This window comes from Eubalaena glacialis, chromosome 4, assembly GCF_028564815.1.
Source record: "Eubalaena glacialis isolate mEubGla1 chromosome 4, mEubGla1.1.hap2.+ XY, whole genome shotgun sequence".
Classification (NCBI taxonomy): domain Eukaryota; kingdom Metazoa; phylum Chordata; class Mammalia; order Artiodactyla; family Balaenidae; genus Eubalaena; species Eubalaena glacialis.
Window position 1 is genome coordinate 5,822,026 of NC_083719.1, and position 72,089 is coordinate 5,894,114.

Genomic DNA, 72,089 nt, shown 5'->3' on the forward strand with positions numbered 1-72,089 from the left:
GAAGATAGTTCCTAAAATTTCAACCAAGGAATTTCAGGTAAGAGCCAAAGAGAGCATTGCTGAAATGATACCCAAAACAGCAGGAATCACTGTAGCTGCCTTCCAACAGCTGCATGTTGTCTCAACAGTGGAACTTGGAAACTGGCAGAAAAATGCAAACTATATCTCCAGCTGCCTTCTCTGGTTTCTTCCTGGCTGTTCATTTGGTTTATTTAACGTTATTTACTTTCTTTTTTAAACTTCTAAGGGACAGAGATGTACAGTCATTCTGTTTTAAAAGCCATTCTGTCTCCTTTCAGCTCCTCTGCATCAGACATGTATTTTCCTTGAGGGTATCTTTAGCATTTTTGCTAAAATTCCAAGGGATTCAGAGGAAAGATATAGTAAAATTATTTGTTCAGCTAAGAGTCAGAGTTTCAGTAAATGATCCCTGGTCAGGGAGGATCCCACATTCCGCGGAGCAACTAAGCCCGTGCTCCACAACTACTGAGCCTGCGCTCTAGAGCCCATGAGCCACAACTACTGAAGCCCATGTGCCTAGAGCCCACGCTCCGCAACAAGAGAAGCCACTGCAATGAGAAGCCTGCGCACCGCAACGAAGAGTAGCCCCCGCTTGCCGCAACTAGAGAAAGCATGCATGCAGCAATGAAGACCCAACACAATGAAAAACAATAAATAAAATAAAATAATAAAATAAATAAATTTATTTTTAAAAAAAGAAAATTCAGTTTACTATCTCACTCTGTGTATTTGCATGTATGGATTCTTCTCAACCTGTTTACAGTAAAGCAAGTCTTGTGGAACCCTTTTGTGAAGCTGGTGTTCAACTCAGAGATGTTAACAAATCAATGCCTAGAATATTCAAGTGCTTTGTCTCTTTAGAAAAAGACTTACTGTGATTCCCAGTTTAGCTAATCTGTCATGCTATGTCAGCATTGCATGGTACAGACTTGAGATAGCATTATGCTATGAGTAGTCTTCAAAATTTGAACTCGTGTTTGATAGGATTTGGCAATATTTGAATTATTTTGCAGATTTGGAAAATTAATTTAAGAATGTTAATTATGTTTGGTACTGCTGGGATTGACAAAGATAATTCTATATCAATACTGGATCCAAACAGAATATATCATAGGCCTAGAATTACATTCGGGTTAGGGTGATGGGTTCAATTATTATGTTAAACTATATGAAATTCCTGCTATTTGCCTGTTTTTGCCCTATATACATGGCAATGATTTAATATGACTCAATATATAACGTAATGTTTCAATTTGCATTCATGTCAATTCATTTCTGAATTGATCTAGCTTCTACAGAAGGAGAAAGTAGGACCATATTGGGAATGTTGGGATAAAGTTGGGTCTACTTAATAAGATGAGGAGAGGGTCCTCTGTGTTCTCTCCGAGAGTACAGTTAACCTAGGGAAGCCTAGCCACAGAGGAAGGTCCCTGGCAGGGACAGTGTCACCATCTCCCTTATTCATTCTGTTAACCTTTGCACATCACTATCTATAGTAAAGGAACATCTATGCTGTGGTCACCAAAGAGATCAGTCCTGTGTGTAGACCCCTGGGGTATGTACAGCTACAGTGATAACAGCATCCAGAGGAGTCCAGAGCATTCTCTGGTGTCCTGTGGCCAGGACACGTTACTGTGTTGTGTTACGTGGGAGAGCCAGTGGCCAGTGGATGACAGCTGTGACAGGAGGGCTGTTCCGAGGTAAAGAGCAGAAGACTTTGTCACTGGATTCTATATTATATGACACCACCCAGAAACTTCAAAACCCACTCACATCAGCGATAGATGGGTGATTGGTTATTCTGCCGTCTCTTGTTCATGAGCTAAGTCTGGAGAGAAAAGCACGACTTACGGAAATGAAAGGAGGGAAGTGAGGGTGTGATGACTCAGTCAGTGGCATCAGCAGGAACCCAAGAGAGGAGGCGTCTGACCTGCCTTCATTGCATGGGCTCTTTCCACACCCATGTCTTTCCTCGTTTTCTCCTTGGTTCTAATGTCCTGTCTTCCTCCTACTAATAAACAACAAGCAAACAAACAAAAAAGAATGCTAACAACTTTATACATAGATAATTTAAGAATTTCTTTGCAAAAACAGATGATTGGAAACATTGATTTTGCCACCAGGAGAAGAGTTGATAGTTATCTTGAAGACACTGATTCTAGCATAGTTAAGCGTTTAGGGTTTGGAGTCGGAAAGAGCTCAGGGTGATGTTTAACTCTGTCATTTACAGGCTAGGATCATAGAAAAGTTACTCAACTTCCCCCCCCCCCTTCCTTCTCTCTCTGTTCCTCCTCCTTCTCCTCCTTTTGTTGAGAACATTTAAGTTCTATCTCTTAGCAAATCTCAATTATAAGATACAGTGTTATCAATTATAGTCACCAGGTTATACTAAGATCCTCAAACTTTATTGATCTTACCGCTGAAAGTTTGTACCCTTTTGCCAACCTCTCCCTCACTCAGGTTCTTTAAACCTTGATTTTTTTTTTCATCTATAAAATGAAAATGAATTATTTATCTAGAAAATCAATGCAATCAAACCCTTATACATTGTTAGTGGAAATTTAAAACTGTAGGGCCCTTTGGAAAATTGTCTGGTTATATCTTAAGAAGTTAAACATAAATTTATCATTTAACCAAGTACTTACACTCCTAGTTATCTACCCAAGAGTAATAAAAACATATACACACAAAGACCTGCATGTAATGTGTTTGTAGTAACATCATTCACAATAAGCAAAACGTGGAAAATCCCAAAAGTTCAACTGGTAGGTGGATAAAGTACAGTTTATCCACACAATGAAATAATAGTAATAAAAGGGAACAAAAACCTCACGCATGCTACGACATGGATGAACCTCAAAAATATTGCACCAAGTAAAAGAAGCCAGACACAAAAGACCACATATTGTATGATTACATTTCAATGAAATGTTCAGGAAAGGCACATTGATAGAGATAGAAAGTACTTTGGTGGTTGCTTGGAGCTGGGGATGAGAATGGGGATTAACGACAAGCAGACATGAGGATCTTATTAGAGGGACAAGAATTTTCTAAAACTGGTTTATGGTACTAGTTATGTACCTCAGTAAATCTACTAAAAGTCATGAATTGTACATTTAAAACAGGTGAATTTTATGGTATGTAAATTATACTTCAATAAAGCTCTTAAGAAATCAATGCAATTGGGCTTCCCTGGTAACGCAGTTGTTAGGAATCCGCCTGCCAATGCAGGGGACACGGGTTCAATCCCTGGTCTGGGAAGATCCCACATGCGGTGGAGCTACTGGGCCCCTGAGCTGCAACTACTGAGACTGCGCTCTAGAGCCCGTGAGCCACAACTACTGAGCCCACGTATTGCAACTGCTGAAGCCCGCATGCCTAGAGCCCGTGCTCCGCAATAAGAGAAGTCACTGCAATGAGAAGCCCGTGCACCACAGCGAAGAGTGGCCCCCGCTCGCCTCAACTAGAGAGAGCCCACGCGCGGAAATGAAGACCCAATGCAGCCAAAAATAAATTTAAAAATTTATTTTAAAAAAAGTCAATGCAATCAATTCAAACTATTAAATCTGATAAGTAAATTCAGTACAAAGATTAAAATATTGATATACAAAAAATCAATAGGTTTTTAAAAAAATAAACCAGTAATAACAAATTAGAACATTTAATGGGAAAAGAAGTTCTCAATTTCAAGAGCAGCAAATACTCCCTGGCTTAGTTTCCTTACTTATAAATGGGATGGTGGTATCTGTCTCATACATATGGTGTGAGGATTAAATGCAGTCATATTTGTAAAGTGTGAAGAATGATATCTGAGACATAGGAAATGCTTACAATGTTATTAAACCTTAATACTGAGTCACAAGATACAGAAACAAGAACATTTATTAGAACATTCTTGGTAGAAGTAAAAAATGAAAAATAACCTAACATTCATTAATTTTAAAATGATTATATGAATAATGCCAATACCAAGAAGTCTGTATAGCCTTTTAAAAGAATGGCATCAATCCACATGTTTTCGCCTAGTAAAACCTCCACGATACACTGCTAACTGAAAACAGCAAGTTACAGAACAATAAAAATATAATGATTCAATTTAAGTTAAAAACACTTTGAGTGTCTACATGAGTGCATAACTTAGTAAAACAAGAGGTTCTGAGCTGATACATCTCAATCTGGAGTGTGAGTGATAAGAGAGAGAGAGGATGTGAACTTTTTATTTTGCATTTCTGTATTGCTTAAATATTTAAACACAAGTATATAGTTAGTAACTTGCATATGATTAAAATAGAAAGTGAAAAAAATAAGCCATCATATCCACCTTGTGGAGTGGGCTGCCGTGATCCCACGAGCCTTTGTGCATAAAGAGCAGAACACTGCCGGCAGCAGAAGAAACTCACATCTGATGCGCTCACTTCCCGGAGCTGAAGAGAAGAAATATTGCTTCGCGGGTCAACTTTAACGTCATGTGGAAGAGATGTAAAATATATGTGAAGAAACCTTATGCTACAGAGTATACTAGTCATTTTCATATTTTCCGAAGTTGAGTAAAACCATTCCCCTTGAACTGTGCTGCAAATATGACTTTGGTTCAGAAATTGGAAAGTGCAGTTAATATTGGAAGAACATTGAGGTCAACAACTTGTTTACTACACTGTGTTGTCCAGAGTTAGAATATTATCATTTATGAATGGATAAAGAGGATGTGGCACGTATATACAATGGAATATTACTCATCCATAAAAAGAAACGAAATTGAGTTATTTGTAGTGAGGTGGATGGACCTAGAGTCTGTCATGCAGAGTGAAGTAAGTCAGAAAGAGAAAGACAAATACCATATGCTAACACATATACATGGTATCTAAAAAAAAAAAAGGTTCTGAAGAACCTAGGGGCAAGACAGGAATAAAGACGCAGACGTAGAGAAGGGACTTGAGGACACGTGGGGCAGGGAGGGTAAGCTGGGACAAAGGAAGACAGTGGCATTGACATATATGCACTACCAAATGTAAAATAGATAGCTAGTGGGAAGCAGCTGCATAGCACAGGGAGATCAGCTCTGTGTTTTGTGACCACCTAGAGGGGTGGGATAGGGAGGGTGGGAAGGAGATGCAAGAGGGAAGGGATATGGGGATATATGTATATGTATAGCTGATTCACTTTTTTATACAGCAGAAACTAACACAACATTGTAAAGCAATTATAGTCCAATAAAGATGTTTAAAAAAAAAAGAATAAAAATACACTATTGTATATATGAATAATATATATTTACTCAACATGAAGAAATAGTATTTTCAATGCCTTTATCAAAACTCAGTCTGTATTTAAAGCCAAAATCTTGTCATGTAGAAAAGGTGCAAAATAACAAAGGAATATTTCTCTCTCACCTATGGATAATATAAAGCTTTCCTGGAATTCAGTTTGACTTTCTTGGAAAAAAAGTTTTAATAGAGTTTATAATTTGTTTAAAGTGGAAACGTGTGCATTTGTTCTCTGGCTGCAATAAATTAGTTCCCTGATATAAAAAAAAAAAGAATATTATCATTTATATAATGGGTGGTCTGGATAAGGAAAACCTAGAGATACACAGATATAAACAAAAGTCCAGCTTCATTTTTCTGGCTTTTATCTAATTTGGAATATTCCAAGTGGTAGAACTTCTATCCATTCTCCTGAGAGCCTTTCTATTAGTCAAATATTTCTAATTATCAGGAAGCATTTCCTGACATTCAGTCTAAATTTTTATCTTTCTTATGGCATTATATAATTTAGTTAATTATATTATCCTATCAGCAGATGAAAGATATTTATCTTGTTACCCATTTTCTTGTTATTGCAGCATGACTATGTGGTTCTGAAGCAAACGGGAAGTGAAGTGACTATTGTTTTCTTTTATTTCCTTCTTCTGTCCCATAGATACAGAGAGTCAGATCAATAGAAAACAGAATACAGGGTGATTATGTGCCACCGCACAATTGGTCACTGTCACTATCTACGCATGAAAGGGAAGCATGTTCTCCTAGGAAGGTTACTTTCTCCCTCAAGAAGCAAGATATTTGGTAATCTATTTTTGTTTGTCTGAGTTTCTCCTGCTGGCTATTAGTAATGCTATAGGGGAGGAACAAAGAGAGAAAATTGTAAGAATCAGTCTTAAGATTCTGAAATTAACAGCAAAAAATGTATTCCATATTGTTTGCATGTAATACTAACCTAAAGTTCGCTCAGACGTGAGTAAAATGTTAGGCTCTGAAAAGACAGAAGTAAGCTACAAGTCCTCTTGTTAAGATGAATGGGAGAGAAAAAACCCCACTGATTGAGTCACATGGGCTGTTTCTGTAGCAGGTGCCTGAAGCAGCTATTTTCCAAAGGACGGCTGATAAAAACAGGAGATGGGAAAATCAATACTTTGGGCCAATATTGGTCACAATTCACTAAGACAGCAAGCTTGGGACAAGCCAAGGAAAAATATGCCTTTCCTCTGAAGCATCTGAATCAAGGTTCCCCAGGCTTCTGCCTTCTCTCTTAAGTCACTGGGTCTCCATAGTCTTTGACACCCTAATAACTAGAGTCAGCATCACTAAATGCCTTTCTGGGCATATTTCACTTGGTGAAACAATAAACAGTCATAGGAAAAATCTTAAAAACTCAAGGTACGCATGGGCCAGAACTCCCGTGCTATTTTATACCAGCCCACCCTCCACCTTACTCTCCATATTTAAACATGCCCCTTTTCTTGAACTAGTAATCACCAAAGTACAGAAACTTGTTTCAAAATATTCATAGTGGTATTTACTGGGACTACATTGATTTAAGTCTACCCATAATCTTAAATTTTAAGGGTTATTACATTTTAATTTAATAAAAATTGCATTGAGTGCATCTTAAAAGCTACTTGAATACATGTTCTGTTTGTCTTATTAATTCATTTAACCTCATCACAAATTCAGAGAAAATGACTTAGTTCATGGTGTGAGATGACAAACTAGGACAACTCTTGGCAGGGGAGAACTCTGTCAGTATCTCTTCCCGAGCCCAGGAGATGATGAATCTGGGGTCACAGTACCACTGACAATATTTGGTGTGAAAAACAAAGCATGGCAAATGCACTGGATGATGACAATAGAAGTGCTTCTGTGACAGGTTGCAGGAGTCTTACGAACTGTATCAGAGACTTGGAATACTAAGAACCACATCTGAAAAGGAAAGCCAGGCCAGTTTTGTGTTTCCCTCGGTAATCAGCACTAAAGACCTTTGAAAAGTATTAAGCCTAGTGGGTTTAAATGAACGTTCCAAGTCTCTCTAATCTCTTATCCGCCCACCTCCCACTGCCTTTTTTTGGCACATCCAATAATAAGGATAATTCCTTTTAAATGATTTCTGGGCAGCATTTCCCTCCTTGATAACAATGTATCCTGCTCAGTGAGCACTATAGACTTCAGAACATTGTAATCTACAAAAGGCAGAATCGTCTCCACCAAATGCAGAAATCTGATAATGCAGTGGGGGAAGACTTAGCGCCCTTGAGTGTGCTCTAGGGCCAAACTCACCAGTGTGGACTCTCCTTGCATGTCCAGCCAGGGCAGCTCCGGAGCCCTGAGAGATGGGACTCCAGTTAGGGGAAGCCTGAGGGGCTGGTCCAGCAGACCTTCCCTGGGAGGGCCATCTAGAACCATGTGGTACATTGATCCCAAAGCCACTAGGGGGTTCTCCAGAGTGGCCAGAGTGCCAGTAGGGACAGAACAAGAACCTTAGAGGAAGCCCAACCCTGGGTTTGGAGGGACCACACTTCCAAAGTTCTCAAATGATTGCCAGCCTCTGCAGGATGTCCCAGTGTCCATCTCCTCTCTCTCATGGTCTAATTTTCTTCCTGGGACACTTTTCCTGGCATTCTAGATTCTTAAATCAAGGACATTCAGTAAATCATACAGGCCTGCCCAGTAGCTTTTTAGAGCTGATGTTTCTAAATCCTTTCTCTCTTTGTGTACAACTCTTCCGTCTTCCAAGGGTTATGCCTAAGGTCTCCAATCTCTTGGTGACACCATAACCAATGAAACATTTTGTAAAGTCATCTCACTCAACTCAGTGTTTCATTTTTTAGGGAAGAAATTGGTGTAATGTGATTAGATAAGCAGAACTTTCATCCTTGTCTTATGAGGAAATGATGTCACCCTTTTGAAAGGAAACATCAAAGAAGCAACAAACAAAGGCCAGCATTGCCTTATACAATACAAGCAGGTGAGAACCATTGTCTCTCTAGGCAGGAGCAATTTTGTATTGTTAGAGACTTCTTTCTCTTGGTAATTCTTCTCTGGATTTTCTCTCTGCTGCCCACACACCAATCTTTCATCCCCTTTCCTCATCCCACCCTTCATTTGGTGGCAAAGGTCAACCACATCCATAAAAACATGACACAAGTGTTTCTCAAACAAAATCTTTTCTAGCTTAGCCGTGACAGCTACTAGAACAATCCAAAATGTGAAAGGGCTGCCCACCCTGATGATTTGGAAAACCCAATTCAAAAAGAAACTTTGTTCTGGAGAAACATGAAATGTATCCACTGAAAACAAATTAAGCTCTTTCACTGGTAAAAATAAAAAGGATCCAGGCAAATCAAAGTACCACTTGTTACAGAGATTGGTATGTCTGCTTGGTCCAATGTTCCACTAACACCCTCTACCAAGTTTAATTGCCTCCGTAGCATTCTATTTGGTGTTGGGTTTCCTGTTTGTCTTATCAAGGCAGCAAAGTACACCGTGTGCTCTTCTCACAGGGCATATCCTGCTTCACCCACTAACTGTCAAGATTTGGGAAAAGGCCAACTAAGCTTATCTAAACACCTACTACGAATCAGAAAATTTTGAATGCCTATCTTTACTCAAAGGTAACATAAATCAAAGTACATACTTATTATAAAATAGCTTGGTCTGCTTAATGATCTTGCCCAAGGAATTCACCATTTCAATAATAATATTAATATACTTATGACCTCTTTATTAACGTTTTATAGATTAGAAAGTGTGTGTACATATGTAACTTTATTCACATTTAAAACAGCATTTGGAAATAGGTAATATTATTTTTCTTGTTTTATTATGGATGAGGAAATTGTTGTTCAAACAATGTACATAATCGGGCTCACAAATGTATAGCCAAAGTAGTAACCAAAGTTTCCATTATACCACATTACCTCCCATGAATTCTTAGACTGAAGAATGGATAGTTCGTGAACTTGTAATTAGTGATTAAACACAAGAGGAAGAGATGGGCTCCTGATATTGTATCTGAAGCTTGATACCTCCCTTTTCTTTCCAGAGCAGTACAGCATCAAGACAGCCTGGGACCTGGGACCCTTTGCTGCAGTGCTTGCTCCTGGATACACCTCTCCTCAAGCAACAAAATACAAAGGAACTATAAGGGACTAAAAATAACTGCGCGCATGCACCGCTGGGGCAAATTATGGACAAAAGATACAAAAAAGACCAAAAAGACCAACTGCCACTCTGAAGAGCAGGGAGCAAAAGCAGGGTACTGCGCATGCCCCCAGCGCTCAGCACCACCAAAAGGGTGGGCAAGCCACCCACCCCTCCAGCCTGACCCCTGGACACACCTCTACCCTCACCCCATGTAAGGAACCAGCTCGGCTCCCGCCTCCCCTCCCCCGCCCCAGCGAGCAAGTAAGCAAGGGAAACTGTTACTTGTTCTCCCTCCCGGCTGCTGCAGCAGGGCCCCCAATAAACCCTTGCATGAATTTCTTGTCTGCCCTCTAATCAATTTCTATTGATTAAGGAGGCTAAGAACCCTGGTGGGTAACAGCATCATATCCTACCCTAGTCATCCTGAGCTGATTAGTGGCACCAAATGATGACCCCAAGTTACATGGAGAACCCAAAGTTGCTATCCCCCCTCTGAATAGTTTCTTGGCATGAAAGACCAAGGAATATCACAACGGTACATACAAAATCTCAGATTATGGTAGAGGAGGACACAAGGGAGATTCTTGACCTCGCCATCTCTTTGTTTTGTTGCTAAAAGTTTAACAGCTATAGAATTTGAGGGCATTCCATGCTGGGATTAGAGAGTATCATCTTTAATTTTTTTTTCAATGATATTATTCTTCTGCCCTTGAAGCTGCATGTGTCAGAGGACAAGATATCCTGATTGGTCCTGGGATTGTTAAGCCAAGGCACTGTGCATCCACTCCTTAGTTCAATTACAGAAGAACATAGCTGGTGCACCCTTTGTAAAAACAGTTTTCTGATACAGGGTAAAGGCATAGCAATCTCTCATTAGAATTTAAGCTCTATGAGGACAGGGATTTTTTTCTGCTTTGTTCACTGCTATCTCCTTATTGCCTATAAAAGTGCCTGATACATCATAAGGATTGAATAGGTAATATTTGGATGGAGAATCTATATATATTTAAAAATCAACACTTTCTCAGATATGACCATCCTAACCTTAAGGGGCATGGTGTGGTAGAGACTTATTATAGGCCCTAGTACTCATTTCCCTCATTCCTCCCTGTAACAAGACCCTTAATTTTTATCTGGGTGAATAGCTATTTAGAAGAAAGATTGAATTTCTCCCTCTCCCTGTCAGCTAGGCATGGCCCTGTGGCTTGGTTCTGATGCATAAGGGGAATCTCTTGTCCAAGTTAAGGCGGGTACCCTTGCCTCCTTCCTGCTGACTGGGTTGTCTGTGCAATGGCTGGGATGCCAGAGGCCGTGATGTAGGAGTCTTCTGTTGAGGACGGAGGAGCAATTCCATGGATACAGTCGGGAACGCTGACAACCACAGCACTGGTACCAGACGTCTTTTACACAAGAAGTAAATAAAACTCAGTCTTGAATAAGCCACTGCTATTTTCGGTTTTCTGTCACTCACAGTCAGAACTAATCCTAATGGATACAAATGCACTGTCATACATAGTATTAGTGATAGAGAAATAAATATCTTTCCGGAATACATTTATAAAGTTAGCTAATCATTGGCTTAACACATCGTGTTTATTTATATAGTCTTAGTTTTGTGTTTCCTGAAAACGAATGGTATGATGTGTTGCTCTGGCTTGTAATCAACGTTGATTTTTTTTTATTTTTTATACAGCAGGTTCCTATTAGTCATCAATTTTATACACATCAGTGTATACATGTCAATCCCAATCGCCCAATTCATCACACCACCACCACCATCCCCCCGCCGCTTTCCCCCCTTTTTACCAAATTCATTGATTAGCTATAGTAGTTTTCTGGTGGCATCTTTAGGATTCTCTATGTATAGTATCACGTCATCTGCAAACAGTGACAGTTTTACCTCTTCTTTTCCAATTTGGATTCCTTTTATTTCTTTTTCTTCTCTGATTGCCATGGCTAGGACTTCCAAAACTATGTTGAATAATAGTGGCGAGAGTGGACATCCTTGTCTTGTTCCTGATCTTAGAGGAAATGTTTTCAGTTTTTCACCATTGAGAATGATGTTTGCTGTGGGTTTGTCGTATATGGCATTTATTATGTTGATGTAGGTTCCCTCTATGCCTACTTTCTGGAGAGTTTTTATCATAAATGGGTGTTGAATTTTGTCAAAAGCTTTTTCTGCATCTATTGAGATGATCATATGGTTTTTATTCTTCAATTTGTTAATATGGTATATCACATTGATTGATTTGCATATATTGAAGAATCCTTGCATCCCTGGGATAAATCCCACTTGATCATGGTGTATGATCCTTTTAATGTGTTGTTGGATTCTGTTTGCTAGTATTTTGTTCAGGATTTTTGCATCTATATTCATCAGTGATATTGGTCTGTAATTTTCTTTTTTTGTAATATCTTTCTCTGGTTTTGGTATCAGGGTGATGGTGGCCTCATAGAATGAGTTTGGGAGTGTTCCTTCCTCCGCAATTTTTTGGAAGAGTTTGAGAAGGATGGGTGTTACTTCTTCTCTAAATGTTTGATAGAATTCAACTGTGAAGCCATCTGGTCCTGGACTTTTGTTTGTTGGAAGATTTTTAATCACAGTTTCAATTTCATTACTTGTGATTGGTCTGTTCATATTTTCTATTTCTTCCTGGTTCAGTCTTGGAAGGTTATACCTTTCTAAGAATTTGTCCATTTCTTCCAGGTTGTCCATTTTATTGGCATACAGTTGCTTGTACTAGTCTCTTAGGATGCTTTGTATTTCTGCGGTGTCTGTTGTAACTTCTCCTTTTTCATTTCTAATTTTATTGATTTGAGTCCTCTCCCTCTTTTTCTTGATGAGTCTGGCTAATGATTTATCAATTTTGTTTATTGTCTCAAAGAACCAGCTTTTAGTTTTATTGATCTTTGCTATTGTTTTCTTTGTTTCTATTTCATTTATTTCTGCTCTGATCTTTATGATTTCTTTTCTTCTGCTAACTTTGGGTTCTGTTTGTTCTTCTTTCTCTAGTTCCTTTAGGTGTAAGGTTAGATTGTTTACTTGAGATTTTTCTTGTTTCTTAAGGTAGGCTTGTATAGCTTAAAACTTCCCTCTTAGAACTGCTTTTGCTGCATCCCATAGGTTTTGGGTCGTCGTGTTTTCATTGTCACTTGTCTCTCGGTATGTTTTGATTTCCTCTTTGATTTCTTCAGTGATCTCTTGGTTATTTAGTAACGTAATGTTTAGCCTCCATTTGTTTGTGATTTTTACGTTTTTTTCCCTGTAATTCATTTCTAATCTCATAGCGTTGTGGTCAGAAATGATGTTTGATATGATTTCAATTTTCTTAAATTTACTGAGGCTTGATTTGTGACCCAAGATGTGATCTATCCTAGAGAATGTTCTGTGTGCACTTGAGAAGAAAGTGTAATCTGCTGTTTTTGGATGGAATGTCCCATAAATATCAATTAAATCTATCTGGTCTACTGTGTCATTTAAAGCCTGTGTTTCCTTATTTATTTTAATTTTGGATGATCTGTCCATTGGTGTAAGTGAGGTGTTAAAGTCCTCCATTATTATTGTGTTACTGTTGATTTCCTCTTTTATAGCTCTTAGCAGTTGCCTTATGTATTGAGGTGCTCCTACGTTGGGTGCATATATATTTATAATTGTTATCTCTTCTTCTTGGATTGAACCCTTGATCATTATGTAGTGTTCTTCCTTGTCTCTTGTAACATTCTTTATTTTAAAGTCTATTTTATCTGATATGAGTATTGCTACTCCAGCTTTCTTTTGATTTCCATTTGCATGGAATATCTTTTTCCATCCCCTCACTTTCAGTTTGTATGTGTCCCTAGGTCTGAAGTGGGTCTCTTGTAGACAGCATATATATGGGTCTTGTTTTTGTATCCATTCAGCGAGCCCGTGTCTTTTGGTTGGAGCATTTAATCCATTCACATTTAAGGTAATTACCCTTATGTATGTTCCTATGACCATTTTCTTAATTGTTTCGGGTTTGTTTTTGTAGGTCCTTTTCTTCTCTTGTGTTTCCCACTTAGAGAAGTTCCTTTAACATTTGTTGTAGAGCTGGTTTGGTGGTGCTGAATTCTCTTACTTTTGCTTGTCTGTAAAGCTTTTGATTTCTCCATCAAATCTGAATGAGATCCTTGCCTGGTAGAGTAATTTTGGTTGTAGGTTCTTTCCTTTCATCACTTTAAGTATATCATGCCACTCCCTTCTGGCTTGTAGAGTTTCTGCTGCGAAATCAGCTGTTAAGCTTATGGGAGTTCCCTTGTATGTTATTTTTCGTTTTTCCCTTGCTGCTTTCAATAATTTTTCTTTGTTTTTAATTTTTGCCAAGTTGATTACTATGTGTCTCGGCGTGTTTCTCCTTGGGTTTATCCTGGGTAGGACTCTCTGTGCTTCCTGGACTTGGGTGGCTATTTCCTTTCCCACGTTAGGGAAGTTTTCGACTATAATCTCTTCAAATATTTTCTCTGGTCCTTTCTCTCTCTCTTCTCCTTCTGGGACCCCTATAATGCAAATGTTGTTGTGTTTAATGTTGTCCCAGAGGTCTCTTAGGCTGTCTTCATTTCTTTTTATTCTTTTTTCTTTATTCTGTTCCGCAGCAGTGAATTCCACCATTCTGTCTTCCAGGTCACTTATCTGTTCTTCTGCCTCTGTTATTCTGCTATTGATTCCTTCTAGTGTAGTTTTCATTTCAGTTATTGTATTGTCCATCTCTGTTGTTTGTTCTTTAATTCTTCAAGGTCTTTGTTAAACATTTCTTGTATCTTCTTGATCTTTGCCTCCATTCTTTTTCCGAGGTCCTGGATCATCTTCACTATCATTATTCTGAATTCTTTTTCTGGAAGGTTGCTTATCTCCAATACATTTAGTTGTTTTTCTGGGGTTTTATCTTGTTCCTTCATCTGGTACATAGCCCTCTGCCTTTTCATCTTGTCTATCTTTCTGTGAATGTGCTATTTGTTCCACAGGCTGCAGGATTGTAGTTCTGCTTGCTTCTGCTGTCTGCCCTCTGGTGGATGTGGCTATCTAAGAGGCTTGTGCAAGTTTCCTGATGGGAGAGACTGGTGGTGGGTAGAGCTGACTGTTGCTCTGGTGGGCAGAGCTCAGTAAAACGTTAATCCGCTGGACTGCTGATGGGTGAGGCTGGGTTCCCTCCCTGTTGGTTGTTTGGCCCGAGGCAATCCAACACTGGAGCCTACCTGGGCTCTTTGGTGGGGCTAATGGCAGACTCTGGGAGGGCTCACGCCAAGGAGTACTTCCCGGAACTTCTGCTGCCAGTGTACTTGTCCCCACAGTGAGCCACAGCCACCCCCCGCCTTTGTAGGAGACCCTCCAACACTAGCAGATAGGTCTGGTTCAGTCTCCTATGGGGTCACTACTCCTTCCCCTGGATCCTGATGCCCACACTATTTTGTGTACGCCCTCCAAGAGGGGAGTCTCTGTTTCCCCCAGTCCTGTCAAAGTCCTGCAATCAAACCCCACTAGCCTTCAAAGTCTGATTCTCTATGAATTCCTCCTCCCGTTGCCAGACCCCCAGGTTGGGAAGCCTGACGTGGGGCTCAGAACCTTCACTCCAGTGGGTGGACTTCTGTGGTATAAGTGTTCTCCCATTTGTGAGTCACCCACCCAGCAGTTATGGGATTTGATTTTACTCTGATTGCACCCCTCCTACCGTCTCATTGTGGCTTCTCCTTTGTCTTTGGATGTGGGGTATCTTTTTTGCTGAGTTCCAGTGTCTTCCTGTCGATGATTGTCCAGCAGCTGGTTGTGATTCTGGTGTTCTTGCAAGAGGGAGTGAGAGCACGTCCTTCTACTCCGCCATCTTGGTTCTATATCCAACGTTGACGTCCTTCTACTCCGCCATCTTGGTTCTATATCCAACGTTGACGTCCTTCTACTCCGCCATCTTGGTTCTATATCCAACGTTGACGTCCTTCTACTCCGCCATCTTGGTTCTATACCCAACGTTGACGTCCTTCTACTCCGCCATCTTGGTTCTATATCCAACGTTGACGTCCTTCTACTCCGCCATCTTGGTTCTATATCCAACGTTGACGTCCTTCTACTCCGCCATCTTGGTTCTATATCCAACGTTGATGTGTTTTAAGAAACCCAATTGCTCAACTGTGTTGCATGGTAGAGTTGCAGAAGAAACATCTGCACACCATGTTTCTTGCTGTCATCAATGCTTAGTGCATGGAGCTTGTAGGGAGGGGATTATTGAAGATGAAGAAGAATCTTGATATCTCAGCACTTTCTCAGTCTGGTTTCTGCATCACAGCTTTACTCCTTGGTTTGAAGCAAATTCCCAAAAAACAAACAAAAAAAACCGACCTATACATTTTCAGAGGTGTGGCAAAGCATCAGGCCAAACACAGAGTAATTGCTTTCCCACTAACATAATGTACTTTCTGTGAGCAAACTAATTCCTACGTATGACTTCAAATACACCTCTACCCTAGTGATCCCATATTCTTTTGTTTCTCAACCTTTTCTTAAACAATGCTTTCTTGATGTACTTTGTGTTAATTCTTAAAGCCAATATTTTATCAAAATTCATTTTATTTATTTTTTATTAAAGAAAAATTTCCATAATAAATAAGCTTTTTACTATCAGCACCTTCCACGATAATTTTTCCCCCAATCCCAAAAGGGTTTCTTGCCATCACTATCTCTTTCTTATTAAGAATTACTGCTTTCTGACAAATACCATATATCACTTATATGTGGAATCTAAAATATGACACAAAGGAACTTATCTATGAAACAGAAACACTCACAGACATAGAGAACAGACTTGTGGTTGCTAAGGGGGAGGAGAGGTGGGGGAGGGATGAATTGGGAGTTTGGGATTAGCTGAAGCAAGCTATTATATATAGAATAGATAAACAACAAGGTCCGACTGTATAGCACAGGGAACTATAGTCAATATCCTGTGATAAACCATAATGGAAAAGAATATAAAAAAGAATGTGTGTATGTATATATTTATATATATATAAATAATAAATATATTCATTATTAAATATATATTATTAAATATATTTACTTATATATATAAATAACTGAATCACTTTGCTGTATAGCAAAAATTAATACATTTGTAAATCAATTGTACTTCAATAAAATAAAATTTAAAAAAAGAAAAGGAACAAATTAATGACTTCTTCTTGGTCTTATGTTCAACTGTATCTTGGATATCCCATAGGTTTTTCAAGCTTAGCATTTTCCTATTTGAAGAGAACATATTCAGACCCCCTCCACACTTGTTCCCCCTCCTCTGTTTCTCATGTTGATGAAAACACTATAATAGTCTTAGTGGCCTGAGCCAGAAACTTGGGTGTTATCCAGAACTTTATGTTCTATATTCATTTGGTCACCAGCTCATCAATGCCAACTCACATGGCTTGCCTTTCATTCTTTTGGCCACCACCTTATTTAATTTTTCATCACTTCTTGCATGAATGTTATCCAGAGTCTTCAAACTCTGCTTCCAATCTCATCCCACTTCAGCTTACCCCCTGCCCTGCAATCACAGAGTTCTGACTGCAGTGGAAGCCTAGACAGCTAACCTCTTAACTCCTGAGCTGAGCAAGTCTGAGCAGAGGATCTGAGCACTGCCTGGTTCTTTGGCCTCATCTACCAGCCTTCCTTTGAATCCTACACTTCTGTCTTTACAGAGTCTGCAGTTTATGGCAGACTGGGGCATGGGCTTTGAGCTTAGCCTTGCATTCACCTCTATAGTCTCATTTTCCTCCAGGCAGCCTTTAAAACTTAGCAGAACTGCATGCTCTGGAACACTCTCTTGACCCCTGACCTTGGCTAAGGGTCAAGTCTTACCCTGTGGAATCTATTCGACTAGATTATGAGCAGTCTAATAGCGGAGACTATCCTCTGCCTCTATCTCCAGTACCAAGTATGGAAATTCACATCTAGTGGGTTCTTAAAAGTCAGTTGCTTGAATGAGTGTGTAAACCTCCATTTGAATCAGCCGGGCCCCTTAACAAAGAGCCACGGATTTTCAGAATAGTCTTGTTTCTCTCCATTCTCTACCTATTTTTCAAACTGCATTTTTCCTGCTGTGGGAAAAAATGGTAAATTCAGGTGGATTAACTCATTTCCATAGAGTAGTTTATTTTTTTAAATATATCTTCAAGTTCTACCTGACTTAGTTTTCTTCAAAATATGGAATCAAAGCAACAATTCAACCAGGTTCATTTACATCTTTATTTTATTTTGTTTTTAGAGCTTCTGGTTTTGTGTGCAGACAATTCACAGATGATTAAAAGTCTATGATAACTGAACATTAGAGAATTTATCTCTTATGAGGCAATCATGCTTGGCATGGCCAAAATTGTAATGGTTGATCACGTACTTACCATCTAAAGGAGAAGTAGACCATGACTAATCCTGTCCTGGGATGAAGGTTAACGGGAATAAGAAGGAAATTTATACTGACTATCTACTGTGTGTCAAATGCTATGTGGAGGTTCACAGCATTAAATTAAATCCTCACAGACAACCTATGAAGTAGGTATTATTATCACGGTGGGGCAATCAAACCAAACACAATGAGATAGAGACAAAGGATAGTCTCAGCTGTGAAAACAGACCCACACTGTTTCCAGCACCCCACACCACAAGTGTGTCATTATCACCCGTGGGGACCCCTGGTATGAAAACATGAGTGTATGCTTCAGGTTGAAAGTGTTCACAAATCTGTTTTTCTTTAATTCCACTAGCTAATGACTTGTTTGAATTTAATCATGTAGCTTTTTGAAAAAAATAAACTTTTTATTTCAGAAGAATTTTATAAATATTTCTAGGAAAATTATAAAGCTAGTACAGAGAATTCTCATATACATTATGCTTCATTTCTTCTAGTAATAACTTCTTACATTAGTGAGATACACGTGTCACAATGAAAGAACCAATATTGATACATTGTTGTTAACAAGTCAACACATTATTCAGATTTCCTTAGTTTTTATCTGATGTTCTTTTTCTGTCCTGGGATCTCATCCAGTACAGGACATTACACTTAGCTATCATGGCTCCTCAGGCTCCTCTTGGTCATGGCGATTTCTCAGATTTTCTATGATTTGATGACCTTAACAGTACTGGTCAGGTATTTTGTATTTGTCTGATGTTTTTCACACAGCTTTTTCATCAGCAAAACAAAAGGATTGAACTGAACAGTGAGATAAACAACTCTGATTTTCCCCAACACTTGTGCTATGATCGCCTTTGGAGGTTACATGAACTCTTTGAGGGACCCACATGAAACATGAAAGAGAGACAAATACCATACTAGGGACTCTTGCAGTTTGAATCAGTAGAGACATATTTCAGACAGAGCCTGAGCAAGGTGATATGAGCAGTCCTGAACCATTTCCTTTCAAATATATTAGGGCAATGACACATGCACAGAAATAAACATAAGTTAATATCTCATAGCTGTTATCAATTCAAAAATACACCTGGGCTTTTAAGACCTTTCTTCCCCACCTCCTTTTTTATAGCATGCCTTTAATGTTATTGAATTTTAATGGGTAATTACTGAGAGAGAGAACTCTTTTAATGTTCAACTGTTCCCACTCTCAAGCAATCCATAATTTTTAAGCACTGGCAATTGCACTTTGGACTCAAAATCTCCAGAGGGGAGTGTTGGTAAAGACGGAGCTGAAATAAATGTTAAGAGAATGTGGTGATAAACTTGAATCCTCCTTATCCTAAGGGTTTTTAGGACCCTATTGACTACTGACTAGAACTCAAGGAAGGAATCAAGTGGACAGGTGTCACATGTGCTAATGAAACTTAGCTACCCTGCTAAATGATAGAAAACTGGCTTTCAATAAATGTTTGCTGAATTGAATTGAGCTAAAAGGGAGAAGAGACAACTGCAATGACAATATTGATAACAATAATAATAAATAACGAAGATAAGGCAACCACTTATAGAATATGTACTTGGTCTGGATTCTTTCCAAGCATGGTTTTATTTAATCCTCATGAAAATCCTATGTGTCAAGCACTGTCATTATTCCCATTTTAAGATGAAGAAGTGGAGGCTGAGAGAAATGACTTGTCCAAGGTCACCCAACCAGGAACGGGTGAAGCTGTCTGAGAGTTGCTTTCCTCCCCAGAGCAACATTCCTTACTTCCCTGGTCAAAGAGAACAAGCTAAGGGTAAGGGGAGGCTCCTTGGGAAATCTCACAGCTCAGAGATAAATACTTCATCCCAGCTCTGAGTTAAAGGACAGACAGTTCAATGAAAGTGGCCCCAGAGTTTTTCTCAGGTCCCATCCCATCTTCACAGATGAATTGATTCACCTCATACAGAATACATGTGTCCCATCCCAAACCGTGGAAAACTCTCTGTATACAAAGTTTTGACACTTTGCTGTTTTCAGTTTTCATGAAAGAAAAACAAACTTATTTTAGTGTTCCATGATTAGCTGAGTGTGTGTTCTCTGACCCATTTTAAAGTCTGATGTAAGATGATCAGACGCCTGGCAGGTCAGCCCAAGGCTTTGAAGAATCAAAATCCTTCATGTCTGAGACTGCAATCCAACCCACATTTGCTTGTTACACAGAAAATCATTTGCCATTTCCTGCATGCTTAGGATAAAATGTTGGCAGGTTTCTACATTCCACTAGGTTTGACAAATATTATTAAGTTGGCTTCGTAGCCTTATATAGAATACAAGTGGTTGTATTCTTACTACCATCAAAACACTGAATTGATGGGCTTTGAATCTGGGCTGATTGAGTAAAGGCATCTCCCACCCACTCAACTCTGACAGCTGCTTTGCACAGTTTGAAGCATGAGATGTGATATATCTAGTTTCTATATACCCACGTTTCCATGATGGGACTAAGCATACTTGGAAACATCAAGCAAATTTTAATAGCCGGGCAATTGTTTGTAATAAGCTTTGCAAAACAAAATGCTCTTTGTTTAATACTCGGGTGCATTAAAACCTCTGGCATCAACACAAGAAGAAAATTTGCTCTCTTGAGATTCAGAAGAGAGATTCGGTGTCAGATAATCATTTCAGAAATTTCAAAATGGCTTCTTTTTATCCACTGCCAAACGTATCAAGGTCTAAAACCTTCGTATAAAGCTTCATCCTGATCTTCCTATGATATTACTTGAAATATCACACCCATCTATATTTTCTGGATGATAGTTGGACTTCAATATTGTTTCCTTTGAGGCACTACAATCGCCCATGGGGTTCTGTAAAGCTCCCTATAAGTTCAGATTTTTGTCAACTATTACCGTTATTAAGAGGAAGTGAAAAGGTTGTGCTTAGTTTTAAAATTCTGGGTTCAAGACTGAACCTGGGCTTCCTTTCTCTAGAACATAGATTTGCTATTTTGGTTTTCTTCTTTTAACCTCCTCCACCTCCACAACACTCTATCCCCCAGAGCAGCCCCCATCATGGCAGTGGGATGATGTAACAGTCACACATGAGATGTGCTCTGTACACCTTCTGTTGCTACACACTCACACGAACACATGAACTTGAGTCGACCTGCATTAAATGATTTAAAATCCAAAAGCATGCTGGATTTAATTACACATACTGCTCTTTTAATGTACTTTTAAGTATAATTAGATGGCCTATGGGGAATGGAGTTGAAAAACTCATGAAACTTGGTTGATTATCCTCACTTCCATTGCCTGGGTAGTCCATACTCCTCTCCACGATATCTGTTTAAGCCACTGCATCCAGATTCTCAAGATTCCTTCTACTCCTAGTTTTTGTCCACTGTTTTGTCTCATATCAATCTAGATCCAACAATAGTATCTTCACCATTTTTCATAAGAAATCCACCTATGCCACTGACTTCATGACTTTGGTAGATTTTGATAAACTTTTCGACTTTGGAAGACTGGCTTTCCATTTAAACATAAACAAAATTTAAAAGCATAGTTTTTTTTCTTGGAAGTTTGGGCATTTTAAAGAATAAAGAATCACCATTTATATTCTTAAATGAAAGTTCTTTTTTTTTCAAAAGTTTTGAGTTGCTGACAATGGGTCTTTACTCAATGTTGCGTCATTAATAAGTTAGGCTAAACAGGTGTGAGACTATTACTGTTATCCATATGAGAACCTCTTTTTTGATTGATTTGTCTACATTAGAAGTCCTTGTTGATGTTATGGCTCTTGACCCGTAAGACTAGGAAAATAGCATACTTATTTCAAAATGGTGTACATTGAGAAAAAACATATAACTTACAGGGAATAAAATAACGTTTCTCTCATTATAATGTTTTGTGATTCTCTCTGAATTTCAGCCGTTGTCCATCACCATAACAACTAGGTTTTCTAATGGGGTGTGTTAGCTGCCTTTTGAAACTTCACCAAACATGTTTGCCTTCAGAGCTCTTGGTATCATCTAATGTTTAGAAACCTGAAGTGAACAGCAAATGACTTTCACCCCAAGGGTGCATCTTTGGTACCTACAAAATACATAGACTGTAGGCATCAACAGAGCATTTGAGAACAAGGGGTGCAAATTATCACCCAGCATCTTTGGTAATGAAAAAATCAGTGTAATGGGGTGATAGCATCAGCCAGCCCTAGAAGGCAAGAAGTGCTAACCACCAACCCCAGAGGGAAGAAGGACTAGGCAGAACAGCTTAGATTTAGACCAGTTCGACTGACTCACATGCAGGGAGTGAGTTTTGTGAGTTGTGTCTTTGATAGCATTTGGCTGAGAACCCATGACCCCATCTTTGAAGTTTCCCTTCCTCATCTTAGCACTGTACATATCTTTTGGTGTTCCCAAGAAAGATACATAAATGGAGAACAAAAACACTTTCCTAATTACCTCTACTACGGGGGACCAGGACTATTCCTTCTTGAACTTCTTCAACTGTCATGCCATAATCCATCTCTGGGTGCCATAATCCAGTAACTGTCCCTTCACTTGACACACACCTGTCAATGCCTTCCCTTCTTGGGACATCACAAGGAGTGGACACTTGGAATGCTGAGGAGGAGATGGGCAGCTGTGGCTGGAGCCAGACTGGCATCTGTAGACAAAGCACTGGGGAGATAAGCAACCGATTTTAATTTCTCCCTAGAAATTAATCAGAGAAGAAAACCAAAAACTAAACCAATAAACAACAACAATCTTTTTGGGGAAGGGAGGTCTGAAATTTGCATAAAGCTTACCAGATTTTCTGCTTCTCTTTGGATTATTGAAATTGGAACTCCAGAAATAACCTCAGGGGAGCTTTAAATACATGATTCAGCAAACTTTTTCTTAAAGGACCAGCTAGTAAAATTTTAGGCTTTGTGGACCAAGAGGCAAAATCAAGGACGTTATGTAGATACTCACATTACCACTTAAAATGGAACCTTTTAAAAATGTAAAAGCCAGTCTTGGTTTGTATCCTGTGCAAAAACAAGCAGGGGGCCAGTCTTGGCCCTTGGGCTACAGTTTGCTGACCCCTGCATTAAAGGCTTCAGTGTGTTACGGGAAATGTATCTTCTCTTAAGAGAAAGAAACAAAAAGAACAAGAAAAACTTAGCTATGAGTGAATTTAAGTTTACAAAAATATAACCTTAAAATTAATAAGGTACCTTGAATCTGACTCTTATTCTTCACAACTTAAGAGCATATAAAGGCAGGGATATATAATGGGCCAGTCAGCCTCAAGGGTCACAGGACAAAATTTGGTTTTCCCTGACTTTATGGTTTCATAGTAGTATTTGTAATGTGGACTGAGAGATACTGAGAATGTTAGGTTCCCAAGTCATATTCTGCCTTCATAAGCTCCTCTGTGTAACAGTTTACGGGACCCTATTCTCAGAAAACACTAAGAAATAAAAATAATTGCCTTGTTTTTGAAAACATTTTAGAAATGAAGGCACAATATTTTGAATTGGGAAAAAAAGAAAAAAAAAATCATAATTTTTCTTCTTATAGTGGTGTCCCCGATAGCTCATTTTGGATTATCATGTACAATGATTCAAACATCTGAAACAAGTAGATACAATGAACACATAAATAGCTTGATGGTGGGCATACTGAATATTTACCAATATCATTCAAAAAATTCATTAAGGAAAATTTAAGTCATTTCAGCCCTTATATATCTAATATCTCTTTGAAGTTCATTTTATATGGTGGATACACTTCTTACCAGAGTGGAAGCAGAAAAACCTTGTTAGGAAGTTAGTGCAGTAATTCCAGGGTGGGGAAGATGAGGGCTTGGATAAGGGTTGTAGCATCTCAGACAGTGGGATGTATGTTGAGAGTTGAACTGATAGAATTTGTTGATGGACTGGATGTTGAGGGTGAGGGGAAAAGGGGAGACAAAGATAAATCCTGGATTCCTGGTCTGGGAAATTGGGTAAATTATGGTATCATTTCTTCAGATGGGGGAAGTGTGTGGTGGGGTAGAATTTAAAAATTCTGTTTTGCACATAATATGTTTGAGACTCCTTAGATATCCAGGTAGAAAAATCAAGGAAACATGCACATCTACATTTGCATCTCAGGGGAGATCTTAGAGATGGAGACACACATGTGTGAGTTATCAGCCTTTAGAAAGATTTGAAGCCATAGAGCTGGATATGATCACACAGAGAGGTGGGGAGTGTAGAGGGAGAAGAGAGAGTGTCTCCCACCAGGAGCTTCCATTGTGTAGACTTTGGAAAGGCTGGGTGGAGCCAATAAAGAAGGAAAAAGGAACAATCAGTGAGAAGGAGAAAACCAGGCTGGGTGGGGAATGGGGAGTTATTCTAGAGCAGGAGGGAAGGGAGCCTTTCAAGACAGTCAAATGCTGCAGGGGATCCATCAAGAAGGACTGAGGAGTGACATTGAATGTGGCCCATCACAGGCCACAGCTACCCTGAGAGTGCAAAGGTGGACACAGAAGCCTGGTGAGAGGGGTTCAAACAGAGAATAGTAGGTGTCTACAGATCCTTGCTCCTCAAAGCATGGTCTCTGGTCTTGAAGCATTGGCATCACCTGTGAGCTTGTTAAATATTCAGAATCTCAGGCTCTACTCCAGACCGACTGAATCAGAACTGTATTTTGACAAGCGCATCCCTATGCAAATTGGAGAGGCATTGGTTCAGCAACTCTGTTGAGTTGTTTGGCTACATATGGTGAGTAGAGAAACAGAGCTACACTCCATTATAGCAAAGGAGAAAGGATATGGGATAATGGTTTTGTTTTTTTTTTAAAGATATGGCCTAGCATAACATTTTTTCGTTGATCGCAGTGATCTGTTAAAGATAGAAACATTTAAGGATGAAGAAGTAGGTAATTGCAAAAGCAGTGAACTGAAGTAGGCAAAAAAAAAAAAAATGGGATCCAGTGTACAAGTGGAGGGATGGCCTTAAATAGAAGTAGGAGGGAGCACAGGGCCTCAGTGCAGGGAGTGTGGCTCATTTAGTAACGGGAAATGCAGTTGCTCTCTTTTTTTCTGTTTTCTCAGTAAAATAAGAAGCACGACTATCAGCTGAGAGTAAGCAGGTAAGTTGGTGTTAAGAGGTTTAAGAAAAAATCAGAAGGTCTGAACCATTTTCTCTGTGAGTGTGAAAACAGTTTGCAAAAGAAATATAGTAGGATTGTTGGACAGTGCTAACGATCTACTTAAGATTTATGGCCATAAATTACAAAGAAAGGCCAATCAGCATAATGACTCATTTTTCTCAATGCACATTAAGCTCTTCAGATGCAGGCACAAAGTAGACAGTGAATTGGATTTAACTGGTGTTCGGTTTCTTCCAGGCAAATATGGAAGTGATGGCAGGGAGAGACTGAGGAATCAAAGTCCTGGGAAGAAGACATAGAAATGCTGGCCCCATAAGAAGGTCAGACCAAAGGCTTAAAGATCCCAGTGCAGTCAGAGACTGTTAGCATTTGGGTTCAAGGTAATGTTTCCAGATTTGGCAAATACTAATCTAGGATGCCCAGTTAATTTGAATTTCAGAATAAAAAAAATAGTATTTGAGCAAAAGTGTCTCTGGAAATGTTGTATGTACACAATCATGTTTAAAATATATGAAATTGTTTATCTGAAATTCAAATTTAACTGGGCAGTCTATATTTAATCTGGAGACCCTAGCCCAAGAGAAAGTGGGCTGTGAGGTTGGAGGTCATTGTCTGAGAACTGAAGGCTTTACGGTGATCTAATCACTGGCAATTGGAAAAGTATAGGAAATGACCATAGCCATGGGGGAAGAGGCTCAGGAGGGCTGTTAGGAGAGGCCAAGGAACTGAGAGGCCAAGGCTGGGAATGGATTATCTTGACGGATGCTAAATCTGTGAAGAATGAAGACAGGAATGGTGATGGAGAGAGTGAACCAGTGAGTTAGGTGCTGAAATCTCCTGCAAATGACAGGGAAAGACTGGGCAGCTTTTGTACAACTGCAACAAGGAGGAATAGCCTCCAAGGAGGGGTAGCCAATGAAATAGTCCGATGGTATGTATTTCTATGGAAACAAGGCTTTTGAAAGAGGAAGACATGGTTGGCCAGATGCAATGAGGAACAAAGAGCATACTTACCCGCCATTCAGATGTACCTGGGGTTGGAGGACCAGAAATGAGGGCGCTGTTTGAGAGACTTGCAGGGGAAGTAGGGTCCTTGAGGCAAAGGTGGGTTTCAGTTAATCATGAAATTGAACTTGTGAGAAGCCTTTAAAAATGTAGAAGGCTCTGCAGTTGACATCCATGAAGGCACATGGTAGAACTGGGGGTGGGGTAGTGAACTAGGAAGAGTGGGAGATTGAGGGATGTCCAAAGTCACACGAAGATAACATCCAGGAGAGTGCTGATGGATGACCAAAGCCTCAACTGAGTGACACGAGGATAGATGTACAGCTGAGTGGGTTGCTCCCAATGAATGGTGTTAGTCAAAGACAGGTAATCAGTCCTCTGATGGAGTCATCTCTTAGATGGTTTGCACTGGTGGGCAGGGGGTGACACCCTGGGAGCAATGACATCTTTTCAATAGTTGGGGCATGGCATGCTGTAGGTGAAGAAGGTTACCAAGAACTTGGGGTGCTCTGGGTACCCCCCCTACTGTATGCTGGATCAAAGCCAGGAATAAGGGGCACTTTAAATTCTGTGAATCCTGGAGGCCACACTTAAACCCTCCTCTTAGTGCCTATTAAACTCCAATTTAGAATTTAATGGAGAAGAAGATAGTGAGATAGGGGAGTCAAAAAAGATTTAGCTGCTTATTATTTATTCTCTAAAAGCCAGGGTTATAAATAGTCATATTTTTGTAGTATATTTTTGCCATAGATAGTTTTTGGTTTTTTGCTAACCTTAGATTGCGTGTTGTCACCAGTCATCAAAGTTTGTGTTCTATGCAGATGACACCTTCTTTTTTTGCAGAATATTTTTAGGCAGTTATGCTCAGGAGAAAGTCATGTCTAAATACCCACTTCTGGTTCCTTGGCTGTAATTAAACCAAAGCACTTAGGATTCAATAACTATAATAGCTACCCAGTTCCCTGGAGGCCCAGTTCCTCCACATCCTTGTCCTGATGGAGCTCAAAGCTTGAGTTTTGGACACACATACAAGACGATGAGAAAGATGTCTGTGACTCTTGGTAGGGTGTGGTTATATTTATTTGATTTTTTGGTGATTATTTCATTAAGTCCCCATTTACAGAAATATATAAAGATGTCATGTCATTTAAAGAGTCCTGGGGAGTGAGAGAGAGTCTCTGTCTTTCAATGTTCTTTTCTCACCAGTCTACCATGGAACCGGAAATCCTCACCCTTGAGATACATTTTATGGATGAAAGCTGAGAATTTCAATCTCTTTTTTTCTCTTCAGTAGTTCGCCTTTACCTTCAGAAACAATTCTACAGGGAAGCCTAACACACAACTCAGGGAAAAATGCATTTCTTTGTTCGGCAGACTCTGCACCAGGCAAGCATGTTTTCATATCTGATTCTCACAGCAGCCTTGAGCTGAGTCATTCACTTTCATGATACAGATGAGGAAACTGAAGCTTCAATGATTAAGTTCCTTCAGTCGCTACGAAATGGCAGGTATTTCAGCTCAGGTCTCTCTGGCAACAAATAAACATGAAAATTTGCTTAAACACCCGCAGCAACTCACATGCCTTCCCTGGCCACACTCTCCAGACTGTGTGCAGACCCAGCTCACCTCCAGGTATCCAGGCCTGGCTGGCTCACTCTTGCTGTGTCCCTGTGTTCGCTCATCCCACACATGCAGGGAGAGGGGCCAGCCCAGGACAGGCAGTCAGGCTTACTGGTCCTCCTGCAGCACCTCTGGGGTGAGGACCCTTATGTGCGTCCCCCTCCCCGGTCCATGTGTCATCTTACCACACCACAGATCTTCAACCCTGAGAGGAGGGGTCCCTCAGGACACACATTCAGAACCCCACCCTGCCTAGTTCTGCTCATGAGAGAACAGAGGAAGCATGCTTGTTAGAGGAAAACAGAGAGATTTATAGGAGTAAATGCCTGAATGACAGGAGGGAGGAAAAGGAGAATGAAAAACAAACCAGCCATAGCGAGGTTCCTGGCCCAGCCCTATTTTTACAGTTTAGTTACTGATTAAGGAGCCCGTGCCCAGGTGCCCCTTGTTGGCACTCACTCCCTGCTTTGTGGACTGCGCCCAGGTCTGATGGTGGCTGGCACATCTCCGAGGCGCCTGGTTGGCTTCCTGGTCCAGATGGGATTTCTGGGACTAAGTGTCCTTTTCCTGACAAACACAGAGTTATTTGATCTTCACTCGCCACATGGAACTGCCATTTCTTAGACAAAATAAATCTCTTAAAATTGGCTTTGACCAGTAAGCTGGAACCAAGCGGTGTTTCCTCTCTTTCCCCCACTTTGGGAGCCCAAGGATAATATAATTAAGGCTATTATCGGCCAATTGGGTTGGGGGAGAGCACATTTAACATGTGGTGAGTGAAGTGGCGGAAATCTGAGAATTGCTCCACCAGCAGACAAAGCTGGGGCGATAATCGCCATTTTCTAGGATGTTTTCTAGCACTTTCCTCTTAAATATACAAGGCAAGTTTTTTTTCTTTCAAGGACCCATACATGGTTTTCATTGAATCAGCCCTTATGGTCTACTTAATTTTACAGGGACATAATCTAGAACAGAATAAAACTCACATTTTTAATAGAAGTGATGGTTAAGGTAAGGTAGACTTTGGTCACCAGGGTATATGTCTATCTGTGTCTCCTTTGCTTTTCCACTGTCCTTGTCCAGAGTCTGGTCATGTTTCAATAAGGTTGAGTGGAAAGGGTTAATTAATACTGCTCAGTGCTAGGAGCTTCAGAGAGTCAGAGACTTGATCCAGGGTGTTCAGAAGTCACAAGAAATGAAACACAGACACAAACGACCTAGGAACAAAGACAACCTAAGTGCTGCCAGATACCTGAGGAGTTGGAGGAACTGCTTACCTTAGAATATTTGCTACCATGTAGTAAACATAATCAAGATCATAAAATGCCTCCTTCTTTTTCAATAGGTCCAAGATTCACAATTTTGAAAGGTAATCTTACTTAACCATAGTATTTTAGGATTCTGATTTCATTAAATCATCAAGTGGGAAAATTGTTCGGTACATAGATATGCGTCTCACTGGCAAACTTTTGAGGGGCTACTTTATAAAGTGAGCCAGGAATCAGTAAGAGCAACTCGGGGACCACGCACATAATGAATTTTTATTCACGGACATCAATTTCCAGTAAACCTAGAAAACTCAAAATCGAGTCACAGAGCTGGTCCATTTGAAATCAGAGGGTGAGTCGACACATCTATAATTCTTCTGCCTGATGAGGAGGGTGATAATAAATAAGTTGTCTGAAACTATGTGTGACTTCTCCACATTACACTACAAAGTTGAAAGGAAAATGGTGTTCATCTTTGTGGTCCCTGCAGTTCCAGGCCACCAGAGGAGGGATACAGTGAAAGTATATTGCAGGGAACTCTGCTCAATATTATGTAACAACCTAAATTGGAAAAGAATTTGAAAAAGAATAGATACATATATCTGTATAACTGAATCACTTTGCTGTACATCTGAAAGTAACACAGTATTCTTAATCAACTATACTCCAACATAAAATAAAAAGTTAAAAAAAAAAAAAGAAAGCATATTGCAGATCAAAATAGGCAAATTCTAGGACTTCCCTGGTGGCGCAGTGGTTAAGAATTCACCTGCCAACGCAGGGGACATGGGTTTGAGCCCTGGTCCGAGAAGATCCCACAGGCCGTGGAGCAACTAAGCCCATGCACCACAACTACTGAGCCCGCGAGCCACAACTACTGAAGCCCTGTGCACCTAGAGCCCATGCTCTGCAACAAGAGAAGCCCCTGCTCGCCGCAACTAGAGAAAGCCGGTGCGCAGTAACAAAGACCCAATGCAGCCAAAAATAAATAAATTAAAATAAATAAATTTCAAAAGAAAAGGCACATTCTAGAACACACAGAACTCCTCAGCCTCTGTTAACATGTCACCATACAGTTTCATTTTCTACATATTCCCACTTCACACAGATGGACCATTCCCCACAGAGATAATGCTTGGAAACTTCCTCATAGAGAACAATAGGACTCTTGCTGCCTTCAGATTGTCCCTGCAGCTCCGGCTTATCTGAGACAACAGGCTTCAGACCCCAGTGAGGCTGCCGGGGCTGCTCGGGTGAGGCCCCATCTCCTGCCTGGAATACCACTCCTGTCCACCACCTCTCCCTTCGGTGACTGCCCATGCCTTCCTCTTTTTCCCTCTTGAAGGGAAAAACTGAAGCTGAGTTGCCTCCTCCACTGGCCATATCTTTAGATAATTGGTGGAGGCCTCTGCAGCCCTTAATGGCAGCCATAGGAAAAGCATGGGGTGTTTTTTGGGTTTTTTTGGCCTGATGTCCAACCTTATCCACCACTTAACCATCTGTATGATTATGAACATGTCTCTCAACTTCTCCAAAACTGTTGTTCATTTTGTAAAATGGAGATAATAATAGTTACCTCATACAGTGAATGTAAGAATTAAATTGGATAAAATGAGTTGGATAAGGTGCACAGTCACGACAAGACTTCAGTATATGCACTCTCCCTTCCTTATTTTTTATTACGTAATCCACCTTAACACCTGTATTAGTGCCTATGGCTGCCAGAACAAATTGCCACAAACCTGGTGGATTGAAATAACAGAAATTTATTCTCTCACAGCTCTGGAGGCTAAACATGCAAAATCAAGGTGTCGGCAGAGTCATACTCTCTCTGAAGACTCGACAGAAGAATCCCTCCTTGCCTCTTCCAGCTTCTGGTGTTGCCGGCATTCCTTGGCTTGTAGCTGCATCACATCAATCTCTGCCTCTGTCTTCACTTGACCCCCTTCCTTGTGCGTACGTGTCTCCTCTTCTGAAAGGAACAGGGATCATTAGATTTGGGGCCCAACCTAATGCAGTACAACCTTATCTGAACTTCATTAATTACATCTGCAAAGACCCCATTTCCAAATAAGGTCACATTCTGAGATTTCAGATGGACATGAATTTTGGGGCGACACTATTCAAACCACTATAACACTGTACATTTCTATGGTTTTTTTCTGGAAAGATATGACTTTAATCTTCCTTAAAATCTCCCAAACATTCCCAAAGTGTGTATATTTTATGAATGCCTACTAAAATGCATTTTGATTTTTTCTGATTAACTTAAGAAGTACACAATTTGACATTTTCATCATTATTAAGGTATAATGACCTACTGTGGTGTTTCTAATGGTACAGAATGTTTTTTCTCACCTCTGTGGAGTCCATCTGGCTTGCTGGACTGGTTTCTACTGAGTGTGGATGTCATTATCAGATTACAAATCTGCAGGGAGGTTTTGAGACAATTCAAATCCTGTGATCTGTGATAGGCTACCATCACTTTCAAAAGATACCTTGTGTTCAAACTGTGTGCTAGGAACAAAGAATCAACATTTGTCATTCCTATTCTACTATATAAGATGGTACTCCTCAAAAATTAGACTTTGAAAAAAATTCAGCCACTAAGCCACTGTTTCAATAACTAAGAAAGATTTGCATTCATCAGTATCTTTATAAAAATTTTAAAATTCTTAATAAAATATATTTAATATCAGAATCATAGAATGTTTTCTCATGGAAAGGCAGTTTATTTTAAATATGGCAGTGTGTACGTGTTAATCCCAAACTCCCAATCTATCCCCTCCCCCCCTTCGCCCCAGTAACCATAAATTCATTTTCTGTCTGTGAGTCTGTTTCTGTTTTGTAAATAAGTTCATTTGCATCATTTTTTTTGGTTCTACATATAAGCAATCTCATCTGATATTTGTCTTCCTCTGTTTGACTTACTTCACTTAGTATGACAATCTTAAGAATAAAAGAATCTTAGAGGTATTGACTTCAATCCTCTCAGTTTACTGTTGAGAAAACTGATGTCCTGGAGGGTTAAGTGGTGACTTTCACAATGTTACACAGCTAATTAGTCACAGAAACCACATTAGTATCTAACCTCCTCCCTCCATACCAATACCAGATCTGTAGGTTGGGTTTTTAGAGACTCCTTCTAATTTGTGTCATTATCTCAGAAGGCTTTTTTCCCCCTAGGCATTTTGATCAAGTTTTTTGCTTTCTTAAATGTCAGTTAGCAGCTCCAATTTTAAAGATACACTTGGATAGAAAAGATTTCTAAAAATGATTTGTATTATTTAATGATCATTTTTGTGTAGCCAGAAATCAACACAGTGCTGTAAAAAGAGAGATTTGGTACCATATTAAAATATTTCTTAATTACTACTGTAAGATGGGAATTCTGATATTTATTGGAAAAACAAAGATGATAAAGATCTAGAATAATTCCTCCAAGATTCATAATCACTGTTTATAAACTAGTCATTAAAACACCATATACTGAATTTAATAAGATAAGCAACAACTTTTATAAAGTCAGCAGAGAGAGGAAGTGTCAAGAAAGCCTTCACATATCATTTGACCTAGGACCTCAGGAGGAAAAAGGCGTAGAGGAGAACATATTGTTCTTGGAAGGATAGAAATAAATGTTCGATTATGAAAGCAGCGGGCAAGCTGAGTCTCCCCAGAAGCTTAGGCCGTCTGTAGGTCGTTTAATTCATTCATTCAAAGGCATTTACTGGGTCTGGTCTAGGCACCATTAGTCACAAGGCATAAGGCAATAGGACACCGTGTCTGCCCTCAAATGGAGTGATGGTTCACTCCTGAGATTTAGACTTTGATTGGCTTCAAAGACCTTATTGTCCAACTCCACCCATTAGCCAACCAGAATGGGGAGACTGCCCCCTGAGTCCCTATTTGGGAAAGATCTGCAGGCTGAGGGACCCATTGGAAGCAAATGTGTGCAGAAGGGAGAGTAGGAATGTGGGAGGGACCTCTGGGCATGTGACTGAGGAGGGCAGGACCCTCGCCATGTTTGCAGGCTGACGTTTGGTAACACCGATGTTTCAGAAGTTCCCTCCAGGGCTAAACCCTCCAGATGTACCAAGACCCAAACCCCAAAGAGTTATTTAAGAGTAGAAACCAAAATGAGATGCAGTGAAGAAACCATTTTTCAGTTTACCATGTATTAGCTTTCTATTGCTGCTTAAAAAATCACCACAAACATAGTAGCTAACAACAGCACAAACTTATTAATGTTTTTCCTTTGGTAGGACAATTGGAAAAGTTACCTAATGACTTGTTCTCAGGGACAGATGACCTCCAAACTTGTGTGAGCATCATACAGTGCTAACATCAGGCTAGTGAGATTGAATATAAACAGGACCTCTCTCCTGTCATATTTCACGTTCATTAAGTTCTAGAGATCTATAGTTAACAATACATCTGTGATGCACTTAAAAATTTGTTGAGTGTGGATCTCATGTTAACTGTGTGTTATTACACACACGCAAACACACGCACACACACACACAAACAGCACACACAAACCCACAAAGGCACACAAGGAAACTCTTGGAGGTGATGCCTGTTTATTACCTTGATTGTGGCAATGATATCACAGGCATAAGCATATATCCAAACTCATCAAATTGTATATATTAAATGTGGGCAGTTTTTTTATATATACATTATAACTTGGTAAAGCTGTTTTTAAAAAAGAATTGCCACTCTCATAATTCTAAGATAGTTTTAACTTCTGCTATCAAATATCTTGTATTTAGGTCTTTTCTTCACATAATCTTTTCTGATTTATGATTTCATTTGTTTTTCTGTGGTGACACCTCAATACACTTGCCAAACCTTCCCCCAGTCCCAAATGTTAGAAACCTCATTCATTTCCACAAGTTTTTGAATGTGAGTACTTCTGCTGGGAGAACAATCTGTGTAAATGTGAATAATAAGAGACTATTTAAGAGAGTACCTGGGATCCACTGGCCTTTCTTAAGCCTCTCAATCACTTTGATGATTTCTGATAGGGTACAGAAATGGGCTTTCATGAGATGTAGCCATGGTATAAAGTTAAATTTATAAGTTCTGCCACCAGAGTCTCCGTGTTCAAATCCTGCTCCACCACAGACCAGCTGTGTGAATTGAAATTACCCACACTCCCAGGTGAACACAACAAACACTGGCTGTTACTATTATTTCTTTGATAGCTGGAGAGGTAAGGAAGGTGTGAGTTTGCAAGATAAATGTAATTACCTTTCTAGAAGCAAAAGCTACTTCTAACTTGTGTTGGAGGTATTCTCAGCTTTAAAAATGAATCACATCTAGAAGCCTCAAATTACCAGACCTGTGTTCTTTAGCACTTTTGGGGAAAACAGATTACTTTCCCTTTCACTTTAGATCATGACTTGAAAGACTTGAATGCCTCAGGAGGTTATTTATAGACACGCTCAGAGCATCTCATGAGTTACTGCTGAAGAGTATTGAGATCAGTAAAGACAAAAGTTCTCCATAAAGCAGTTCCTATAAAATCTCTATGTGAAGATCATCTCACTTTTCTCATCTGTATAATGTGGGAAAAAAGTACTTAACTCATAGAGTAACCGGTTGTGAGGATCAAGGAGTCATAAATGTGAAGTTCATATCCTAACTCAGAGTACCTGCTCTCTAAATATTATCAACATTCTCACCATCACCATCATCATCACCATCACCATCACCATCATCATCACCATCACCATCACCATCATCATCACCATCACCATCATCATCACCATCCTCATCACCACCATCACCATCATCACCATCATTATCATCATTTCATTGTCTAGCCTTTGTCAGGCTTTCTTTCTAATTCAGAAGGTGTTATTTTGTCCAAGGCACCTCACCTTTTTTCCTTCTTCTCTACAACACAACACCTTTCTGACAGCTTACTTTAAGCCCCTCCACAAGCACCTCTAGCATCACCCCTACGTGGTGATCATTTAACAAACTCTTTTTGGACCTTTATTCTCTTTCTTTTCACTCTTTGCCTAAACAATTGCATTGATCTTAAGAATTCCATGAGCCTGTTCCCTTTTTCACTTGCCAACAGGATAGTCACTTTGGATATCCTGCATGTAGAAAAACATATTTCAAAATTGATTTCAGTATTTTTTTCTCCAAACTAAATTTTTCAACCTAGGTTCATTGATCTCTTTTTGATGAGAAATGTAAGGCATAATATATGTGGCCCCAGTGGAAAGGAACCAGCCAGTTCTGTGAAACCTTATTAGTAAGATGTAGAGCAATCCCTGCCACCCAGGACCACTGCCTCAGCCCACGTGAGGAGGCGATGTGATGGCAAGCAGACAGTGAGAACTACTGAGTCAAGACTCATTGGATCAGTGGAGAGGGCTTGGGCTTTTGTTCGTATCCCATGGCAAGACCTGTTCAAGCTTAGTGAAGAGCTTATCAGCAGACTTATCGTAAATATTCGGGGTGAGTCGAGGAAGGGGAAGCTGATGACTCATTCCCTCCACATCTGCAGTTAGACTTGCCACTTCTTCCCAGGGGCAAGCACATGACTGGACGGAGATGGCAGGGCAGGGAGGTGATAGCAGTGGAGTAAGCTACACTTCCGCTCTTTCAGGACACGGGAATGATTGAGTTTCCCTTGGATCAATCAGCCCCAGTGGGAAATGGATTGATTTAGGCTGTCTTTCCAGGATTCCACCAAGAGGGTCATTCGCAGGAGACCAGAGGAACCAGAAAAGGGTCACTGGAAGAAGGCAAGTAGGATCTCTCATGTCAGGGAATATACAGCAGGGCCTCTTGTAAAGTGTCTGGAAACAAATCACACTGTGCCACACAAGAGCAAACATCAGATGCTGGCATAAAGGTGGCTTCAGTGTCAATCTGGTGTAAACAGGGAACCATGGAGGAGAACACGGCTTCCCTGTCTGCATTCCCTCTTCTCCCCTCTCACTTCTTAGTCCCAGCCTGGGAAAGGAGGAGAAAGGAGTGTCCCAAGTAGCACTGATTTACTCTAAGTTTAAGATGTTTGAAATTTAGCACAGAGAGTCTGCTCAGGCTGCCATAACAAAATACCACAGACTGGGTGGTTTCAACAGCACAAATTTACATCTTATAGTCAAGGCTGAAGTCTAAGATCAAGGTGCCAACAGGGTTGGTTTCTCCAGAGGCCTCTCTCCTCGGCTTGCAGATGGCCACTTTCTCAATGGAATGTCCTCACGTGGAATTTCCTCTGTGCATGTGAATCCCTGGTGTCTCTCCCTCTTCTTATAAGGACACAAGTCCTACTGGATTAGGACTCCACCTTTCTAACCTAATTTAACCTTAATTATCTCTGTAAAAACCCTATCTCCAAATACAGTCACCTTGGAGGTTAGGATGTGAGCATATGAATCTGGGTGGGAGAGCACACTTTCAGTCCCTAACAGCACTTAGAGACTCAGTGTAGATATATGAGTTGTCTTTATAGTAATCTTGATAACAGCAAGTCATCACAGGGTACCAGGAAGGGGACCCATCCCAATTCACAAACCCGTGTTACGGTACTAGTTTCAAGCCTCATGTTTGCCTCTTCTTCTAATTCACCCAAAAATATTCTGAACTTCCTTCTACTTATTTTAGTTGCATGAGCTGGGGCTATACCCATTGGTTTAGCTCAATCAGCAGCCACCTCTGGAGGGGCGGGTGGCCACAGGCAATGGCAAGAGATGGAAGAGATTCTGGCAGTGACCACGTGATTTGTTTAAACATTTAATATCTCCTCTGCCTCAAAGATGATGAGTCCAGTTTCATTCCTAAGCTTATCTGTTGACATGCTCCATATTCTGATTAGATAAGCTAGGGCATTGTGATATTCTTCTTTTTCGTTTTTTTTTTTTTTTAGCTAACCAGTTCTTGGCTATGTCTGTAAAAGCTATTAGTTTACTGTTTTTAATTTGTTTGTTTTTGTTCAGAAACAAGAGCTTATCTAAAGCTCTTTGGAAAGGAATCCCTCTGTATTTAAGGGACTTAAATATTCTGTCTTCAAATAAAATCTCCGCAACAGAACGTGATGATAGTACAGTGGTAAACCTTTCAAGTTCTAATGATGTAAAGAAAAGATGAAAACAAGGTCTTTTTCCACCAATTTGAAAAATTAGTGTAGGATCCCTATGAGTTTTCTTAAAAGGAATAAAATGTTAAAGGTTCATTAAAATTCTTCTCATTCCCTCACACGCATAATTAATCTCCTGAGGTTGAGATATTTCATTTCCATGAAAGTTTTTATAATTTAGAGTATATAAATGTGATTTTATTATGATATGTATGTGTGATTACATATACACATTTATTTTTATATGTATGTATACATATATATAATATCATTAAGCTATTCAATATTTTTTAAACTTTTTTCTCTGTATCACCTGATAACTTACGCATGTAACAGAATACCAAATAGAAGAGAAAAATGAATAAACTACAGCAACATTTGTCAACAGGGATAACACTAAGGACTTCATTTGGATTTCAAATTTTTAAATTTTGTGTTAAATTTTATATCTCTTTGCTATTTTAGAATGCAATGCAAAGGAACACATTACAGTTAATTGTCATATCTCCTTAGTCTCCTTCAATTTTTGATAGGTTCTCAGGTTTTCCTTGTCTTTGATGAGCTTGAAGAGCACTTGTCAGTTTTGTTTTTAGAGATTTCCCTTAATTTGATTTTTGTTTGTTTGTTTGTTTCAGAATTGCTAACCAGTAAGCCCTGTGAGAAACCAAATGACCAACTGGAGTGAAGTATCTAATTTTCTCTTTTTTCCCCCTAGTTTCTTAAGGTGGAAGCTTAGATTACAGGTTTGAGAGCTTCCTTCTTTTCTAATATGAGTAGTTTTTGCTATAAATTTCACTCTAAGCACTGCTTTTAACTGCATCTTACAATTTTTTTAAATTTTAATTTTAATTAATTAATTAATTTATTTATTTATTTATTTATTTTTGGCCACATTGGGTCTTCGTTGCTGCGCACCAGCTTTCTCTAGTTGCAGCGAGTGGGGGCTTCTCTTGTTGCAGAACACAGGCTCTAGGTGCATGGGCTTCAGTAGTTGTGGCACCCGGGCTCAGTAGTTGTGGCGCACGGGCTTAGTTGCTCCGCAGCATGTGGGATCTTCCAGGACCAGGGATCGAGCCTGTGTCCCCTGAATTGGCAGGCGGATTCTTAACCACTGCGCCACCAGGGTAGTCCTATCCTACAAATTTTGAAATGTAGTATTTTCATAATTTTCATTCAGCTTAAACTATTTTTAATTTTACTGTGTACTTCCTCTTTGACCTATGGGTTATTACAAAGTGTATTGTTTAATTTCCAGATACTTGCAGATTTTCCAGATATCTTTCTGTTATTGGTTGCTAATTTTAAGTCAAGACTTGAGAAAACACTTAACTATGCTTTTTATTCTTTTAAATTTGTTAAAGCTTGTTTATGGCCTAGAGTGTGAGCTATTCAATGAATGTTCCATGTATACTTAAAAAAAGGTTTATTCTGCTGTTGGCCAATAAAGTATCAACTTAATGAAGTTGTTCATTCGAGTTTCCTATATCTTTACTGACTTTCTGCCTATTTGTTCTTTTAAGAACAGAGAGAGAGGAGGGTTGAAAACTCCAACTCTAATTATAGATTTGTCTACTTCTTCTTTTAGTTCTATCGGTTTTACTTCATATATTTTGAAGTCCTTTGTTAGGTGCACACATGTTTATTATTATGTCTTCTTAGAGAATTGATCTTTTTATCATTATGTAATGTCCTTCTTTAACTCTGATAATTTTCCTTGTTTTGACGTTTACTTCGAACATACTATATGAAATAAATATAAGTACTATAACTTTCTTTTGTTTAGTGTTTGCATGGTACATCATTTCCCATCCTATTAGTTTTCACTTATATGTGTCTTTATATTCACAGTGAATTTCTTATATACAGCATAGAGGTGGGCCTTGTTTTTACCCCATCTAATCGTATTTTCACTTTGTGTGTTCAGACCATTTACATTAAATGTAATTATTGATATAGATTAAAACATACCATATTATTAGCAGTTTTCTACTCATTTAATCTTTTCTTGATTCATTTTTTCATCTTTTCTTGTCTTTTCCTGGGTTATTTGAGCAATTTTTGTAATTCCATTTTTATTTCTATTGCTGAGTTATAATTTATACTTCTTTAAAAAAATTTTTTCTGATGGTTGCCCTAGGGTTTAAAAATGTAGATCTTAATCAGAATCTGTATTCAGTTAATATTATACTTAAAATTATACTTCTTCATATGTGGTGTAAGAACCTTACAACTATATATTCTTATAAGTATAATATATATAAATATATTTATATATAAATTCTTCCCTCTTATTTGTGATATTGTTGCCAGTTTACTTTTACATATACTATAAACACACCATACCGTGCTACAATTTTTGCTTTACACAGTTATCCTTTAGAGCAATTAAAAAGAAAAGGAGGGCTTCCCTGGTGGCGCAGTGGTTGAGAATCTGCCTGCCAATGCAGGGGACATGGGTTCGAGCCTTGGTCTGGGAAGATCCCACATGCCGCGGAGCAACTAGGCCCGTGAGCCACAACTACTGAGCCTGCGCGTCTGGAGCCTGTGCTCCGCAACAAGAGAGGCCGTGATAGTGAGAGGCCCACGCACCGCGATGAAGAGTGGCCCCCGCTCACCACAACGAGAAAGCCCTCGCATGGAAACGAAGACCCAACACAGCCAAAAATAAATAAATCATTTAAAAAAAAAAAGAAAAGGAAAATGAAGTTTATATTACCTTCATTTTTTACATTTTCCACACTTTTTTTGTGTGTGTGTAGATTCATTTTCTGTCTGATATTATATTCCTTCTCCTTGAAGAGCATACTTTAACATTTCTTGTAGAGTAGATCTGCCGGCAATGAATTTCCTCAGTTTTTGTTCACCTGAGAAAGACGTCATCATTTGTATTTTTAAAGGATATTTTCACAGACTATTAAATGCTGGATTGACAGATTTTATTTTCTTTCAGGACTTTAAAGTTGTCAATGCATTATGTTCTTACTTGCATGGTTTCCAATAAGAATTCTGCTGAAAGTCTTATCTTTGTCCCTCTTTATTTAATGTATTTTTTTTTCTGGCTAACCTCATGTTTTTCTCTTTGTCTTTTGTTTTCAACAGTTAGAAAAATATATATCTTGATGTTTGGTGGGGTTTTTTGTTTGTTTTTAGTATATATTGCTTAACATTTCTGAGCTTTATGGATCTGTAGTTTGGTGTCCATAAATCATTTTGGAAAATTGTCATATTTCTTATGCACTCTTTTCTCTTCTCCTTTTAGGATTCCTATTATGCACATATCCAAACATTTGATATTTTTTCATAGCGTTGGATGCTTTTTTGATTTTTCAGTCTTTTCCTCTATGTCTTTCAGTTGGGTAACTTTCATTGACATGTTGTCAAGTACACTGACTCTTTCTTGAGCTGTATCATGAGCCCATGGAAACCATTCTGCATCTCTGTTACTGTGTTTTTCGTTTCTAACATTTTTACTTGATTTTTTTCTTACAGTTTCCATCTCTCTGCTAATTTTTCATCTGATCTTTCATGTTATATGCCTTTTCTACTAGACTCTTCAACATAAACGTATTAGTAATAGTTATTTTAAATTCCTAGTCAGATAGTTACAACATCTGCTTCATATCTGAGTTTGGTTTTGTGTATTGTTCTGTTTCTTGGGAGTTTGTTGCTTTTTTTATGCTTTGAAGTTTTTTTGTTGAAAGATGCCCATAGTGCTGTAGAAACTGAATAAATAGTTTTATGTTTGGAAATAGGCACATCTTTTCTTATACTCATCCTTTCCTGGGGAGGTTTGTCTTAATTTAGTCAAAAGATCAACAGAAGCTTTTAGAAAGGGTCAAGATCTACTTTAGGACTTGTGAGTCATAAGATCTCTACAAAATAACCTCTGACAATATGTACACAGGTGGGTGTGGATGTGTCCAATACAACTGTGTTCACTAAGCAGGAAGTGGGCCAGATCTGGTTGTGGGCCATGGTTTGCTGACCCTCCATCTACTTAGGAGTGGGGCTGGTTTTGAGGCTGTTGTTATGATTATCTTCAATCACTACAGGCTCCAAATTCTTCTACCATCACCTTGTTGTTTTATGGAGGCTGGGTTTCTAGATGTTTCTCCTCTAAAAAAGGAGAAACCTTAAAATTGCCCCACCTCAGCTTTAAGACTTCCCTTCCCCTGATATTCAGAGAGAGTTTGTCTCTGGTTTATTTCCCAGAAGTATTCTGCAATTACTTTTAATCGATGCTTGTTACCTGGTTTGGGGTGGATAGACTTCTCTGATGTTCAGATTAACCCTCAGTCTTAGATGGGCTTGTGTCCTGGGCCTCAGGGGAAGGGACTTCATGAGTGCTCCTGTCCGTCTTCCAGGACCCCTGGTAGTTCTGGACCCCTTTGGTATTCCTGCCCTTACTCCCCGACCTTAGGATTAAAGGCCTTTCTTCTGTTCCCTTCCTGCAGCTGCAAGACAGTTTTTTTTTTGCCTACATTACCCCCACAGATTAGACTTTTATTCCATGGGGAAGATGGGGAAGCAGGATCCAGGTGGACTTTTGTGCCCCTCCCACAGTAGGTTTCTTGGGATTCCTGTCTCCCCTTTAGCATCTGATGGGATGCATGATAAAAGGCCTTCAAGAATGTGCAACCCCTTCCCACCCCTGTTATCTGCTTCTCCCAGGGGCTGCACACCCTCCTTCCAGCCTGCACTTGGCCTTCACCAGTTCATTGACAGTTGCAGCAGAATTCTACTTACCAGGGGGTCCAGCTGCATGTGACCCAGGTCAATAAGTACTGCGGTCTCATCTTCCTCTAGGCACTGGCCTCTCCCCAGATTTGGAGTTATTTGGCTACTCTGTGACTGCAGCTCTCTGATGAGTACAACTTCATTGTCGTACTATTGTAGGCCACACTTTTTCCACCTGTTTATATCCCCACGTAGACCCAGAACTCACAATTTTTTAAGTTTCATATGCACTATTAGATCTTTTATGCCTCTAGAATATTTCTGTTGTTATTTTGTGGGCAGAGATCTGATTTTATTTTTTTCTCCCTATGACTAAACTTTTTTAGCACAATACCTTTCTTCTTTTTTTAATTGGGTTTTTAAAAAAGGTTTATACAACTTACCTTCATCTTTTTAAAGATTTGAAGTCTATTCACTGTAAAACAACTTACCTTCATCTTTTTAATGATTTGAAGTCTATTCACTGTAAAATTTTTCAGTTTGGTATTTTACAATTTCAGGTTCCTCTGATGCTAGCCTGTACACTAGTTGCTGTGTTTTCCTTAGGATTTTCAGAGAGGTCTTCTCCGTGTGTTTTTAAACTTTGAAATGGTTCTTATTTTGTATGTCAATCCACAAAGCCTCAACGGGTGAAGTATCCCTCCATTTAATTTTGGCTTTCTACTTAATTCTTCCAGATGGCTCAGCAATATCACTGGCCTAGGACCAATTTTTATATTAATCCCTCTAATTAGATTTTCCTACACCTCATGTGTAGAATAATTTGGACTCCTGACTCAGGCAAAATTCAGGTCTGGAGTTTTAATTTCTCCTGGAAGATATTTTCCTGAGCTCCCCTATCCTGCTGGACAGAATGTCTCAGTCCCTCTTCATCCGCGTTTGCAGCCCTCTGACAGTCGCTGTTTTGTGCATGGACGCTTGCTCCTTTCTTACCCAGGCACAAACCCAGGAAACACGGCTGAGCCAGCTTGGGACTGCTCCTCTGCCTCTCGGGCACTGCCCTCCGTGCCTGCGTATCCACAGTTCTTTCTTGAAAGCTCAGCTTTGTTAAAAGACAGAAACACGTGCATTACTCTGATAAAACTAAAAGGAAAAGAGCATCTTTAACATATATCAGCCCAGATGGGGTGATGCTTGAACCACTCCATTCAAGATGCTGTTCAGCGGGTTTTCTCCTGTTGTGTCCTCAGCTACCTCCTCTGTCTCTGTTGTCTTCCCAGCCTCTTAAGGAGGAAAGAGAGTAGCCCCCAGGAAACTCCTGCCCCTGGCAGAGTTGCCTTGGATACATATCTTTATATACATGTGGGGACTTCCAAGTCCTACTTTGGTTGGGGGAAGAGATTAGGAAGCAAGGATTGCATAGAGTGTGTACAAGATGTAACTTTCCTCCTCTCTCCTCGCCCCAACAATGTCCTGGCGTGGTTGCACCCCATCTGTCTGAGGTTGGCTAGACTTGGAGTGTGTGCAGGAATTACTGCAAAAAGCCCTTGAAAACGCAGACTAGACAGTTAGGAGACGGGGGTTCCAATCTTGCTTTCTCCGTAACTCACAGTAAAACCTTATGCAGCCCGAGGAAGGACTACATGATACAGAGTTGTATTAATTAGCTTGCAAACTTAAATCTTCTTTACTTACCTTTTTTCACAAGTGTCAGCTTATTTTTAAGGCATCGCCATTTTCAGCCTGTGTTTCTTAAACCATGGCTCACAGGAGAAAATTGTTTACTTTCTTCCACAGCTAGATTTTTCTGTCTATTTTCCCCACTTAGAGATGAAGTGGATGGGGATAAGGCATTGCTACCATGGTAGTAGCAATCTCCCCGCATCTGAGTAGGACCAAATTGAGAAGGGATGCTCCACAAAGTCACCAGGACACTGTCAGACTTCTCAGTGGTGTTGGCACCCACGGGAGAGGGCTGCTGTCACTGCAGAGGGGAGCTGCAGTAGCCACACCACGACTTCATCCCTAGGGTGTCATCCCTGTGCCCAGAAAGAATACGAAAGCTTACAGAGGCTCAAGCTGTCCCCAGATGTCTCAAACCTGTCAAAATCGCTCACTCACAAACCCACACCGTTGCCCTTCGTTCGTGAGCCATCCTTGTACATCGGAGGGAGAATCAGATGTTGTATCTGGGTGGTGTCAGCTGAGGAGACAGGGCGTCGGGCAGGTCTCAGCAGGTGCTGACCCACTGGGACCCACGTGCTGCCTGTCAGGCACTCCGCAGCCCTCCGGAAAGCCAGGACCAGGGAGCCTGAGGCTAACAGCTGGATTTCATAGTGGGTGAGAGGCCATCCCTGGGGTGAGTTGTGGGCCTCCCCAGACAGGAGACACGTCCTAGCAGGCCTTGGGCGTCAGGAGAAGCCGGAGCAGCCTGCATCGAGGAGGAGGAGGAGGAGGAGGAGGAGGAGGAGAAGGGGCGGCACCAGAGATGAGATGCTCAGGAAGGCGGGGTCTCGGTGGGTGGAGCCTCAGTGGGGTTGGCTGTGATCCAGGAGGGGACAACAGAGCAAACAGCACATCCAAAATCTGCCTGTGTCAGAAAGTTTCTAGGGAAGATTCTTAGATTCCAAGAAGCCGAGTGGAGAGCTCAAAGAGAATGACAACAAAATACGTCTCCTCTACAAGGTGGGCATCTTTAGGGGGCCCGGTGGGAATGGCTGTTAACGGATTTACCTGTACCATTTTTACATCACAAAAGTCAATGTTTTGTGTCTGAACCGTAGAGCTGTTCCTGAGTTGACGTGATGTAGGAACTGAACATTTCAGAATCGTGACTGAGGATGAGACTTTTACCTGTCTTACATGAAGGGGACTTTGAAGGGATTCGAGGCAGCACAGAGTTGCTGGTTCCTGGGTTCTGAAGACTCCGCTTGATGCCAGTTAAACGTAACACTTCAGATTAGCGCTGTCAAATTTTACACACATCCAGACGGAAGCAGGAGGGGGCCAAGTTTCTGAAGCTGTGGCTTGTGTCTCATGGGTCCAGGAAATTCTCAGGTGTCAGAAGTGCCCACGGAGGAGTGGCTGGGATGATGACAGAGGCAGAGGAGGGGCTGGGATGCAGAGGGAGAAAGCCCGCTGAACAGCATGTTGCTAGGGGGGTGGCCCTAGCATCACCCCGTGTACCTGAAACATCTTAGAGATGCTCCTTGTTCCGTGTTATTATTGACGTACTGTCGTATGCGTGCGCTTTTCCTATGCGTATTTTAGGAGGTCAGGGACGGCAACTGGAGTCCTCCCTCCTCCTGTTTCTCTACACTCCTCAAAGGCCAACAGCTCACATTTCAGCTGTTTCTCCTGCCGTTGACGTCACTGTTTCTAGATCACATACTTATTGAAGAACCTTGATTTTTCCATCTTAGGTTTTCTATGGAAAATGAGTTTACCCTTCACACTCTCCCCTACTACCCTTCCTCCCATCAAATTGGTATCACAGTTCTGCTTTAACCAATCTTGTTAGTCGTCCAGGGCTGTGCAACCAAGTGCCACAAACTGGAAGGCTTAAACACAGAAATGTATTGTCTCCCAGTTTTGGAGGCTGGAAGTCTGAGATCAAGCTGTCGGCAGAGCGGGTTCCTTCTGAGGATGTGAGGGACAGTCTGTTGCACACCTCCCCCCTAGTGTCTGGTATTTGCTGGCCATCCTTGGCGCTCCTTTGCTTTGGAACCATCACCCCATCTCTGCCTCTCCATCATCCTGTGGCATTCTCCCTGAGTGTGTGTGTCTGTGTCCAAATCCCTTTTTTATAAGGATGCCTGTTATATTGTATTAGACCCCATCTTAACGACCTCATCTTCTCTTGATTACCTCTTCAAAGACCCTATCTCCACAAAACAGTTACATACTGGGGGTTAGGGCTTCGACACATCAATCTGGAGAGGGGGGGCACAAAATTCAACCCACAATACCACTATCAGCTGCTCATTATATAATCTTATAATTCACAATGTAATCACACACCATAAATGGGACACCAAATCTGTCCCTTTTCCCCCCTAGAGTTTATAATTACTTGTCTTGATTCATTTACTTATTTTCCTGCATACTTAAATATGTATTTTCAAATTCTCTGACAGCATTGGCTCTCCATTCAGTCAAGCACATCAGAAAAAGGTTCAGAGCCGTTTTTCTTCTTGGAGACTCAGGTGTCTTTATTGCTCTCACCAGCACTGTTGAAGCCTACAATTGCTGCACAACTTCTGCACCTGCCTGCCCTTCTCCAGCCTCCTGGGAATTCTCTCTACCTCTTTCCTGTGTTGGATCACCTACTTCCTAGATGCCACATCTTACTGTTTCTTTTTCACTCTCTGTTCGGGGGAGCACGTCATTTGCTAATTCATGAAGAGAGTGTTCAAGCATGCTGACGATTTAGAGACCACAAATGGCCAAAAGCTACTTTTCCGGCAACATCCATTCATGCTTTCTCTCTTTAATAACTGTGGCGGGCATCCAGCAGGCTCAGAATAAAGACTGCTTTCCCGGTTTCCCTGGCATGTTAATGTGGCCGCAAGAGCTCCCTGTAGGATGTGAGAGGGAGGAACGTGCCCTGCTGCCTGCTGTCGCCATCCCCCGGCTGGAGTGAAGACGTGACTGTGTGTGTTAGAGCAGCCGTCTTCGACCCTCTGGTGGGAGCCACATGCTGAGGAAGACAGACAGTAGAAGAAGAGGAATTTGGGTTTTCTGATGGTCGCCTCGGCTTCCATACCTGTCCAGGACTACTAGACTTCGACGTGAGAAAAGCAGACTGTGAGTTTGGGATGTTTGGTTCAGCAACTGAGCTATAACAACCCCATTGACAACCATGAAATAACAACCAAGCACCATGAAATAACAACCAAGCATGCCTGGAAGTTCTGAAGCCGTTACTTCACTGAAATCTAGTTTCCAGTGTTGCTGTTGAAGTCTGATTCTCAATTCAGGCACCTCTCCCACCTGAAGCTCTCAGCATCCCCTGTTTGAGAGATGAAGTGTTTATGAGCACGGTCTCTCGAACCACTCACTAGTCATATGATATGGGCAGTTTTCTTAACACCTCTGTGCTTCAGTTTACCCCATCTGTAAAAAAAAAAAAAAAAGAGGTGATCGTAAGGCTCTTAAACCCTTTATACTGATTTTAAACCATCTTCCTCTTATTTTTTTAACCCCACCATCTCATACTGTGGCTCTACTGACTTTTGCCTGGAGCAAATGGTCCTTCTGGGCTCTGTTGTTTAGTCTGTTTGCTCCCCCCGCCCCCCGTCTTCTTCCTCCAGGCACTGAGGGTGAGCTTGCTCTGCTCTGCTAAGCCAAGGATTTCCATCTTTCAACATCAGGTTGGCCGTTCACACTTTGTTATCTCCTCCCCTGTTGTACTTGACCTTGTGTGTTGATATGACTGTGTACGTATGTGTGTATATATTATTTTACTATATATCATTATAGACAATTTTATCTTTTTATTATATTTATTTAATATATTCTTTTATTATATATTATGCATAATATATATTTTTTATTGACAAGAGGAGAGTTTGAGGAGGAAACAGAAATAAATGTCCTCATGCAGCAGATCACATATGACTGGAAAAAAATTTTGTCAAATGTTTTAAAGTATAATTTAATTCTATGATGAAATGAAAGAATAATAGAGATTCTTAGGTAGAGCTCTGTAAAATCTGTAACATTATGTAGAAAATTCGGTGTAACTGAATCATTCTGGAATGGGTTCTGTAGCTTCTCTCAGTATCTTAAAAGAAGGCCCTAATTTAAAAAAAACAAAACAAAACTGCTGGGAACTTTGATTCCTTCGGAATATAGTTGACTGGAATAGAGTCAAGTCAGATGACATGTCCTGCTTCTTAAATAAAAGAATTTATTTTTTGTATTTTAGAAAAGCATTTGTAAGAACACATGTATATTTTACAAATTTTACCTTAAAAGTATACCTATAGTCTTAATATTCATGCAGTTTTACAGTTTTAAACCTCAGTCTGGGTAACATTACATAATAGTTCATGTGCCAGACCACAGGGAATTTAGAGGTCTGCTGGAAAATAAGGAAGACAAAATAAACAAAATCACTTAGATATTTTATAAGAATATTGCTTCATTTCTATGTCAAAACTCTATGGTTAAGAGAAGAGATATTTTTGAGAGAATACCCAGAATCCCATACAGTCATATTGTGAGAAATAATAACATTGATATAAGGTTTTTTCATGAGAAATATGTACTTTAGAACATTATATCAGTTTTGTTTTTAAAATGTCTGAGTTACAAAGGAAACTTATTTTGCCTTCATGAAAATTTAGAACATCAATTAAAAAAAAAAATCACCTAGGGCTTCCCTGGTGGCGCAGTGGTTGAGAATCTGCCTGCCAATGCAGGGGACACAGGTTCGAGCCCTGGTCCGGGAAGATCCCACATGCCGTGGAGCAAGTAAGCCAGTGTGCCACAACTACTGAGCCTGCGCTCTAGAGCCCAAGAGACACAACTACTGAAGCCCGCGCATCTACAGCCCATGCTCCACAACAAGAGAAGCCACCGCAATGAGAAGCCCGCACACCACAACGAAGAGAAGGCCCCGCTCGCCGCAACTAGAGAAAGCCCACGCGCAGCAACGAAGACACAACACAGCCAAAAATAAATAAATTAATTAATTAAAAAATAAAAATACAAAATAACCTAAACTATATCAAAACATTGTGAAAATATCTGGAAAGATATGATAAAGAATCAACATGCTAAATATTTAAAAATTCATTCAGGACCCTTTTGAGGGGTGGTGGAAGGAAGGAGTATAAAAGGAGCAGAACAATGAAACTGTAATTACTCAGGAGAGTTTAAAATGTGTCTCCACTCTCCTCAACAGAGACAAACAATTCAAGGTAATTGTATGGTATACCACGTGACCCAGCAAACCCACTTCTGGGTATTTATCCAAAGGATAATACCCTACATGGGTACATGGAAATACCCTAAGTGTCTGTCAAAGGATGGATGGATAAAGATATAATCTATCTATGATGTAATGGAATACTATCAATCATGAGAAAGAAGGAAATTCTGCCATTTGTGACAACTTGGATGGACCTTGAGGGCCTTAGGCTAAGTGTAATAAGCTAGACATGGAAAGAAAAACACTGCATGTTATCACTTATATGTGGAATCTAAAATTTTTTTAAAAATCAGGCTCATAGAAACAGAGAGTAGAAAATAGGTTGCCAGGGGCTGAGGGAAATAGGGAGAGGATGGTAAAAGGGTACAAACTCTCAGATGAATAAAGTCTAAGGCTCTAATGTAAAACTTGATTACAGTTGATAACAGTGTGTTACTGTGTTGTATAATTGAAATTCGCTAAGAGAGTAGAACGTCAATGTCCTCTTACACACACATACAAAAGATAAATGTGTGAGGTGATGAATGTACTAATTAACTAGATGAGAGGGATTCTTCATATATATATTATGTACGATCACGATGGACACTTTAAATATCTTACAATTTTATTTGTCAACTCTACCTCAATAAAGCTGAAATGTTTTTAACAAGATAATAAAATAAAAAATTAGATAGCATCTAACATAGATTAATTCACTGATAACGCTCAGTATCAGTGGGGTTATAATGAGATGCGCACATTTTGGCAGTGGGAATTGGTACTTACTTTTTGTAAAATTACTTGGAAATGTGTGACAAGAAACTCTAAAATGTTTTTTCTTTGAACCAGCAGTTATAACTTCTGAAGATATAATATGTAAAATTGCAGTTGAGAAGATATCTCAATATCTTGGTACAGGTGGTCTTAGCAATATAGCATATAAAGTTCAATATTACAAATAACCTATTCAGGGTCCAGCATAGAACGTAGCATAAAATAAAGCATGTAGAAATTCAAATAACACTTGTAAACACTTAGAATCTAGGCAGTGGAACTGCTATAGTGTTAAATGGTAAAAAGAAACTTCAAAATGTGAGATGCATCCACTTTTTAGAAGAGTTTTTAGAAATTATTGGTTAGAAAAATACCAAAATGTTAGTAATAATTTCTTCTGGGTAATGAGATGACGTGGACTTTTAATTTTACCCTTAAATTTTCTGTATCATTCTAATCTCTTCAAATGAAGTAGGATTCCCTTTTATAAACAGGAAAAAAGGAAACTTAAAAATTAGATGTCTGAGTGTTCCATAATAGCGGCTTCTATTTTAATTAGGGTTTTACGATGCCCCTACATTCTTAAAACTCACAGCGGCACATGCTTTATTCACTGGCTGTCAAACACGCACGATGACAGCCGTACTCTCCTTAATCATTTTTGATTGGTGCTGGACACAGAGGACTTTGCTGCTTCCAGAGGCAGAATGACTCCAGTAGAACTGTCATCTTGTCAAACTCTTTTAACTGCCCTATATTTTCAATATCAAGATAGTTTCCCCAAAGAAAAACATGAAAATGGAAACTTCCTTTAAAAAACTACTTGTGAGCATGGAAATCAAACTGGAGTGCGGGTACTGGGAAGGCAGAGTTTCTGTAATGAGATTTCACTAACTTGCCAGACAGCAGGAAGCTTTGCAATTGTGCTGATAAAGTAGCAGCCACAGCCCACTTTTTCTTTCTTTTTTTTTTTTAACTTTTAATTTTACATTGGAGTATAGTTGACTAACAATGTTGTGTTAGTTTCAGGTGTACAGCAAAGTGATTCAGTTACACATATACATGTATCTATTCTTTCTCAAATTCTTTTCCCAATTAGGTTGTTACAGAGTATTAAGCAGAGTTCCCTGTGCTATACAGTAGGTCCTTGTTGGTTATCCATTTTAAATATAGCAGTATATACACGTCAATCCCACTTCTAACATTCTTTTTACAAGACCATTTCATGGTTTCCTGTTAGGGTTGCTCACAGGCTTTCTTGTTTGTGCTTGTTTTTAACATCATGTATGTTTACATGATTTCTCCATTTTCTCCTAACATTTTCATTCTAAAAGGAGGCTTGAGCAAGGGCAAAGTCAGCCGCTAAGTATTGATTCACCATTGCCTGCCAGGTATTTAAGCAGAGAGATACCCTGGACTCTCATATTTGGAAGTATCTGGCTACATATTTGTAGGAAGAGTTGGAAAGAGAAAGTTCCAGGGTGGGCCATTCAGAATCCAGCTAGGAAATAGTTCTTTCAAATATGTCATAATATAGATATTTGGTTACACAAACGATTATGGAAGAAGAAAGTCACCAAACAGGATGGTGAGAAAGCCCAGAGTCTGGTAATGATGGGTGACAGCTGCCATCCCTAATTTTGAAGAACAAAGATGCAAATAAATAGATACGCCTTGTTAGCTGATCAGAAAACCCAGGATTGCAGAAATGCCAATTCTCCCCTAATTAATTATAGATTCAAGGCAATCATAATCGTAATCGCCAGAGGATTTTCTTTGGAAAGTGACAAGCTGACTCTAATGTTATGGAAACACAACGGAGAACAGCTAAAATAGTCTCGCAGAAGAACAAAGGTGGAAGATTTATAATCGCTGACTTTAAAAGTTACTAAAATGCTGTAGTAACCAAGAGAGTGTGGTGTCAGCATTAAAAAAAAAAAAATCAACGAAACGAACAAAAAGTCCAGGGATTGACTTTCAATTATATGATTAATTGATTTCTCATAAAGGTGTCAAAGCAACAGATTGAGAAAAGCAATATCTTTTGAACACATGGTGCTAAGATAACTGGGTGTCTGAATGGAGAAAAGAAACAGAAGTAAGATCAAATACCTGGTGGGATTCAGTGAATGGGGACAGAATTTCTGAGGAAGAGGTGGCACTGCCGAGGCTCTCTAGTGGGGCTGCGAGGGCAAAGGTGGGATGCTGAGGGTTGAGGCGGAGGGGGGCGGGGCGGGTGCAGATGACAGTGAGAAATGAGAAGAACTGCTGTGAGGAAGTGAGGTGGTGAAGCGAACACTAGGGATAGGAAAGAACCCAGGGCGGAGGGATGGGATCTCCGTTTTCATGTGAGGTTCGAACCCGTGTCAGATGCAGGGGGCACCTGGGGGCAGGAGGAAGACTGCTGACAACTGTAAGTGAGCCCCAGGTGAAAGGAGAAGAAGGTGTCTGAGACAAAGGCTAGAACACTTGGCTATGGATAAGGCCACACCTGCCTCAGCGTCAGCAGAGACTGAGGACCCTCAGGAGAAGAAAATGCGGACAGGTTTCCACGAGGAAGAGGGAGAGAGTTTGCCAGTCTGTCTTACTCCCCGCTGTGTGGCGTGTGGGGATGAGCAGGAGTGAAACGGCAAACTCCAGGATGAGGGTCCAGCCAGGGGGCGGAGCCCTGCTGTCATTGGCACCTGGGTTTGTCCTTGGCACGCGTGGATGTGCTCTCGTCCAGCACCGTTTACTGAAAAAGCTATCTTTCCTCCATTGGATTGCTTCGCACATTTGTTAGAAGTCAAGCGGGCATATTTGTATGAGTCTATGTCTGGGTTCTGTGCGATGGGCTGGCGGTGGACAGGAATGGAAGGGGGCACCCAGGACGCTCGTAGCAACCCGGGCAAGATGGGAGAGAGCAGTGGAGAGGAGGCGTCATGGTGTACTGAAGACATGTTTTGGAGACAACTGCAGATCTCAGTAATCCACGTGGGAGGTTAGGGGTGGTTTTGGGGTGCGGGTATCAGCAGCTGGGGGTGCCATTTCCTGAGGCGGAGAGGTCTGGAAAAGGTGCCGTTTGAGACAGGACGACACAGGAAATGGCCAGCGCATCAGTTAAGACCTGCCGTCAGGGCTGTTCTAAGCACTGGACACGTGCCATCTTTCTCCAGCCTCACTGCCACCTCCACTTTACAAAAGGGAAACTGAGGCATTATGAGGAGGACAAGCAGTTCGTCTAAGATCACAGCCAAGGAGCAACGGACACCGGAGTTTGTCTTAGGAAATGATGACTTGGAGATGAACATGCGACACGGAAGTGGAGAGGTTAACTCGACACACATGTGAGTCAGGAGCTCAGAAACTGATCTTCATCAGAGACCGGTGATTGGAAATCTCTGCGATGTCTAAGGTATTTGCTAAGGAATGAGTGAAAGCTGTGTACATAGAGGCAGGTGTTGTTGAGTCCCTCAGTAAGAAAAGGAAATGAGAGATGAGATACATCTCCAGGGTTTAACAGAAGGTATTTAAGAACAGGGCAGATGAGAAGCAACGACCCCCCCTGAGAACCAGGCGAGAGAATTGAAGACACTTGGGTACCAAGGGCTGCAGACAATAAGGGCCAGTGAGGCTCCCTAAGGCGTCAGGAGGGAGGCCTGGCCCTGCTGAGCATCCTTCAGTGCATTTAGAGGATGCAGAAGTGTCCTACCACAGATGCTCTATGGGACATCTCAAAGATAGTGGCCATTCTGCAAACAGAAGCACAAGCAAGGCTAGTAGCAAATACAAATGAGGAACATCTCACCGTAAGTGAGAGACATGAGGGCAGGCGTCCTGCATGTTGCCATCACAGCTGTTTCTATTTTCTGAGGATGGCTCATGCACAGCCTTCCTCTCCTGTTTCCATCACACATGCTGTCATCACCGACTGAAGTGGGACCTCGGGCTACGAAGTCACAATCTCAATAGATCGGGTTATTTCACTTTATCGAAATACTGATTTCATAATAGTATATTATGCCAAGATTCTTTGGCAGATTGCTTAGAAATGTCTGCCCACAGGTCAGGTAAAAACAAAGAATAAAGTGAGAGACTGGAGACTGTCTGGTCCGTTTCAGGGGTTTTTCTTCTTTATTCAGATCCCCTTCAGGAGTCTGATGAAACTCCACGAATGGCCTCCATTGAGAGGTGCATGTGCATGTACACACACACACACACACACACACACACACACACCTGGGCTCACAAACCCATTGGGAATCCACTCATGGATTTCCTGGGGGCCCGTGTACTCAGAGGAGGATCTTGTCCCCCATCAACACATAGATGGAGATGTTAGGCAGGGTTACAAAATATTCATTATTCATTAAAATGTTATTTAGACAATTCCTACTTGGCATTTGTATTTGGTTACATGAGTATCATTTATAATACATTTAGAAATATACTCAAGAGAGGAATATAGGTTACAGAGGCTCAGTTTTAAAAGAACAGAGTGATTCACCTCCCAAATTGCTGAAGAAACGTGAAAACTTGGTCAGTGTTGGAATTCAATGTATTTTAATGAAACAAGGTTTTTAGCTATCATTTTAAATACATCTGATAAAGTAATAAAACACATACAATATTATGACACAAAAGGAAGTCTATTGTATAAAAATCGGTGTGGTTCAGTCATCTTAGAATGGAATTTTGTTATAAATTCTTTATTTCAAGTAGAAAATGTTTTCTAACATATTTAAGATTAAACGTATATGATTCTTGTTTGTTTCTTATCCTCATCAAGCAAGATTAAATAAATTAAGCCAATCAGTGTGTATTTGTTCTTTTGGTTACAAGTGGTAGCAACCCAACTGACTTTGATCACAGCAAAAACCACACCAACCCAAAACAAAACAAAACAAGAAGTTGAGTAGCTAGAAAGTGGGGAGCCAGTCTGCACGGGGTGGGACCTTACACACCAACATCGGCGTCTTGTCTCACTTCTTGATGCCTTAAGTCTAGGTCATCAGGCCCCCCAGGTGGGCGCCTAGAAGCTACAAGTTTATACCTTTATGTCATTTTATTGCATTCTATCTGCAATCCCAGCGGAAAAAGAGAGTCTGTTTTCCTGAAAGTTCCACATGAGTCTAGAAGGGGTCTCTTTTCCTCTACTCAGAGCTTCCCTGTTCGGTACAACTAGCTGAGGGAATCTGCTGCTTGGATTGGCTGACCCAAGTCCCGTGTCCTCCTCCTTCTAGATCTGGGAGTAAGCTTGGCTCCATCCTGGCCTCATGGAATGAGCTCAAAGCTGGATGCCTGGCAGGCACAAACAGCAGCAGCTGCTGTCTGACTCTAGAGCTAGCCCGAGTCACGGTTACTGCAGCCAGTGTTCCCCCTCAACAAGCATTTATTGATCGTCTCCCAGCCTCTGGGCTGCTCTCTGCCCCACACAGGTGTCCAGTCTGCCAGAGCAACAGATGTGAGCAACCATCCAACAGTTAAGTGCCACGGTAGGGGCACGCCCCTTGGAGATGTGTCCGAGTGGAAACTCAGGGTGAGCAGGAGATGCTCTGCTCTCCACTGTGGTCCTCTCTCAGCTGCCGGCTTCTCAGTGGTCCGGACCACTGTGCTGTTTTCTGGCAACTGTGAGGTGACCTTGCAGACTATTCAAGTTTTTAATGCATCGTGAGCCTATGTGTCTGATATATTTACACAAACACGTAATGTTTTATATCATCAAACTTAAGAGCATTGAAATTCAATCTGAGGTTCCATTTCAATTGTTTTTAAAAGCTACAATTATTCATGACAGATATTTCTACTGGGTCAAGACACAAATACTGACTTTTGTCATGTCTTGACCCCCGCAGAAGTAGAAAAAAATCAATTCCTAATAAACTTAATTACAGCAGAGTGGAGGAGAAGGATGTTATTTGAAATATTGGGAATAAAAACTATCTAATGCATCTTAGGGTAATTAGTTTGTAGAGTTACTGCAGGGGCTTTGCGTAGAGGCCGTTGTGTCCCGGGTTAAGAATGGAATTGGGCTGCTTATTCGGTACCCCTGATACTGAGTTTACAGGAGGAATAATGGCTTCCCCAATGTGATATGCTGGGAATGGATCCTGCATCAGCACGGGCCCTGGGGCGTGCCTTGTGGAATTCCTCTAGGGTCTTGCTCTGTAGCACCCACCCGCATGCATAGGTGCTCTGGGCCGACACAGCAGAGTCTGGTTAAATCCTGTCTCCACTCCCGTTCCCTCCTCCCGGGCCGACAAGTGGAGCACATCCCAACTTCCCTGGCTGCTCCACTGGAGCTACCTGTGATTGTTTTCTGGCAACAGAATCTGGGTGGGACTAATTTAGAAGCCATAGACCATATTTTAGGTGTGACCATAGACCCATGCCTCAGCAATGGTCTTTCTCTTTCACCGTTTGCGTGACTGGAAGTCAAGAAATCTGCGATGACAAAGTTGCAGAGCTAGCTGGATGGCTGAGTTGCTATTAGATGAGGCTGCCCGACCTGTGCCAAACCAGAGCAGGAGCAAAACGGCGCTACTTTCAGGAGAGCTCTGATTTCATTACTGCAGCGTTGGCTGTCCTATCATAGCCAATGCAACCGTACTTCGATCTTGCAGATTTTACCCTCTGCTATTACACTGCACTATTCAAGGTACTGGGGTATTACACTGTTAAGTTTCACTGCGCTATTAGTTCTAGTCTCACATGGAGTTATCACATTGCAGTGTTATTTTATGGCACGTACCACATGTAAATTATTGATTACACTGTGGTTTTATAAGCTATTACAGTAGATATTGTGGAGCAATCTTCAATAGCTCTGCTTTGCTTCTTGGTAGACGATTGTAAAAATACTTGAAGTTCCTTTAACTAACTTTTATCACCAGAAACTGTTGCAAGAAAGAATTCTGTAATGCTGCTGGCTGGTTCATTGATAATACGATTTCGTTCATTCACCAAATATTTATTGACTTTTAATCATATGTGTATCAAGACTCCAGGTGAAAGTAAGCAAACAATAGGCATATTTCCTGCCCTAAAGGAACCCATGTATCTGGTAGGGATGACAGCCACATCGAATTATCATTATAGTGAAATAAAATAGCAGTGACAAGTATAAATAATTCAGGGGAATGCCGAGAAGAGGCATTGTAGCCAGCAGAGGCGGATGCTGGGAAAGTAGAAGAAAGATTGCTGGAGGATGTATCTTCTGAGCTGAGAGTCTTCAAGGATGAGTAAGTTAACCAGGCAAATGAAGGGGTTCAGGAAAACGGGATATAAGTAGATGCACTGAGCTGACACAAACATGGGACGTGTGGGGAACCATAAGCTGTTTGATGCTGCTGGATTTTAACATTCTTCTCGGGGAAAAGAAGTGCAGCTGGGAAGGAAACAGGGGCCTGATCAATAAGCTGATGGGTTAGAATCTCGGTTCTCTTTATTTTGTAAGCAAAATGGAGTCACCGGAGGAAGGGTTTTATAGGATTTACAGCAACAGTAAGATACTGCATTTTTTTTTTTTTTTAGGTAAGAAGAGGGTTTATTTAGAGAGAAACACACTCCACAGACAGAGTGTGGGCCATCTCAGATGGTGAGAGGCCAAGATACTGCATTTTCAGTAAGCTTCTCTGCCAGTGATGAAGGCGAGGGTGAAGGAGGTCAAGTCCAGAGGCAGGGAGACAGGCGTGAGGCTCACCACCTAGAGCATGGGGACTGGAGAATGGGCAGGTTTGAAAATCCCAGAGGAGGGAAAATTGTCAGGAATTGCAGCTTGAAGGATACAGAGAAGGTTGAGTGCCTCTCAGTATTCTTCCTAGGGAACATCATTTTCTGGTTATGAAAGTAATACTAACCCATTGCACAGAATCTGGAAAACAATAAAGGTAAGAAGAAAATTAAAATCATTGATAGGAGTACAGCCAGTACAAGTATTTGGCAGTGTTTGCATCAAACATACCTAAGCATGGAGGGTGGGGTTGTGTTCCCAGGGTGGTTTGTAGTAACCCAGGTTACAATCCTAAACAGTTACTGTCTGTTCCTAAGAGTGAACTTTCTTAGCACATGGTCCATGAGTCTTGATAACCTCCCAGCAGTTGGTGGGTCATAGCCTGAGTGCTTTTAGAAGGACATGCTCTTTGGTAAATGATCTTTAATAATAAGCCAGGTAGAGGGGGTAGAGGGACATTCTACAAAGTATTTTACTTGATTGAGGTACACAATTCAGACTCCTTGGCTGTGTAACTCTACCAGCTTGAAAATTATTGCTGACTGTTAATTATTCCCTTTATTATATCTAAGACACAAAAAATTGTTGAAGTGACTTATTGTTCATAATTAGAAGTTATGATTAAAACTGCACTGACATTACCCTGGGGCTCTCTTTTCAACATGAAATTATTTCTATGAACATGTCAGTGGGCGGTTGTGTTGGCCTCCTCTCTAGAAACTACTTCTCCATTTACAGAACTGCTCAGATTTAATGGGAAGATTCCCTGAAGACCCAGCTCTGTTAATTAAATGAAATGAAACCATCTTACACTACAACTGTTGGGGATTCACTCACAGAATAGTCAGAGGAGACAAGAATGAGGAGAATCAGCCACCAATTTCATTTTTAAGATCCAAAATTAAAGGAGTTTTTATATTCTGTATTTTTCTTAATATAAATCTTGGGAATTTTTCTAAATTTTTATTTATCAAGTATAAAAATGAGTGTATGGTGTTATAAACGATGGCTCCCCATATGTTACAAGATTTTGTATTTTTAATTTTAAAAAAAGTGAGCAGAGACCAGTGTTATCGCTTGTTCAGTGCTTCAGTGGTTTCCCCAATTTTGTCATTTACAGCAACATGGATGAACCTGGAAGGTATTGTGCTTAGTGAAGTATGTCAGACAGAGATGGACAAGTAATGTGTGTTTTCACTTATGTGTGGAATCTAAATATACAACAAATGAATGAATATAATGAAACAGGAACAGACTCATAGATACAGAGAACAAACTAGTGGTTACCAGTGGGGAGAGGGAAGGGGGGAGGGGCAAGATAGGGGTAGGGGATTAACAGGTACAAACTACTAGATATAAAATAAATAAGATACAGGATATATTGTACAACACAGGGAATATAGTCAATATTTTGTAATAAATTTAAATGGAGCATAATCTATAAAAATATTGAATCACTATGTTATACACCTGAAGCTAATATAACATTGTAAATCAACTATACTTCAAAAACAAGACACATGAACTATTGGCTATTAAGGGCATGTTATTATTTGAAAATAAATGTGAGCATGCCATGTAAAAAAGAAAAGAAAAATGGCATCTCCCAAAGTAATGTTGTCTTGTGAAATCCCTCAAATGGCAAAGAAAGAATGGTTCACATGAAGGAATAAAAGGAAATGACAAGAGGCCACAGGCTAAGAGACAAATCTGGCTAATTAGACTGGTATTGTGTTTGATCTGATACTTTAGTCCTATGATATTTGACATTTTTATTTGACAGAATTAAGGAAACCAAAAATCAATCAAAAGAGGGGAATTGTGGGGCCCTTACCTTCTGTGCACATCTAGGTGATTTTTCTTTCTTTCCACCACTAACTAGTCAGCAGTAAAAGACAACCAGCCTGGCAGTAGAATCAATGGATTGAATCTCCCAGTGAACTCAAGTGCTCCTATCAGTGGGACACTGGAGATGGAAAGAGATGGAATTGTTGTCAGGAGAATGATTGAAACTGAGATTGTGCTGTTTTTTCTCTTAAAGACCTTAGTCTTCTATTTGGCTTCTTAGCGACCCAGAAGCCATCTCTCCCCAAAGCTGGGCAGTTTATTCTTCAGTTTGCACAAGAAAAGAGGGACTTATGTCTCAACGAATTTTCAAATCCATGAAAAATTATTTGTACCAGAAAGAAACGAAAAAAATCCACCAAGATTGCTTTTAATCTGATGAAGCCACCACCGAGAGAAAGTATTTATATGGGTGCTTATATTTTTCTTACTTCCCTTTCTACAGCTCGGCAGACCCAAAATTATTTCTGCACCACAGTTTGTCCCTGACTAGAGACTCACCACACAGACAGCAGACTCCTGATGGAGCCCGTGAAGCTGCCCTCTGGCTGTGCTGAGTTCTGTGCAGTTTTGTGGGGATACAGCTCCCGCCCTCCCTCTCTCCTCTCTGTCCCTTGGCCCCAGCCCTCTGAGTGAGGCCCCAATGGACAGAATGAACTTTGTGTGCACATGGTTTTAAACTATGGAATCGACCAGAGTCATTGGATTAGTTATGTCAAAGGATAAGAGAGAAGAAAACATGATGGTCTAAGACCCTGAGGTCTAACAGAAAAAAAGTGGATGCTTGATCTACTTTCAGAGTTAAATATATCAATTTGAATATTGTAATCCATGGTGACCAATTCCAATAAAAAGCTTTAAGAGAATAAATACTGTAATTCTATGAGAGCTACATTAAAACTTTCTCAAATCCAGATATCCAAAATGGACTTTGACAAATAACCTCATGAAGTAATTATATGCAGAACAGGATTTCTGTGGTTATTAAATACAGAAAAGGATTGTGTTCTTGTAATTTTTTTCTGACTTCAGATTTTAAAATAAAGTCTCCTGAGATGGCTTTGCTGCTTAGAATTTGATCTCATTCCGCACCTGCACCAACAGACCTGCCCTTGCCTTTCTGGGGTTCCTCTCACCAAACAGGCACTATTAATTTTTTTCCAAGACAGAGGACAGACTTCTAGCATAGGTTAGAACTATATCACAGTATATGACCTAGTGAACATAGAATTTTAAACAATAATAGTAAAATTAAAGACAGGACTATGAAGCCAGTGATATTCTGCCTCTAAAAAACCAGCTATTTGATCCAAAAAATGTTCATTTTGAATCTGCCATGTTATTGAGCACAGACTGGTCGGTACTTAATTGTTTCACTACCTCTGCGAAGCACGCATGACTTCACTAGATGTCTACTCAGCTCCAATTTTCATAGACTAAATAGCAAAGATTAAAGAAGTTGTATAGATCCAAGAACATGGATAAATGATCATAATCCATCTTCCAGGAGGGTTCATTCTCAACATGATAAAAGGCTTTATGAAACATATTGAAATAATAAGCCTCTTTTCTCTATATATTTGAGGTAAAATGAGAGGAAAATGAAGATGAAAGCATAGTTTGTGGTAAATGATTTAATTTGAACAGATGACAGAAAAGGAAGTATAACTCCTGAGCAGCTGATTCTACTGCCCCATCTTTTCCATCAAGGAGCACAACAGAACAGAGGAAATGCAAGTAAGAGGTGACATGTCCTGATGAGGGAGGATGTGGGGTGTAGGTCCCTCACTTCTCTACGTGAGTGCAAGATGCAGGTGTGGACTCAGAAACTCCAATCCTTCAGAAATCACAGGAAATGTAAAGGGTCCTGGAGTATTTAAGATGAGTAAATATGCTCTCGTTCTTTTAATGGAAGAAAAAGCAGATTCCTGCCAACTAGAAACCAGAAACTTAAAATTCTCCCCACAATAGATTCTAGAAGGTTTTATTAAATACATAAGTGATTACCAAAAGTCAGTATGGCACTGAAAAATTGCTCATGGCAAAGAAATCTCATCTTTTCATTCAAGAGTTATCCAACTGACATATAAAAGAAATACAAGAGGCATCACTTATCTGGATTGTTTTTAAGCCTCTCATAGTATGGATAAAATTGAAAAATGTATGCAAGTTGGAAGCTCATGGAAGGTTAGCTGAAATCGATAAGATGAAACTGTTGACTAACATATACAAATATAAAGACAGGCATTTGGATTCCATGCTTCCCACACCCTCTCACCTCCCACACCCCCATAGCCCTCAAAAAAAAGAAAAAGCACAAAACTAAGATGGAAACTTCCTTCCTCCTTCTGTCCAAGACTACAGTCACCACCAGCCACTTGAGTCTACTGAGCACTTGAAATGTGGGTGGTCCAAAATGAGACATATGGTATGTAAAATTCATACCAGATTTCAAAGTCTTGGTGTGAATAAAAGACAGTATCTTTAATTTTTTTGATTACATGTTAAAATGATATTTTAGATATATTAGGTTAAATAAAATACATTATTAATACCATTTTTACCTGTTTCTTTTACATTTTCTAATGTGGTTCCTAGTCAATTTTGAATTACGTATGTGCCCATGTTTTCTTTCTAATGGCTGCACTGGTTGAAGAGTTTCTGAGACTTTTAAGGAAGAGAGATCGGCTTCTAACCACTCCCCAGTGGCCTCTCCATTGTTTTTAAAATGTCAGATTGGCTACTGTTATAAACTGTATTTTAATTTAAAGATCTGTTTTTCCTCAACAATTTTTTGTTGTTTTTACACAATTCCAGGTTAAAAAAAATCCGTTCATAAGTATTTTTAAAGTTTTCATGAGATATATATGGCTTATATATAATCCTGTAATTTTAAGTGTAAAGAAATAGATTTCCAACACTGAGTAAGATCTTCTTTTGCATCTTTCAATTTTAGACCCCTAAAAGTAATTTATTCTGACTCTATAAATGTCAGTTCATTCTGATTTTTTGTTTGTTTAGCCTGGATTTTTTTTTACTTCATATACATGGAATCATAGAGTGTGCAATTCTATACATCTGGTCTTTTTCACTCAACAAATATGTTTAAGAGCTTTTCATATTTTTGCATTTACCAATAGTTTATTTTTTATTGTTGCATAATATTCCATTGTGTATTGATTTTTATCCACTTACCTGTTGGTGAGTATCAGAGTTTTCTTCCTTTTTCACTGTTATGAATAAAGATGAACGTTCCAGTAAATATAGTTTAGAATCTATTTACATTCACTTATATGTATTTAAGAGTAGAATTCCTGGGTCAATTAATTTTAATATTATTTTTGATGGAAACTGCCACTCATGGTCTTCCAAAGAGCTCATGCATTTCTCACTTCCAATAGCACTGGGAAGAGCATTGCTCCATATCCTTGCCAACACTTGTCTTTGTAATCATGACCTTCTGGTGGGTGCTGGGTGTGACTCCTTGTGCCCTTAGTCTGCATTTCCCTAATGAGTATTGAAGTAAAACACCTTTTCTTCTTCTTTATTGATTTATTCCATCATTTATTTAGGTCTCCTTTAGTTTTCCCCAGTGATATTCTGTAGTTTTCAGTAAAGAGATCTGGCACATTCTTGTTAAATTAGTTCCTGAAGATATAAATTTTTTGGATACTATTGAAAATGTTATTTGAAATTTAAAAATTTTTATTATTTTTTCAAATGTCTGTTGCTGAACCTCATAATATACATTATTTTTGTATATTGACCTTGTATCTCACGGCCTTGCTAAATTTATTTGTTCATTCTAGTTTTCTTTGGATTTTAATGTGCAAAGTTATGTCATCTGAAAATAAAACAAGACTCTTTCTTTCTAATGGTTATACATTTTATTAATATTTTTTTCATGTTTCATTATACTGGCTAGGACTTCCCATACAATGGTGAAGAAACTCATTTATAGTGAATACCTTTGTCTTTTCCACAACTTAATGAGTAATTATTGAATATTTCATCATTAACTGTGTTGTTAGCTCTAGTTCTATTGAACATACTCTTTAACAGATCAAGTAATTTCCTTTCTTATTCCTATTTTTCCTGAGAGATTTTAATATGGTTGGATATTAAATTCTATCAGCTTCCATTTCTCTATCTATTGAGATGAATAAATGGATCTTCTCCCTTATCTGTACAAGGGTGAATTACTTTGATTGAATTTCAGATGTGAAACCAACTTTCTGTTCATGGAATAAACCTCACTTGACCATGAAGTATTATCCTTTTAATTTATCCCTAGATTTGATTTGTCATCATGTTATTAAGGATTTTTACAACTGTTCATAGGATATTGATCTGTAATTTTCTTTACTTGTTAATGTCCTTTTCAGATTTTGGTATTATGCATTATGAAAGAAGTTAAGAAATGGCTCATATTTTTCTATTATCTGAAAATTTTATTTAAAATTAGTGTAATTTGTTCCTTAAATATTTTTAGAATACATAGTGAAGTCACCTGTGCCTGAAGTTTCCTTTCTAAGCATTTTTCAATCATAGAAGCAATAGATATAGGAATATATACATTTTTATTTTCTTCTTATAATAGTTTTGAACAACACTCTGAACCAACTAGACCTAATTAATTTCTATAAAACAATGACATCAGCAGAATACACATTCTTCTCAATTGAACATGAGAATTTACAAAGATAGACCAAATTTTTGACTATAAACCAAGTCTCAATAAATTTTAAAAGATCCAGGTCATACAGAATAAGTTCTCTGACCACAATAGAAACAAATTAGCAATCAATAACAGAAAAATAGATGGAAAATTTTCCAAAATATTTGAAATCTAAATAACATAATTCAAGATAGTTCAAAAAAGTCAGAAGGGAAATTAGAAAGTATTTTAGTCTGAATGAAAAGAAAAGCACAGTACACCAAAATTTGTGAGATGCTGCTAAAGCAGCACTAAGAGGGAAATGTATAGCAATAAATGCCTATATTAGAAAAGAAAAAGGTCTCAAATCAATGATCTCCAAAAGACAGTTCTTTAATAAGATCAACAAAGATGTTAAGCTTCTAGCCAGACAGATAGGGGTAGGGGGATGCAGAGACAGAGACAGTAGACAGACAAATCAGGAATAACTTTCAGGAACGACACTATCAGGAACATCTACAGATGTTAAAATGATAGAATGACCACTTTATGCTTATAAATTCATCAACTTAGTTAAAATTTAAAAGTTCCCTGGAAGACGAAGTGTAGAAGTTTACTTGAAAAGAAATAAATCACCTGACTAACCCTATATCTTTTGAAGAAATGGAATTTGTCCTTAAAAACATTTCCAAAGAGAAAATTCAAACCCAGAAGGCTTTACTGGTGAAATCTACCTAACATTTTGAAAATGTGGAAAACCTTATGGGATCTACAGATAAAGTTACTAGAACTATTATGTGAGTTCAGCAAAGTAGCAGGATGAAAAAAATACCTGAAAGCAATAGTATTTCTATAGGCTAGTAATAAAAAATATAAATTAAATTTTAAAATACCATTTCCTATAGTGTCAAAAATATGAAATATGTAGGCATAAATCTAACTAAAGTTGTTTAAGACTTGTGCAGTGAAAACTGGAAAATGTTGTTGAGAGAAGTTAAAGAAATCCTAAATAAGAGGAGAGATACTCCAAATGCATGTGTGGACAATTATGTAGATGCTGATCAAGAGAAAAGATATGACCAGGAAAGGCAGTGACACAGAACAAGCTTCACAATGCAAGCTTGGAGAGGGTTGCACGAAGGGAAGTCCCTCCCAGCATGAAACCATTCACAAGGTTGAGATCGGGGATGACCATCCAGAAAGGGGAAGGGCAAGGGAACTCTGGGAGAAGGGAGGGATCAGGCTTTCTTGTCTAGGTGAGGTCACCCAGCAGCACAGCAGGGATTCTCTGTGTCAGAGAGCTCACAAGGGTACCTGTGGTTTGGAGTTTTATAACTACAAAGCTCTATCTTATTAATGGCCAACAGATGTGAGGTGAGGTTTCATTGGATATGCAGAACAGCCAGGCTCTAAATGGCTTGTTTTCTCTTTGGAGCTATTTTTAAATAATAGGTTGCAATTATACTCCAATAAAGATGTTAAAAAATTAATAATAATAGGTTGTGTAAAAATTTGAGTTTGGTGCTGGAGGGTTTATGAGTTAACAGGTCTCAGCCTGCAGTGAAAAAATAAACAAACTAGGGGCTTGTTTGGGCTATTTTAAGAATAATAGGCCATGTAAAAATTTGAGATTGGTGCTGGAGGGTTTTTGAGCTAACAGGTCTCAGCCTGCAGTGAAGAAATAAACAAGCTAGCAGCCAAAACAAAGGAGGTCACTTTTGGCTCGTTTATATAATGACTCAATATGATGATGCTTATTCTCCCAAATTATGCTATAGATTCATCACAATCCCTATAAAAATTCCAACAGGCTTATTGTAGAGATTGTCAACCTTTCACACGGAAATGCAATAGTCATAACAAATGTGAGCAAGAGAAAACAAAGTTAGAGGACTTGAACTTCAAGTCTTATGATAAAGCTAAGGTAATCAGAATAACATGGTATTTGTGTAGATATTAAGGAACAGGAACAAATAAATTCTGTTTTTTATTCAATATAACAGAATAGTACAGAAATAGAGCCCTATATATGCTTAATAAATACATAAAATTATATACATAAAATACATTTTATGATAAATATACATTTCATCTTTGAAAATTGTGCAAGAGTAATTGAGTAGAGAAAGAAAAAGCCTTTTTAACAAATGGTGGTGGAATAAATAGATATCTATATGCAAACAATTAACCTCAATCCATCTCTCACCACACACACACAAATTAACTCAGCATAAATCATAGACCACCCTAAAATGTAGAACCTTAAACTCAAAAACTTCTAGAAGAAGAGGTTGGAGAAAATTTCTGTGACTTTGGGTGAAACAAAGATTTCTTGGACTCAAAAGCGTGATCCTGAAATGGAAAACATTGATAAATTGACAATTTCTGCCTTTGAAAAATGTTCTTAAAAGAAATAAAATACAAGAATCAGACTGGAAGAAAATACTTGCAAATCAAATATCTGAAAAAGATTTATAACCAGAATGTATAAAGAACTCTCAAAATTCAATAATAAAACAAATAACACAAATGAACCAAAGTATTGAATAAACACTTCACCAAAGATTACGTACTGATAGAAAATAAGCACATGAAGAGATGCTCAATATCATTAGTCATTAGAGAAATGCCAAGTAAAATCAGGACTTACCATTAAAATTTATTAGAATGACTACATACTGACCATTCTGAGTATAACTTAGGAGGTGGAGGAACTTGAACTCCCATGAGTTGTTATTTGGGCTGTAAGATAGTATAACCACTTTGGTAAACAGTCTGTCAGTTCCTTAAAAAGTCAAACATACGCCTATAGTATGATTCAGAAAATCCACTCCTAGGTGTTTGTCCAAGGAAGGCCCATACCCATAAATGACTTATACATGAATAATTATAGCAGTGTTGTTGGTAATAGCCCCGAATTGCAAACAATCAAAATGTTTACTAACATGGGAGTGGATACACAGATTGTGCTATATCCATATAATGGAATACTACTCATCAAATTTTAAAAATTGACTGCTGATACATGTAACAACATGGATGAATCTCACAATAATTATGTTGAGTGAAAAAAAGTTGGCAAAGCATTACATGGTACGTATATCATTCAACTTGTATAAAATTCTAGCAAATGCAAACCAGTTGCTATGGTCTGAATGTTGTGTGCTCCCCAAATTCATATGTGGTAAACTTAATGCCCAAGGTGTTGGAACTAGGAGGTGGGCATTTCATAGACGATTGGGTCATGAGTGAGATTAGTGTCCTGTTGAAAGAGCCCGCAGGGAGACAGCCCGTACCCAGAGATGCCTGCACCCTGATCTCAGACCTCCAGCTTCCAGAACTGTGAGGTATAAATTTCTGTTGTATAAGCTTCCCAGCCTCTGGTATTTTGTTATCGCAGCCCAAATAGACTGAGACTCCAGTATATCCTGACAAAAGCAGGTCTGTGGTTGCCTGCAGATGGGGGCTAGAGAGGAAGACATGGGAGAGGAAAATTACAAAGGGACATGAGGAAGCCTGGAGCAATGCATATGTTCATTATACTGATTGCAGTGATGGTTTCATGGGTTTTATTGAAAAGATACATTTCAAATACTCGCAGTTTATTTGTATGTCAATTATGCCTCAATAAAGTTGTTTTTCAAAATCCTCTATCTTTACTGATTTTTGTTTAGCTGTGTTATACACACCCACATATAAATATATCTGAAAGTATTGATAGTGTGTTAAACTCTTCAACTATGACTGCTACTTTCCTGTCCTTTCATTCTTCTACCATTGGCTTATATGCTTTGAAGCTATGCATTAGGTACATGCATATTTAGGATTACTATGCCTTTCAGGTGAACTGACTGTTTTCTCACTATGGAATGTTCTTGTTTTATACTCCTTGTCCTAAAGTCTACCTGATATTAATATGGACTCAGTAGCTATCCAACAGTGTGTACTTTTCATTTCTTTAACTTTCAGCCTGACTCTATTCTTACACATAGAGCATATCTCCCATGAGTACCACATAGTTTTATCTACATTTTTTTTTATCCAGTCTAAAAAGTGTCTTATAATTGGACTGTTCAGTCCAGTTACATTAAACTTGATTCCTAATACGGTTAAGTTTCAGTCTGCTGTCTCGTTATTTGTCATCTTATTTTTTTTAACTTTTTATTTTATATTGGAGTATAGTTGACTAACAATAGGGATAGTTAGGGAGTTTGGGATTGACATGTACACACTGCTATATTTAAAATGGGTAACCAACAAGAACCTACTGTATAGCACAGAGAACTCTGCTCAATATTTGTTTTCTTATTGTCTCATCTCTTCTTTGTTCTTGCACGAATTTATGTTATCTCTTCTTTTGCTTTTTAGTTATAATTTTTGTATTGCTATTTTTGTGGATAATTTAGAGGTGACAGTATTCACCCTTAACTCATCTTATCTTTCTTAAATTAGTACTTTACCTCTTAATGACAATGTAGAAACCTTACAGCAGTGTAAGTCAATTCACCTCTCCTGCACTTATTTGCAAATGGTGTCATATATTTTATTGCTATGTATATTTTAAACCTCAAATATATATTGTTATTGGTGTACCTGTAATAAATCTCTTTTTCTTTTGTGGAGACACATCTGTACATTTTCCAGTGGTCTTCATTCCTTTCTAAGATCCTGTACCTCCTTCAGCTGGTAGGTAGGAGCTCCTTTATTATTTCTTAGAGTTTCGGCCTGCTGGGACAATGGCTCTCAGCTTTGATTTATCTGATAATGCCTTTCTTTCACCCTCGTGTCTAAGGATATTTTGTCAAAGTACAGAAGTGTAGATGCCTTTTTCTTAAACTTTAAAGATGCTTTCTGTTGGGAAGACATCTACCATTCTGATTCTTTTTTCTCTGAGAAAGATATGGCTTTTTCTCTGGCTCCTTTTAAGGTTTTCCCTTTAGTTTTGTTTTGTATCTATGTGTCTAGGATGTGTCTTGGTGGGGTTTACTTTGTATTCATCTTCTCTGGGTTTTTCTGAGGTCTCTGAATACGTGGATTAATGTCTTTCAACGGTTTTGCATAATTCCCATCCTTCTCTCTTTAAATATTGCTTCTGCTCCATTCTGCCTATTCTCTTTTTCTGGGATTCCAATTACATCAATGTCTTTAAGATATATTTATATGATATTTGTAATATATATGTTTTCATTTAGTCATGGTGGGTGAAGTGGTCAGCAACAATGTTCTACTCCCTTACCCAAAGTGCAAATCCTTTTCCTACAAAACTTAAGTAGGCTCTTATCTTATTAACTTCCCTAATATTGCAGCTGAGCAGACCAGATTGGATAATCCCTTTCAAATGCCAGCCTTTAGAGATTTTTATCATTACTTGGAGAAACTTTCTAAGGTCAGCAGAATGATACCAAGTGCCTCTCTATCTAGTCTAGAATGTACTGAAGGAAACCAAGAATAAACTTCTTTGAACATACTATTAAGTTTGGCACTCTTCAAATCATTCTAAAATGAACTTCAAAATCCTGAGAAGGAAACAAAATTGTGTTAATTATAAATTTCATGGTCACTCAGGTTGGCATGTTAGTAATGTACTGTAATAGCATAGAGTCATTAAAGAATAGCATATATTTTTAATGCAACTCAGATGCTATAAAATGAGAATTGCCTGAAAATATTTCAAATAAGCTCTGGTTATATTGTTTTTGGAGATATTGCTTCTGTATTTTCCATTACTAAGCAAATAGTCCATTATATCATTGTTACTGAACTTCCTTAGACAAAACTCTTTTGTAAACAGAACATTTAAGCAGCACTATCAAAGTAGAAAAATAACATATATTGCAAAGTCTCACTTTCAGGAAATAGCACTGCTAAAACTTGTCCATTTCTCCTTATATTTTAATGTGTTTTTTCCTGTAATTATCTGTTGCTTTTATAGGCAGGGAACAATAGTAGGGTTTTTTCCTACTTGATTTAGTAACTGTGTTCTTCCCCCTAATCACATAGAAAAATGACAGTCCCATGATATGAAAGCTAAGAGTTCAAAAGTTCTCTTTACTTCAAATTATTATTTTTGAATTATTGGTGTGATTAGGTTGCTGCATGTCTTTACCACAATGAAAATCCTTTGAATTGTGTGCAGGTTGGATGTGATTTGTAGGACTATAATGGTGATTTCAGTCATACGATTTCAAAAGTAAGTAGTTATTGAATACAAAATACAAGAAGTTCTATAAATGTGACAATTTTAAAGAACAACACTTGTGGTTTGCTTTTTCCTCATTGCCAATGTAATGCATTGCTAATGTAAGAAAGTTGGAAAATAGAGAGGCACAAAGGAAATATAAATGACAAATATCATATGTAATGCCACCATCTCTTGATATTATAGTATATATCTTTGCAGAGTATATAAACATAGATACATGTATATTTTCGATGTCATACTCTACTTATCACTTTATAGCTGCTCCTTCCTCACTTTGCAATTTATCAGGAGTATTTTCCCGTGACAGCAAGTCTTTTTCTTAAATTTGTCATGACTGTTTTGAAATTCATCATATTCACATAGCACATTTGTTTAACCAATTTCTTATTTTGGAACATTACATTTTGACTGTGATGGCATCAAACATTTCTCTATTTAAGTACCCAAACTAAAATTGTTGATTAGAGAAAGTTAATAGTATATTTTTTAATAATGAAACATAAAACTAACAGTCTCCTTTGTCAAAATTATCAACAACAACAATAACAAAGGCTAAGAAAAAGCAATAAAAAGCTAATTTAAAAATCTAAACCAGTGGATCATCACCAGGGGCAATTCTGTTTCCCAGAGGCCATTTGGCAATGATTGGAGACATTTCTGATGGTCAGAACTGAAGGGGTGCTACTGCATTTAGGGAGTAGAGGACAAGGAAGCTGTTAAACATCAACAATACACAGGACAGGCTTTCACAAACAAGAATGATTTTCCCCAGAATGTCAATAGGTTGTGAAATTAAACCTTGTCCACATCTAAAGAGAGTTGTTAGTGTCCTTGCAATGGCATGGGGCATGATACAGGCTGTTCTTAGGCAGTTACAACTGCCAGAAATCCCCCACCAATTTAATTAACCTTGATCCATACCAGTGGGAGTGGAGGTAGTTAACGGTGGTGAAAAGGGGTGGATTTCTACAAAGGAAGATAAGCCCATAGAGGCAGCTTATCAAATTGGAGCTGATAGAGAATCACTTCTTGAAGGACTCTTCACTGAGTAGATGCTTGAGGGTCCTGTGCCCCACCCAGCACAACACTGGAAGGGAAAATGAGATAGAAAAGCAAAGTTAACATTCTTACAATTTAACACTGATTTAGACTCACCAAGATTTTATTTCTGTGGCTTCGAACTTAAGGTGAAATGTTTACAGTCTCCATCAGATATCACTGTCACCATATTTTCTTAAAATAGTCTGGTTCCCAGAAGTGGAGGTGTTTTAACCCAGATTTTTAAAGATTTAAATTTTATACTAAATTTACTGTTTTTTCCCTGTCTTTTTTCCTATGCCACACTTCTCATTTTATTCTCAACGTCCGAAACATTTTCTCCATCTGCATGGGTTTTGTATCCTATAATCGCACAAACCCGGTTTAAATTATTCTTTCCTTGTCTTTTAGAGCAGTTAATAACTTACTATTATTGCTTCCTTTCCAATTTAATTCTCCACACAAAAACCAGAAAAATCATTGTCAAATGCAAATAAGAAGATGTTATCTCTCTGTTTGAAACAGACAGATATTCTACCCGTTTCTCCCGTGGAATAACCAAAAATCTCAGTGTGTGTCATACTTTAGATTCCACATGCAAGTGATATCATAAGGTATTTGTCTTTCACTTTCTGACTTACTTCACTTAGTATGATAATCTCTAGATCCATCCATGTTGCTGCAAATGGCATTATTTCAAACAGACACACAGACATAGAGAACAGACTTGTGGTTGCCAAGGGGGAGAGGGGGTGGAGGAGGGGTGGACGGGGAGTTTGGGGTTAGCAGATGCAAACTATTATATATAGAATGGATGAACAACAAGGTCTTACTGTAGAGCACAGGGAACTATATTCAACATCCTGTGATAAACCTCAATGGAAAAGAATATTTAAAAGAATGTATATATATGTATAACTGAATCACTTTGCTGTACAGCAGAAATTAACACAAATTGCAAATCAACTACACTTCAATAACAAAAAAAAAATCTCAGTGTGGCCTGCAAGTCCCTGCTGATTTGCTCTCTGCATGCATCTGCAGTATCATATCCTATTACCTTCCCTCTGGGCTTCTGCCAAACAGGTCCTCGCCCAGCTCCTAACAAAAAGTGTCACTCGTCAGACATTCACACACATTATTGGTCCCCATACGCTTGGTTTGTTGCTCACTTAACTCCTATATTTCATTCTTCAGACAAACCATCCCTGACATGCTGTCCCACCCGGTTATGGTACTTTGTTATACACACTTATATAACAGACTTCATTTCTGCACATCAGATAGCTATTTT